At 40.7% G+C, this 72,089-nt stretch overlaps 1 pseudogene; it reads left to right on the top strand.

Annotated features, from left to right (window-relative positions):
* Positions 1-26,469: 26,469 nt before the first annotated feature.
* On the top strand, positions 26,470-59,719 carry LOC127673262 (zinc finger protein 431-like; annotated as a pseudogene).
* The last annotated feature ends 12,370 nt before the right edge of the window (positions 59,720-72,089 follow it).

The following is a 72,089-nucleotide window of genomic DNA, read 5'->3' as shown; positions in this document are numbered from 1 at the left end:
AAATAAGGAAAGGGGATAGCATTTGAAATGTAAATAAAATATAAATATAAGCATATGTATATATATAATATAAAAATATATAAATAAGTATAAAAATAAAAAACAAAAAACACTTGGGAAGCAGAGGCAGGTGGATTTCTGAGTTTGAGGCCAGCCTGGTCTCTAGAGTGAGTTCCAGGAGAGCCAGGGCTACACAGAAAAACCCTGTCTCAAAAAAACAAAAACAAAAAATAAATGTAAATAAGAAAATATCTAATAAAAATTATTTAAACAAAACACAACATTACCTCTCATTGTGACCACCTTGAGTGGATAAAGGTCAATTCACAAGAATCTTAATCACTGCTGAGGTTTGATAAAATACTCTGTCAGGAGAACAGGTTTATTCCATCTCACGGTTCACAGTAAAGTCCCTCATGGTGGGCAATGCCACTCTGAAGTGTGAAGCAGCTGCACACTCACATCAGGTGTGTAAATAGTCAGGACGCCAAGAGCAAAGAACGCCTGCTGCTGTGCAGCCCCTTTCCACACACTGCCCGGGATCCTAGACAGGGAATGGTGCCACCCACAGTGGGTGGGGCTTCCCACACCAGTTAAGACAACCAAGGCCATCCCTTACAGCCACGCTCCGAGGCTCCTCCCCCTTGTTAGGATTCTGTCTAAGCTCCACCCCACAGTTACCTGGCAACAGCCAGGAATGCCCCTCCCCACCGTTACCTGGCAACAGCCAGATATGCCCATCTCTGCTGTTACCTGGCAACAGCCAGGTATGTCTGGTGCACTATAAATGGGACTGCTTGCCCCTCCTCCCTCTCTTATACTCTCACTCTCAGCTTCTCTCTTGCCCCTTCTTGGGCTCCCCTCCCTTCCTCTCCCCTCCCCCCTCTCTCCATATGGTCATGGCTGCCTCTGCTTCTCTACAGTTATTAACATTAACTATAATCTCATGACCTCTGACCCTGCTCTGTCCACACCTCTGTCACTGAGCTGAAAGGGTTTCAAGGAAGGAATTGCATCCATGGTTTGAGGCTGTGTATAAAGGATCCTCGAGAACCACATGGGAAATCGGATTCAGGGAACATGAATCCCCTAAGTCAAAATGTATTGAAAAACAAAATTCCTGTCTAACCGTAGGGATTTCATAAATATTAAATAAATGGGAATCTTAGGTGAACACTTTAACTTCTGGTTTACCGTCAATGTTCAAAAATATTTGTTAGGGCTGTAGAGGTTACTTTTTTTGTTTTATTTTATTTTATTTTATTTTATTTATTTTATTTTATTTTATTTTATTTTATTTTATTTTACTTTATTTTATTTTTGAGACAGAGTCTATGTGGCTCTGGCTGTCCTGGAACTCATTATGTAGACCACAGATCTATCTGCCTCTGTCTCAAGATTGCTGACATTAAAGGCAAGTGCCAGCAAGCCTGCCCATAGAGGTTTATTATACTCTCCTTGTGTGTGTGTGTGTGTGTGTGTGTGTGTTTGTGTGTGTGTGTGTATGTTATTTAATTTTATTTCATTATTTTATTTTATTTATTTTATTGTATTTTTATTTTATTTATTTTATTATATTTTTATTTTATTTTATTTTTTGAGACAAAGTCTATGTGGCTCTGGCTGTCCTAGAACTCATTATGTAGACCACAGATCTATCTGCCTCTGTCTCAAGATTGCTGAGATTAAAGGCAGGTGCCACCAGGCCTGGGCATAGAGGTTTATTATTCACTCAAGCCTTTTCACCCAGAGCTCAGTTCTTAATTTCCAAAGCTCAGCAGGACTGACCCTGGCCTGTCTATTCCTGTTCTAGAACATCCCATCCATTCCTAGACTGTGTGAAGGTCTCCTATGTCCCAGGACTTGCATCGGAACTGGTGGTGTTTCAGACATGGCTGTCACCATGACGGCAGCTTGGACTGGTCTCCCGCCACTCTCTGCCCTGCTAGGACTTCTCAACACGTGTGTGTGTGTGTGTGTGTGTGTGTGTGTGGTGTTGGAGGTGTTGAAGATGGCCTTGGAACACAGCCTCAGCAGAGCAGCACTTGACTGAGAGCCGTCCGACTGATCATGCCAGGGCCTTGAGTTCTGGGATGCATTCTATTCCCACCTTGGAACAGACCAGGCAGTGTTGCTGACTGAACTGTGTTTAAGGTTGGCCAATGGTCAAGGCTGTGTAGCAGCAGGGACCTTTCTTCTGCAGGAGGGGAACCTGGTCACAGTGTAACGAGTAAGTCCCATTCCGAGTGTGTATGTGTGTACATTGTGTGTGCAGAATGACTGCCACTCAAAGCATTCTGACCACAGACTCTTGCTGTGGGACTTCACACTCACGAGATGTGTGAATCTTGAGGCCACTCTGCTGACAAATATTCATCAAGAGCTCACCTTGTGCTTGTGTTTCCCTGTGAGTGTGTGCAGAAAGCAGATGCTGTGAGAAGATTGGTTGAGGAGTGTCCTCCCCGCCATTAGGCTGTTTAGAAAGGTGTGGGGTTGTGGCCACACAGGATGAAACAGTAACTCATGGCTCAGGGGCAGCCATTATGTTATCAAATGCAGCTTTCACAACACAATCATCATGGCATGCTCTCAGTGCATACTTGTGGGAAACCCAGCTGAAGTAACTTTTAGCTAAGGGACTTACTTTCTCGTGTGTGTGTGTGTGTGTGTGTGTGTGTGTGTGTGTGTGTGTTTGTGTGTGTGTTTGATTGTGTGTTTGTGTGTGTGTGTTGGTGTGTGTGTTGGTGTGTGTTGGTGTGTGTGTTTGTGTGTGAGTTTGTGTGTGTTTCTGTCTGTGTGTCTGTGTTTTTGTGTCTGTGTTTGTGTGTCTGTGTGAGTGTATGTGCGCATGTGTGTTTGCAAGGAAGGAATCAAAAGAAACATCACCTTCTTTAGCGGACTTTCCTTTTATCTCTCATTCTCAGGGTCCCCCATGGATCAAACTCACCAGAAGCCTGGAAGGAATGGGCATGCAGTGCAGTTTTGTGGGTCCGTTATATGGGGCAGATGACAAAAAGGAAAGAAACTGGAGCAGGTGTGGGTACCTGGGACAGTGAAATCAAGATCTAAAGATCCATGTTAAACTGCACACTGGGCAACAACTCAGATTGTGTGGGGACCAAAGCTCATACCGTGTTTTAGAATCTGCCTTAAGAAACAACATAGGCCAGGAGTGGTGGCTCACGCTTTTAACTCAGCTGTTGGGAGTCTGAGGCAGGTGGATGTCTGTGAGTTTCAGGCCAGCCTGGTCTACATAGTGAGTTCTAGGACAGCCAGAGTTCCATAGTGAGACTGAGTCTTAAAAAACAAAAAAACAACAAGCCAACAGAAAATCAAATTGGTCAAACCATAGCAATAACAAGAACGTCACTGAACTTGAGGCCTTTCCCAGGCCTTTGGAAACTGTGGATCCTAAGGGCGGTTTGAAGCATGTGCTTCCAGCCTCTAGGAAAGAGATGGTGACAAAGAGCAAACTGATGTTACACAACAGCAGCTTAAATACTGCAGTAGGTTAAGTACACTTTGGATATTTGAAATGAGTGCCCTTGTCTACCATTTTAATATATCAAACAACAATGAGTATAGGGTATTTTTATTTCAGGCTTTTTGGGGGGGCGGGGGGGTTTCGAGACAGGGTTTCTCTGTGTAGCCCTTGATGCCCTGTAACTCACTCTGTAGACCAGGCTGGCCTCAAACTCGAACTCAGAAATCTGCCTGCTTCTGCCTCCCAAGTGCTAGGATTAAAGGATTAAAGGTGTGTGCCACCACTGCCCAGAGCCACAGTGACTGGTAAAACAGCAAGTTGGTTGCAAACCACAATCCCAGAAGCCCTTGGATTCAGAGGAACACAGCCAACCTCTGGTGCCTTTGCTGTTGCCCTGCCTTCCTCACTGCTGACAGCCAATGGGAAGGCTCTGTCCTATGGGGTGTTACTCGCTGGGCAAGTCGCAAGTCTAGGAAAGTAGATAGCCTTAGATATTAAACTGTGCCACTGCCTGAGAGGTGTGTGTGTTTGTGTGTGTGTGTGTGTGTGTGTGTGTGTGTGTACTGTCAACTTATGGCGATTATCAAATATGTTATCCTGACACTAGACAGATGAACGATATGTATTGAACTGGAGGATGCCCTGGTTGCATGAGCTCACACAGTAGGATTGTGAATGCAGTCTATACTATTACGTTCTCAGAAGCAAAGTCAGTCAGAAATTGCAAGTTATGGTGGGGATGAGAACCAAGAACAGAACAACTTTATAAACTGCCAAGGGTCTCAAAAGTGTACCAAGGTGAACTCTTCCTTGAGAAGCATTTATGGATATGAGATGGGGCATAGTGACATCCTGGAGGTGCAGCCACTTAGAACAAAAGACCTGAACCATATGAGTGGGGCATTGCATACCCAAGGATGACACTATGGGATTTGAAATAATTAATTGCTGTAGTCCAGGGATCCATCAGTCATGACTGTCAAGTGATCTTGCAGCTCATTTCTCTCACTGGGCATCAGGTAAGTGGTCAGATTCTCTATTTTCTTTTCCTGCTTGTTGATGACAATCGTTGGTAGGAGGTGGTTGTGGCATATGCCAGCCTCTGTAGCTAGAGGAACACAATTGACCTTGCTTAATGAGACGGAGTAGAGCGTGGACAGACCAGACTGAGGCCCAAACAGAAAGAGAGAATGCTTCTATTTACTCTTCCTGCTTCCTTTTTTTGGATTTGGTTTTTTCAAGATGGTTTCTCTGTGTAGCCCTGGCTGTCGTGGAACTCACTCTGTAGACCAGGCCTCGAACTCAGAAATCCACCTGTCTCTGCCTCTCAGAGTGCTGGGTTTACAGGTGTGTGTCACTGCCCCCCTCCCCCGGCTTACTTTTCCTGCTTCTTGATAACAATTGTTGGTAGGAGGTTGTTGTGGCATATGCCAGCCTCTGTAGCTAGTACTCAATTAGCTTGTACACAATTGAACTTGCTTAATGAGAAGGCGTAGAGTGTGGACCCACAAGGCTGAGGCCCACACAGAAAGAGAGAATGCCTGGAATCCAGTGAGACACCAAAGATTTTTCACAGGCTCAAAATGCCCGCTCTGTGGATCTCAGCTCTCCCGTCATCCTGTAGAGATTTGGGTGTCTATGCAGCCAGGTGTTTTTTCTGCCTCCCTACACATGCTAATGATGACCTCACTCACAGAGGGCCTTGTTAACAACTGCACAGGGTACAACTCAGGTTCAGAGTCCCCAACCATGTAGCTACAGAAACCAGGAAAAATGGCGCAGTCCCATAGCACCCGTATGCAGTGTTCATAACCACATGCCCTGTCGTGGATTCTAGGCCCATGACGGTGCATTAAATAGTCATGTGTGACAAACCACCACAAAACCTGAAAAATTTATGCAACTGAAAGACTAAAACAATACTGAGCTGGAGAAAGTACCCAGTCTCTGATCCTGGCAGTTGTTGGCTGCATTAGAGATATGTCTGACACCCAATCTGCTGATTCAGGAAACTCAGGGCGTCATTCTCAGGGATAAAGTTGTCAGAGGAGGTCTGAGAATGTAAGGGGTCAAAATAATATTTTGCTCTGAGTTGCTATAGTCTGATAGACACTATACCTAGAAAAACAAACTGGGAGTAAAGTGTTGAGCTGATATAAACTGTGAAATATTTCCTCCCTGGATATTTATGGTCTCCTTATGTCCCCAGGTTACACCCCAATGGCCAGTAACAAGGAAATATAAAAATTCACTATATAATATCTTTGGAATACCCAGCTCCTATCTTCTGGCATGACCACAAGTGATGGCATGAATCAGGGGGATGTCCATGAGTGAGGAAAGTGAGGCATGGTATGATTACAAGTGCAGTGTGTGATGTGTGTGAGGCAGGGTGATGGATGTGAGCTCCGGATTGTTGGCTATTGATAAATTATCATTCATTGATCAAGTATCAATCAACCTCAGTATTGATCACAAATTAATTATTGACAGGCTGTGGTTTATTCCATGACTGGCTGTATAGCAACTATGACTCAATTGTCAAATAAGTATCAATTATCAATCGATTGATGATTATTGTTCAATTAGCAATCGATTTTCTGTCATAGCTTCAACAACATCTGCATGCTTCAGACTGGGATGTTCAGGCGAGGTCAAGGCTGCTTTTGCTGACTCTTCCTTCATGGGACTGAGATTGAGGTTGGGGGGGGGCAGTGTACTGCAGACCTGGGTGCACTATTTACTGTTACCTACTCCTAGGAAGCCAGGTTCAAGCGTGCCAAATCCAGGATTTTTTACATCACTGTTCCATGACTCACTGAGCCTTTCCCAGGACCACATCTTCCTCACTGGTTTACAGTGAGATGGAAATCCAGCTTCCTTTGGCCTCTCTCTTATTTCTCTAAACTCCCCATTCTCACTCTCAAGTACACTCCTCCTCCATCTTGCAGACATAAATATGGGTGAACTCTCTAGGGATGAATTGAAAGCCCTGAGAGCAGTGGGTGTTGTGACATCACTGGTGACATCACAGGGGATGCCCAGAGCTCTCCCGGATTCACTAGAATGTTCAGAAAGGGTATTGTTTATGTCATGGGGAACAGGCTTTGCCTTCCAGGTAATGCTCTCCCTCTAATGAACAGAAGCTGAGGCGCCCATCCCGGGAGACTCTCCTGGGACACAAATGTTGATCACCTCCCTTTCAAAAGCCAGAGGTCTCAGCCACTGAGATTTGTCAGTGTCAGAACAGTGGGAAAGTGCTGTGCTTTATTTCCAAATGTGTTAGCTGTGGGGACCTGGGTCAGGATGGAGAGAAGAGCCAGCCCATCACGTTGGCAGCAGAAGACTTGAGATATCCACTTTCTTCCTAGGCTTTGGCCGCATGAACTTGTTAGAAGGCAGTTCCAGGGTCACCTTCAGCATGTGGAGATTCAGGACGGGAGGGATGTTCTCAGGACGGTCTTGCTTGGAGATGATGCCTGCAGAGAGGAATCAGGAAACAAGATTATTCTGTTTTGTTCTTTCGGTCAGAGTGTCAGATCTCAGTAATCTTGTATATATTATATAGTATATTGTATAGGATATATCTCTGTATTCCATGCTCTGTAAGTCAGGCTGTGAGAGACTCATCTCACCAGACACTCCCCAACAGTCATGTGTCCAAATTTGTCAACAAATGTCCAAATTCTCCATTTCCTAAACAGCTCTCTTCAGCCCCTTAGACACTTCCAACCTACTCTATAACTGAATTAACCACAGTGTACTTCTAGAGTCCTTCTTTGCATGGGAAGGATATAGCTGTGAAGCCCTACATGGCCGTATAATTATAAATTTCATATTCTCATGGAAAAGTTTTTTTCTGCCCTTCATGGTTAAAATCCTAATCACAATCTCAAAATTAATAATTTTATTATCAAGAATGGATTCTTCAGTAGACCTAGTCATAAAATTAATTTTATTAAGCAAACTTGACTATAAAGGAACCATGTCCAGACAAGCATCCTGATACACTTATATAAGATGGCCGTATGATATGGTGGTGTTCTGTTTTCAGTGGGTGTGTATGTCTTCTCTAGACCTGCCCAAATGTTTTGGAATTGTGAATGAAAGACACACACACACATGTTCTCTTAATTTTAATATGCATTTTTAAACATTTTGCATCTAACATACTCAGTGTTATGGTTGAAGAGTTACATTGAATGTGTTTCCAATAAAGTTAAAGAAATATGTATAAAACGTGTTAAAATTGAAGATTTACATGGAAACTATTTCTGAAAATATTGAAGAAATATAGAGAAAAAAGTGTTAAAAGATTAGAATGCATTCTTAAATAATAATGGTAAAATAGACAACATAGAAAATATATCTTTACTAATTGACTAGGACATAGAAATATTTTCTGAATAATTAAAGATATTAATGGAGAATATTTCTGATAAAATTGAAGAAGCATAGAAGAAAGTGTTAACATTGAAGATTTTCATGGAAGATAATACAAATAAAATTGTAGACATAGAAAATATTCCTAAACTAATTCAAGAACTGAGTCAAAATATAGTCTGATAACATTAAAGGTTTACATCGAATATATTGCTGAAAAAAATGAAAAATATATAAATATATGTTCAAATTGAAGGTTTTCATGTATAATAATACAGAATAAAGGGTAGACATATTAAACAGTTCTAAAATAATTGAAGACGGAAGCACAAACATTTTCTGATAAAATTCATTTGCATAGAAAATATTATTGATAAAATTGAAGAACGGTACACAAAAATTAAATAAATACCAAGAAAAAGTGTTAAATTGAAAAATTTGATGAACAGTAATAATGGTAAAATGGTTAACATAGAAATATATCTATACTAAGTGAATAAGTAATAGAAAATATTCTGATAAAATTTAAGAGGGTGGTGGAAAATATTTCTGATAAAAACAGAATTATATTAAAAAGTTAAAATAGAATTCATGGAAATAATACAATTAAAATAAATGGTAGACATAGAAAACATCTAAACTAGTTAAAGAGATAAATAGATACATTTTCTGATAAAAAAACGGAGATTTTGATGGAAATTTTTGTCTTATTTTTGAAGAAATATGTATATATATACAAAAGTGGTAAAATTGAATATTTTTATGGAAAATGATCCAGGTAAAGTGGTAGACATAAAAACATCTAAAATATTGTAAAAGGTAGTAGAAACTTTTTCTAATAGAATTGAAAATGTTCATAGAAAATATTTCTAATAAAATTGAAGAAATACATAGAAAGCGTTAAAATCGAAGAGTTTGTTAGAAAATAATAATGGTAAAAATGTAAACATAGGACATTTACTTTTACTAAATGTCCAAGAACACAGAAAAATATGGTGGTAAAACTGAAGGTTTTGATGTAAATTATTTCTGATAAAATTAAAGAAGTATAGAAAAGTGTTAAAATTAAAGGTTAACATGGAAAATATTATTGATAAAATTGAAGAAAGATATAGAAAATGTGTCAAAATTGAAGAATATGCTGAAAAATAATAATGGTTAAATATACCTATACTAAATACTAATACTAATGTAATAAATTATTATATTAATTTATTACAAAAATAAAATATACTTGTAGTAATTGTCCAAGAACATGGAATACATTTCTGATAAAATTTAAAATTTTTAAATTTTTTATTTGGCATAATTTTATTTACATTTCAAATGTTGTCTACTTTCCTGGTTCTCCCCTCCCCCAAAAATCCCATGAGCCATCTCTCCTTCCCCAATCAATCCTCTCCCGCTTCCCTGGGCTTTCATTCCTCCACACTAAGGCATCAAGTCTTTCCAGGACCAGGGACATCTCCCCCATTTGGTGTCTAACAAGTTCATCCTCTGTTGCCGATGCGTCTGGGGCCATGGGTAACTAACTCCCTGTGTACTCTTTGGTTGTTGGTTTTGTCCCTGGGAGCTCTGGGGGTACTGGGTGACACATATTGTTGTTCCTCCTGTGGTGCTGGAAACCCATTCAGTTCCTTGTGTCCTTTCTGTAGCTCCCCCATTGGGGACCCTGTGCTCAATGCAATGGCGAGATGAGAGTGTCCTCCTCTGTGTTTGTCATGCACTAGCAGAGCCTCCCAGGTGACAGCTGTATCCGGCTCCTGTCACCCAGCACTTGTGGGCATCCACAATAGTGTCTGGGTTGTGTAACTGTACATGGGAAGCATCCCTGGGCGGGGCAGTCTCTGGATGGTCTTTCCCTCAGACTCTGCTCAAACTTTTGTCCCTGTATCTCATTCTGTGGGTATTTTTTTCCCTTTCAACAAAGGACTCAAGGATCCGTACTTTTTTCTTCCTATGTCTTGGGCATCATTTGTTATGTGAATTGTTTCTTGGGTATTCCAGGCGTCTAGGCTTTTCTATCAAAATCTTCAATTTGATCAATTTTTTCTATGTCCTTAGACAAATTGTATAGGTATATTTTCTATGTAAACTCTTTTACCATTTTGATTTTCCAACTAATTCTTCAATTTTAACTCTTATATTTTTATGTACACAATTTCATCTGAATTGTTTGCCATGAAAATTTTCAATTTAACAATTCTTCTCTATATATCTTCAAAATTTATCAGAAATATTTTCCATGAGAATCATCACTTTTATCAGAAATCTTTTGTATGTGCTTGACAATTTAGTAAAATACATTTTTCTGTTTACCCTTTTACCATTATTATTTTCCAATAAATTCTTCACTTTTAACACTTTATTTTTCAATGTATTCCTAAAATTTTCCAGGGCACTAATTTTAGATATATTTTCTTTGTCATTCTTTTAACGTGTTTTAATTTCAATGCTAAATCTCAATTTGAAATATTTTTCGATTGATTTCTTCGATTTTATCAGAAATATTTTCCATGAAATCTATCAATTTGATTAGAATTTTTCAATATGGTTTGTCAGTTTTGATGTGTTATCTATGTGTACAATTTCATGTGTATTAATTTTCATCAAATTCTTAAATTTTAACACATATATTTATATATTTCTCTAATTTCATTGAAAATTATCTACTTACTCTTTCAATTTGTAAAGGTTTTCAAGGCTAACTATTTGACAAGTGTCAATTTCCATCAAAATATTCAATTTTAACTTTTCTTTCTATATATTTCTTCAATTTTATCACATATTTTCAATATCTTCCATTTTATCTCAAAATTGTTCTACAAGCTTTGTCATTTGCATTAATATAGACTCTATTATGGGAAATTATTTCCCATCCAATATTTTCTATATATTTCTTCCATGTAAATTTTCTATTTATTCAAAATTTTCAGTGTGAGTATTCATTTAGTTTAGGAATGTTTTCTACTTCCATCTCTTTTAATTTGGATTCCAAGTTTCGATATTAACCCATTTTTCTATATATTTGTTCAATTTTATCAAAACAATTTGTTTTTTACGCTTTAATCCTATTTTGTTGAACCATCACTGTTTCTAGAATGAAGCCTTCCTCACTGTTAATGGTGGATGATCTTTTGATGTGTTTTATATTTTATTTTATTTGTTTTATCTTTTAAGTATTTTTGAATCTGTGGTTTTAGGTATAATTGGTCTGCAATTCTCTTTTTATCACTCAGACTTTCCTGACTGGATATATGAGTTATCAGGGGTTCAGAAAATAAATTGACTAATATTTGTTTTGTTTCTATATTGTTGAATACACTGAATTCTTGTTAAATCCTCTTTGAAAGTCTGGTAGGACTCTACCCTAAAACTCACAGATGTAGGCTCACATTGGGGACATATTTTTAATGAATTCTGTTTTCCTTCATGTTTATGTCAGTTTAAGTTGTTTTTCTCTAGTTTAATTTTGGGATGTGGAATCTATTGAGGAAGTTAGCTATTTCTTTTAGAATTTCCAAGTTGGTGGAATGCACCCCCTTTAAACTAAGTCTTTACGACACTCTGGATTTCTTCATTGTTTGTTATTTAATCCCCCGTTTCATTTTAGATTTCATTAATTTGTATATTCTTTATCTTTTAATAGGGGTTTGTTTATCTTGTCTAATAAAAGGATCAAAAGACCAACTTCATGTTTCATTAATTCTTTGAATTGCTCTTTCTATTTTATCAATTTCATCCCCCAACTTGAAAATTTCTTGATGTCTCCTCCTCGTTTTCTTTGCTTCCTCACTTCTTTTTGTTGTATCCTTTAAAACATGCTGTTATATTGCCAGCATGGGAGTTCTCCATTTTTTTCACGTAGGCATTTTGTGCTGTGAACTTTCTTTTAGCTCCACTTTCATTTTCTTTGTGTTCCATGAGATTGTGCATGTCACATATTCATTTACATTGAACTCTAGAAAGTCTCTGATTTCTTCCTTTATGTCTGTGTAGACCCATTTTCTCTCACACAATTAGTGAGTAGTCAGTTAGCTGTCTTCTGTCATAAGTTACAACACTGATACATCAACAGGATTTTGGCCCAGATCACATCTTTTGTCTGATTAGGGAGTGTGGCTTCTCCTGGGTCTGCTTCAATCAAGGACATGAGGAACCCAATTTCTAGGGGTCACCCACTGGGCTGTCTTGTTGCTCTCTGGGATGGAGTTGAGTCCTTGCTCATCAGAAGGCTCCTCTCCTTATAAATGGCCCCATGGATATGAGAGGTAGCAATGGCACACCAGCCCTTTGTGTCTTGACCCTGGGGAAAAGATAATCTTACCACAGTGAGGAGGGCATGCCTAAGTCTATGAACCCAGAGGAAGCAGACACATCAGAATGGGAAGAGGCCATTTGAAGAACAAGAATTTGTTGTGCCACACCCAGAAGTGGCTGTGATGTCACAGGAAGTGACTGGCCCTAACCAGAAGTGAGTGTACATCACAGGCAGTGACTCGCTTAAAGAGGAAGTGCCAGTTCAATAGCCAGAAGTGACCGTCACCGTCACAGGAAGTAGCCGTGTCTTCAAAGGAAGTGACTGTAGCATAAAAATAAGTAGCCATATGTCACAGGAAGTGACTTTAATGAATTAAATGTCCGTTCTTAGCTGTAATGAATTTTTCAGAGCTGCCAGTTCAGCTTTCTTGGCTGACATTCCTGCCAGTTGTGGTTCTTCCCATGTGATCTCGGTATTGGACACCACCGATGTCACAGCATACTCCAGTCCATCCTGTATGAAGCTGTTGCCATTGGTGAACCCTGTTACCCTTGCATCTATCTGAGCAGTCATACAGAAGACCAGCGAGTGAGGTCAGGGTCCAGCAGCAGGGCAACTGAGAAGTTAACCTGAGGCCTTTCAAGAAGAGAGGCTGGCAATGACTCATTCTGGCATCATCTTTAATCATGAGGTCGATTGGTTATCTATAATCGATCAATAACCTGAAATGAACACAAATCAATCTGGAACCGATTGTCCATTGATCATTTTTAAGTCATGCACCTATCAATCGCCCCACATGAGCCGCATTGTCCAGAAGCCTATCAAGTCACTTGATTGTTGATCAATAACAGACTTCCAGTCAATGACCAGACAGTCATGAGCTGCCAATCAGTCAATAAATGAACAATAAATAGTAACCAATTGATTGGTAAATTAATCAATGACAAATATTCAACAAAAGTTAATTGATCAATAATTAATCAACAATCAATGTAATTAAACAAACGACAATTATTCAATTACATTGGTCTTTGCTGCACCAAAAACTGACTCGGTTATTTATTCATTGGTTGTGAACTACAGATTCCTGACTGATTATAAGTTGATTGATTGATTGATTAATTGGTGACACATTGGCCATTGGCTAATGCCAGGACTTCTGGTCTGAGTATGCATTCCCCAGGTCTACAAAGGTCACCTGCAGTTGGCAGATAAAGGCTATTTTAAGCACAGGATTAAATAGTCTGAATTTTTCAAGGCATCTAAGAGGTCCTGCATTTTTGTTTTGTTTCTGTAGCCACTGGGAAGTCATTTATAAACTGATGAAGAGACTCTGTCTGTAGGTTTTAGCAAAACGAAATGTTGAACATTCTCAACAAAAGCTGGTGGGTTTCCATTTTACTTTTAGGGTAACCCTGGTCTTGTGGTGCAGACACTTTTGGTTCTCAGGGCCCCCTTACGTCCTTTTTAGGCATCACTTATGGTTTTCTGATTTGGCCTTGGCTGACAACAGGGTCTTTCCCAGGTCTCCAGTCTGTTGCTTCTGTCCTCCCATCTGTGTCTCCTCTGCAGTCTGTCCTCCATTAAATACTCTCTTTGCCACTGTCCTTAAAGCTCTTAGACAACTCTGTCCTAACTACTCCACCCTCTGGGGCGTTGTCTTCAGAGCTGGTGTTCCCTGTTTGACAAAAGCTCAAGCCACTGCTGCCTTTGCTTCTGGTGATTCAGGGTCCATGGGTGTGTATTGTCAAATTGCCTCCATGACACAATCTAAAAAAGCTGTAAGGCTTTTATTTTCTCTCTTTTATTTTTTCATGCACTCTGGCCAAATTTGTCGGCCATCTTGTGGCTACCTCGAGACCTGCCAGCATAGCCGGACTGTGGACAAAGGGCATCCTCTTACCTTCAGGGTTGTTGCAATAACAGTTTGGGTAAGTTAAGGTAATGCAAGCGTATTGGGGCCAGTAACCAGCTCATGTACCAAACCCAGACACTATTGTGGATGCCAACAAGTGTTTGCTGACAGGAGCCTGATATAGTTGTCTCCTGAGGGTCACTGCCAGTGCCTGACAAACATGGAGGTTTGGCATTCAGTCAACAATTGAACTGAGCACAGGAGCTAGAGAAAGGACCCAAGGACCTGAAGGGGTTTGCAGCGCCACAGGAGGAGCAACAATATGAAACAATTAGTAACCCCAGAGCTCCCAGGGACTTAACCACCAACCAACGAGTACACATGGAGGGACCCATGGCTCCAGCCACATGGGTAGCAGAGGATGGCCTGGTCAGACATCCATGAGAGGAGAGGACTTTGGACCCGTGAAGGCTCATTGCCCCAGGGTAGGGGAATATCAGGTCAGGGAAGCAGGAGTGGGTGGGTTAGTGAGCATGGGGAGGGGGGATGGGATAGAGGGTTTTCAGAGGGGAAATGGGGAAAGGGGAGAACATTTGAAATGTAAATAAAATATAAATATAAACATATGTATATATAATATAAAATATATAAAAATATATAAATAAATATAAAAATAAAAAATGTAAAAAAAAAAGCACTTGGAGGCAGAGGCAGGTGGGTTTCTGAGTTCGAGGCCAGCCTGATCTACTGAGTGAGTTCCAGGACAGCCAGGGCTACACAGAGAAACCCTGTCTCAAAAAAACAAAAACAAAAAAATAAATGTAAATAAGAAAATATCTAATTAAAAAATTCTTTAAACAAAACACAACATTACCTCTCATTGTGGCCACCTTGAATGGATAAAGGTCAATTCACAAGTATCTTAATCACTGCTGTTGTTTGATAAAATACTCTGTCAGGAGAACAGGTTTATTCCAGCTCACGGTTCACAGGAAGTCCCTCATGGTGGGCAATGCCACTCTGAAGTGTGAAGCAGCTGCTCACTCAAATCAGGTGTGTAAATAATCAGGACGCCAAGAGCAATGAATGCCTGCTGCTGCTCAGCCCCTTTCCACACACTGCCTGGGATCCTAGTCAGGGAATGGTGCCGCCCACAGTGGGTGGGGCTTCCCACACCAGTTAAGATAACCAAGTCCACCCCTTACAGCCATGCCCTGAGGAACCTCCCCCTTGTTAGGATTCTGTCTAAGCTTCACCCCACATTTACCCGGCAACAGCCTGTTATGCCCCTCCCCACTGTTACCTGGCAATAGCCAGGTCGGTCTGGTGCCCTATAAAAGGGGCTGTGTGCCCCTCCCCCTCTCTTATTCTCTCACTCTCAGCTTCTCTCTTGCCCCTGCTTGGTCTCCTCTCCCTTCCTCTCCCCTCCCCCCCCCCTCCACATGGTCATGGCCGCCTCTGCTTCTCTACTCTCTCCCTCTCTCTGCCTTTCTCTGCCTCTACTACCCTCTTGACTCCCCTCTCCATGCCCTGCATAATCTCTATTCTGTACTATACCGTCTGTGTCTGGTAACCTCAGGAGGAAGGGGTGCCTTGGCATAGGCCCACTGAGGCACGGCCTTCCCCCCACACCGCCATTAGAACATATTCTCTCGCCTCTTTCTCTTTTTATGATCACAACACCCCTGGCCACTCTAGATCTTATCAAGTAGACAATTGATGTCAACCATCATGGTGGCTTTGAAACTTGGTCTATTTATCAAGACACTGGGGTCCTTTATCTTGCCTTGCAAGAGTATATGAAATCATTTTATCAGATTAATTATAATATATAATAATATACATAATGATATATAATATATTATAATATATAATAATAATTAATAATATAAAATAATAGATTTTATATTAAAATATTTTATATTTCTAAAATCTATTTATTTGAATTTGTGCATGCACTAGCTTTCCCGCCAGATCTTAAATGTATTGGGGGACTGTGCCTGACAAAATAGACATTCAAAAGCTAAGGGGCTGCATGGGTACAAACCAGGGCTAGAGACTCCTACACATTCTGCTCCTTGCTCCCCTCTCATTTCCCCCCTTACCAGGTGTAGTATTTTCCTTCATTACTGTAATTAATATGGCTGCCCAGTGGCTTTGTGCCACAGAGATCAAAGCTCTTCATAAGCTTTACCTCAGTTTCTCCCCTTGGTCTGGGAGGGGCAAATTGCTAGTTAGCCTAGGATGACCCCTCCCACTCCACAGATGAGAACAAGGGCGAGGACTCAGGAACTGACTCGTGGGTGGAGGGAGCACCTGGTGGCAGCCCTGCCAGGGAAACAAGGCTCCCTAAGGACTGTGTGGGTGACTTGGATTTCCAAGATGGCATTGCCACAGTGAGCGAAAATGGTCTCACCCTCCACTCTTTCCCCCCAAAGTGACTCCTACTGTTGACTTCTTCACATCTCTGTGTAGGGTTGTCAGTGTTGTGTTTTGTAACAGGAAGTCAAGGGTGTGTTTGGTGGAGGTGCGGTATGGTGTGAGGGAAGGGGTGCCTCTGCAGACCATGCTAAGGCACTACTTCCCCCCGAAGGACCAGACATAGGATGGTATAGTGTAGAATAGAATTTATTTAGGGCATGGGGAGGGGTGATGAGGGAGTAGAGACAGAGAAAGGCAGACACACAGACGCACGCACACACACACACACACACAGAGAGAGAGAGAGAGAGAGAGAGAGAGAGAGAGAGAGAGGGAGAGAGAGAGAGGAAGAAGAGGAGGAAGAGGAGGAGGAGGCTGGTCATGAGCACATGGAGAGAGGGAGACGGGAATGGGGAGAGAGGGGGAGGGGAATGGGGAGAAGAGGGGGAGGGAATGGGGAGAGAGGGGAGAGGGTGAGGGAGCGAGAGCAGGAGAAGAGAAGAGAGTGAGGAGCGGGCACGCAGCCCCTTTTAGACTGAGTCACCACACCAGGCTGTTGCCACACACACACACACCCCTCCCTTCTAATTGTAAAATATTCTACCGATAAAAACAACGAGAAAAGCCAGATTCCAAAGGGAACCGAATATAATGAAAAGGAAGCCCCCGACCTCTGTCTTCACCCTCCAGTGTCCTCAGTGTTCATTGCTGGAATTACAGCAGGGCTGTTTTTGAACAATGTGTGTTTGCCTTCAATGAAACCATAGGGAAAAATGAAGTAGTGCGGTATTATTGCCATGTCCTTGAATGCTGCAGCGAGTTTTAAATACTGCATTATATAAAGTTGGATAGTTTATTTTATCTTTTAGAATATTATTTAATTTTTTTTAGTTAATCATTTTATATCCCACTCACTGCTGCCCTCCCTGTCACCAGCTCACACAACTCCTCCCAATCCTTGCAATTTTTCCTCGGAGTACATGCTTCTAAGGGATTTTTCCTCACACTGCACATCAAGTCTTTGTGAGGATAGGCAAATCCTCTCCCACAGAGGCCATGCAAGGCAGCCGAGCTAGAAGAACATACACCACAGACAGTCGGCATGAAGACACAATTGCCTATTTCCTTCATTGTGCGGAGAGGACTAGATCCAGCCCATGCACGTTCTATGGTTGCTGGTGGTTCAGCCTAGGAAATAACCCACTGTTCAGTGTAGTTTATTCTAGTTCTCCTGTGGAGCTCCTGTCCCCTGCAAGTCTACCAGCCTTCCTCATATTCTTCCATGAATGCTCTCAATCTTCATGTAGCCATTAGTTGTGGGTGTCGGCTGCTGAATGGAGCCTTTTAGAGGAGAGTCATTCTATGGTCTTGGATGCAAGCATAATTGTGTACCATTCACACTGTCAGGGGTTTGTGCTTGCCCATGGGATGGGTCGCAACTTGGATCAGTATTGCTTGACTCTTCTCCCAGTATCTCCATGATCCCCATTCCCTGCATTTCTTGTAGACAGGATAAGCTTTGAGTGGAAAATGTTGTAGGTGGGTTGGTTTTCCTGTTGCTCCATCGAGGTTCCTTTCTATTCACTGGAGGCAGCCTCCGCAGGGTCTATAACCACAATGCTGTGAGTCACAGGTAAAAATACACACGATGATTCTCGAGTGCTTCCCTCCCCCATGTCGCTGTCTATTCATGTAGGTGCTCTCTACATCCCAACTTCTGTCAGTAGCAGATTTCCGTTCATCCTCACAGCCATTCAGTCACCGCCCCTGCCCCAATCATACCACGATCTGAGTCCCCAATTCCCCTCCTGGCCTTTTCTCCCATTCAGTTCTCTCTCTACATCAGCCTTCCTGTACCATTACATTCCCCTTTCCGTGTGACGCTGAAGCACTCTTGTTTGTGCCTTCCTTCTTGGTCAGCCTCCTTGGGTCTATGGAGTGTCGCATGTGCATCCTTTATTTAATGGTTAATATCTACTTAGAAATGAGTGTGTACCATGTATTTCTTTTGGGGATCACGTTTCCTCATTCAGGATGATATTTTCCAGTGCCATCCATTTTCCTGAGAAATTCGTCCTGTCCTTGTTTTTAGAGATGATAAGTCATCCATTGTGTATCTATACACGTATTCCTAACCCATAGAAATTTCTGGGTCATGCGGTTAATTTTCAAAACATCATGTAATATCCAATGAAACATCAGAAGAATTGTAAAATACATTACATATGGTTTGAATCATTGTGTTACTATGTACATTTTTCCAACTGTGTGGGTGATTTTGTTTCTTTGTGCTTTCGTTTCAACAACCAAATCAGATTATGCCCAGAAAGCTGCAATGGAACTCGATTCGAACCCAGGGTTCGCTTCTAAATGCTGACAGAACATCCTGGTGCCCAGGGATGAGTCATTCTCTCAATGAATCCAAGACGTATTACCTGAGACTTCCCACTTCTGCTGAGAATTCCATGTGGTGTGAATTAAAGAAAATGTTGAATATTCAAGGAAAAAAAATGCTGGTCAGTCTTTCTGTGCAGTGTTTATTTCCTACACACACTTCCTGAAAAATGAGGTTCAGAGAGCAAATTGTAAGAAATGATACTTATGTGTCGTCTTCACACTGAGAGCTTTGTGACCACTCTCTAGTCTGGTGCATGAGTTAGCCTACTGAGGGGTTAAACTTTAAGAAAAAACAACAGTAGTAAGGCTTATAAAACATGAAGCCCCACCCACCTCCCGTGTCAGTGACACTCACACTAACAGTCAGTCTCACTGAGCTCTGCCCATCTCCCGTGTCAGTGATGCCCACAGTAACAGTCTCACTGAGCTCCGCCCACCTCCCGTGTCAGTGACGCCCACAGTAACAGTCAGTCTCACTGAGCTCCGCCCACCTCCCATGTCAGTGACGCCCACAGTAACAGTCAGTCTCACTGAGCTCCGCCCACCTCCCTTGTCAGTGACACCCACAGTAACAGTCAGTCTCACTGAGCTCCGCCCACCTCCCGTGTCAGTGACGCCCACAGTAACAGTCAGTCTCACTGAGCTCCGCCCACCTCCCGTGTCAGTGACGCCCACAGTAACAGTCAGTCTCACTGAGCTCCGCCCACCTCCTGTGTCAGTGAAGCCCACAGTAACAGTCAGTCTCACTGAGCTCCGCCCACCTCCCGTGTCAGTGACGCCCACAGTAACAGTCAGTCTCACTGAGCTCCACCCACCTCCCGTGTCAGTGACGCCCACAGTAACAGTCAGTTTCTCTGAACTCCGCCCACCTCCCGTGTCAGTGATGGCCACAATCTCGCCAAGAGACGCTGACCCTGCCCACCACCCCTGTCAGTGACGTCCACAATCATGGTGGTTCTATCATTTTGTGAGAAAGCCTTGAGCTGTGCACACCCATAAATTGTTGTGTGTGGTGATGGCATAGTGTGGACATGGGCGATGCGTCCCCATGCGTCCGATGCACACACTGAATACTTGTGGTGCGGTTTTACCTTAAGTGGCACCATGTGATGCAGCCTTAATGATTTATAGTGGATATCTGCAGAGACTCGCAACGTCTCCTGTCAGATTTAGTCTGTATGCTAATAAAATATGTCAATGTAATAGGCATAATTTAAATAGGGAAAGGAGATGGTCCGTATTTATGGTACATACATACATATATACATATATACATATACATATATATGAGTGTTTATGTATATATGTATATAAAATATCTTTAAAAAGAAAAGAATCAAAGTTGTGGGGTGGAAGTCTTACAGAAGCCATGCCTTATGCTAAATAAAGCTTTTAAGAATAGCCTTTGGGCTAGAAAATCCAGTTTAAACCTCAACCCCCTCCTGCAGATGCAGTCACATGGCGGCTGGAACTTAACCCTGTTCATCTCCCAGCTCCCAGCTGTGTCTTCCATTATTTAAGATCCAATTGTTCTTGAGAGAGGGGTGTGCTCACTCACACAAGGAAAAATGCTGTGACTTTGACCTTTATGCACAGGCCTGCTCAGAAAACCACATCCTGTTGCACAACAAATAGGGAGGGCAGGGCTCTCGTCGATGTTGTCGATGCTAAATTCAGTCCGAGTTATTAGAAGTCATCCAGCTTCTCTGTGTAAAAGACAGTTCCACGCTGTTGATTAAAGAAACAATTTTAAAATCTGGGCCTTTCTATTTCACAGAAATGTTAGGACAAAACACAACAAAAACTTAGAGTCGTCTATGTGTAACCTAGAATACAAACTCTGAGAAGTGTGAGAGTCAACAGAGCTGATGAAAACACAAAGTAAGATTGGAATGATTCTGTATGATTACATTTTCCCCACAGATGCAGACTTTTATACAAGTCTCACATTAACAACAATTAAATTGACCCAGTATATGTGGCTACTTAGGAAGAGTTGCACTGTTGTGCTTGCGTTACATTAAAGTCACCTTGCAGACCGAGAACAGCTGAGGGAGGTTTTCTGAGTCCAGTAGTATTTAAATGAAATTTTCATCCCTTCACACAACGTCAGCTGAGCTTCTAGCACAAGCCAGCTCTGTGAAAGAAAAGGATGCTGGGTAAAAAGCACGGGCCTTGCCTCACTTTGTTTCTTTTTCTTTTCCTTTTTAAAAAATTTGTGTTTTATTCACATGTCAAATAGGACCCCCTTTCATATATTCATACATTCACATATTCACGTATTCACGTATTCACGTATTCACGTATTCATGTATTCATTTATTCATGTATATTCATATATTCATATATTCGTATATTCATATATCCGTATATCCGCATAACTGCATATCCATTTATTCTAAATCCATATATTCATATATCCATACATTCATATATTCATATATTCATAAATTCACAAGTTCCCATGTTCACATATTTACATATTCACATATTCACATACTCACTCACATACTCACAAACTCACATACTCACATACTCACATATTCACATATGCACATATTCAATTTTCACTCATTTATTCATTTATTCATCTATTCATTTATTCATCTATTCATCTATTCATCTATTCATCTATTCATCTATTCATCTATTCATTTATTCATTTATTCATTTATTCATTTATTCATTTCTGCATCTGTGCATTTATTCATTTCTGCATCTGTGCATTTATTCATTTCTGCATCTGTGCATTTATTCATTTCTGCATCTGTGCATTTATTCATTTATGTGTGCATTCATGCATTTGTTCGTTTATGCATTTATGCATTTATTCGTTTATTCATTTATGCATTTCTGTGTTTATGCATTTATGCATTTATTCGTTTATGCATTTATGCATTCATGCATTTATGCGTTAAAGCATGTGAGTGTTTACGTTTTTGTGTATTTTCGTATTTACGTATTAGGAAGCAGCTTTAGGGGACTTAATCCTGATTATAATATCCTGAGGGGCCCTCCATTTTGATATTAGCAGCAAGTTAGAACTTGTTTTCCTCCTTCCTGTCAGCCAGCAGGAAGTGTTCAGGGGGCTCTGCTTAGAGAGGCTAAGACAGTGGGCGGGGCTTAGCGCAACTGGCTGTTACAATCATCAGGGCATGCTCTCAGTGCATTCTTGTGGGAAGCCAAGCTGAAGGGACATTAGCTAAGGGACTTACAGGTCCGTGTGTGTGTGTGTGTGTGTGTGTGTGTGTGTGTGTGTGTGTCTTTTCTCCTCTCCCTCTTTTCTCTTTCTTGTTGCCCTTCCTCTGTCTCCCTCTTGTGGTTCACTTTCTCAGCCTCTCTAACCACATCCCTTACAGTACAATCTTGCAATCCCTCAATCCGCTGCAATTTCTTTCTGATGTCAGGAGCTGACTGCCCAATAAAGGCAATAATCACAGAGGCTCGCTGCCCTACAGACATGGGGTCAAAAGGGGTGTAACTTCTGTAAGCCTCCATGAGCCTCTCCAGAAAGACTGAAGGGGGTTCAGTCAGCGCCTGCATGACCTCTCTCACCTTAGCCAGATTTGTGGGCCTTTGCGTGGCACCCCTGAGACCCGCCTCTAGAGCCCGACGGTAATTGGACAGCTGTTCCCTACCTTGTGCCATGTTATAGTCCCATTGAGGACGCATCAAGGGGAAACCGTCATCTATCCCAGCCGGAGTCTGGACAGGACATCCTGCATTGTCCCGGACATTGTTCTGAGCTTCGAGGAGAATTCTGTCTTTCTCCTCGGTGGTTGCCAAGGTTTGTAAAAGTTGTTGGCAGTCAACCCAGTTAGGCTGATGCAAAAACATCAGGGACTCTATTAGACCTGTAAGCCCGGCAGGGTTTTCTGAAAAGGGAGGGGGATTAACTTTCTAGTTATAAAAATTAGAGGAAGAGAAAGGACAGTACAGTAAAAGTTGTCAACCATCCTGGTCATCTGGATTTGGAGGTGGTCCAACAGCCCTAAGGGGAAGTGCCACAACCAGGGACACTACAGTGGAGTTGGCCAGTCCTTTGGAGGTGAATCCCCATCGACTCCTGGTCCCTGCAGTGGGACCCCTTCCTCCGGCCCCAGGGACTGGAGCTAGAAGGGGGGCTAGTGGAGCTGAGGTTTGGGGTTCTGGTAGTGGGGCTGCAAGGTAAAGATGGGGTGGGGAAACATCCCACTCAGGGGCTTCTTCTATTTCAGGGTAGATCTTAGGAACAGGTGTTAGTGGAGTGCTGCGCCTGCCCCCCTCCTTAGGCTTCAGTTTCATTTTCTTATCTGCAGCATCTCCTCTGGCAGCCAGGATCCTGGAGCTGGAACGACAGGGTGGGAGGAATGGTTGGGCCCACTGAGGTGGGGATCGAACCAAGTCCTCCCATACCGTGATGTACGGCTGTTGGTCTGGATGTGATCCCGGTCCTTCATGAAAAACAACGGCCTTCATGGCCCTAATGGTAGGCAAACCAAAAGTTCCTATGGGTGGCCAGCCTACCCCCAAATCAGACCATTCCGAGGCACAAAAGGTTTGCCACTGTTTTTTCTTAATGTCTACTGATAAATTCTGTCCTCCTGCCCTAATTTCCATCCAATGGTCCTTAGTCAAAGACAAAGGGGTTGCCACTGTCTGCCCCATGACAAAAACAAAAAACAAAAGATACAAGAACAAAACACAAACAATAAACACTAGCACATCCATGCACACTCGTCCGTGTCTGGACTTAAATAGCCAAACGCAACTTCTGACAAGGTGGAATTCTGCTTCCACTCCCTTCTCGGTAGAAGAAGCACTCTGTCCCCTTCATTCCTGAAAACCACAGTCAGGTCCCCCTGATCGTCCCTCACCCTTGGAGAGTCCTCCAAGGTTGCAGCCTCCGGGATTCTAGGATGTCTCCCTCCGCAGCAGCTGGGTCCTTACGGCCCGCAGTGGCAGCTGCAAACAAACTGTGGAGTGGAATTCTGCTTCCACTCCTATCTGTTAACAAACTGAAACCAAAACACACACACAGAGGTGCCGCACTCAGACACTCAGGACATTTAGAACAAAAACATTGCCAGCACACACACACACACATACAAGCATACCTCCGAGGGGGTCTTCGAGGTTCCTGGGTGCCACCTATATCCCCGTACGGGCCACCAAATGAAGGACCTCCTTTTTGGGGAGTCCCCCACTCCATTCTCGGGATAGTGTACACCCAAGGAAACATGAGAGACCAACTTGATGTAAACACAGGAGGCAGTTTATTATCAGAGCTCCGGAGTGACATGTATCTCACACAGGAGACAGAGGACTCAACCCTGAGGCTCAAAAGTTAGGGGTTTATATAGGAAAAGTCAAGGGGTTTTGGTGTGGTTACACATGATTTACTGATACAAACATTGACGGGGGATTCTGGCGCACAGAGGGGGCTTTTTGGCATACATACAGCTTGGGCCATCAGCAATGTAAGACGGCGATTTATTTTGTTAGCAGGAGGTCACTTCGACGTTAGTAAACTGCATCCAAGAGACAGGAGACAGGAGACTCCAGTCCAGATGGTGTATGACCCATAGGAGTTTTCCCAGGCACGTCCCTTATCTTTTATGGCTGGTCTGTTTGTGGAATGACTCAATCACAACCTTGCTTCAAGCTTGTCCTGCGTGCCTGGGCTCTAAGTCGGCCTGCTGCCTCAACTATGGATTCTGGGAAATCCTAGCTCCCTTCAATGTCTACCATTTATCTGTATTATTTTTCAATTAAAACCTTCACTGTTTCAAGTTCTACTTAATTTTTCACAAATATTTTCAGTAAATATTTCTACTACCTTTTTCAATTAGTTTAGAAACATTTTATATGTCTAATATTTTATCCATATTATCTTTTCTGATATCTTAAATTATACTGTATTTCCTGTATATTACTTCAATTGTATTAGAAATGTTTTCCATCAAAATCTTCAATTTTATTAAAATTGTTTCTAGGTTCTTGGACAATGTTCTAAGTATATTTTCTATGTTTACTATTTTACTATTATTATTTTCCAACTAATTCTTCAATTTTAACACATATCTATATATATTTATTCAATATTACTTGAATATTAGTTAAGAGAAACTTTAATTTTAACAGAAAATATTTCTATTTAATTTTTCAATTATTTAGAGATGTTTTTATGTACACAATAGTATCTGAATAATTTCCCATGACAAATTTTTAACACTACTTTTCTATACATTGCTTCAATTTTATCAGAAATATTTTCCATGAAAATCAATAATTTAATAAGAAAATGTTTGTAAGTGCTTGATTTAGTAAAGATGATTTATCTTTTACAATTATTATTTTCCAAAAGATTCTTCAATTTTAACACTTTATTTTTCAATTTTTTCCTAAAACTGAGTGTGCCTACACATTTAGTTTTCTTTGTCAACTTTTTATGTGTATTTATTTTCAATGCCAAATCTCAATTTGAAATAAATTTTCTGTATATTTGTTCAATTTTATAAGAAGTATTTTCCATGAAAGCCATCAATTTGATTAGAATTTTTTACATGGTTTGTCAGTTAGTTTTGATGTATTATCTATGTGTACACTTTCATGTGTATTATTTTACATCAAATTCTTCAATTTTAACACACATATTTATATATTTCTTCAAATTCATTGAAAATGTCACATTGGCATCACTGTCAGTCACTCAGAGACTGCTGGCCCTGCGCCTGACATCATGCCAACCCGGCCCCTTGCTCATCTATCTCAGCCCCGGGCGGGAGCCAAGTTGGATTCCCTGACTGACACCCAGCAACCGCTGGCCACGCCCCCTGACATTCCCTGAGCCCCGACCCCGCCCCATGACCTTGCACCTCAGCCCCTGGCAGGCGCCATGTTGGCGTCCCTGTCAGTCACCCGGCAACCGCTGGCCCCACCCCTGATGTCACCACAGCGCCCGCCCTGCATCCAGCCTCCTGGAATGTCGTCATTTCCTGTCTTTAATTTTTAGGAATGAAAGTGGGCTGGGAGTTTGAAAGTGCGCGTTGGTCAGAGGTCTGGCAGAGGCGGGAAGGAGGTGAGCGCGCGAATTTACAGCTGCTGGGATTGCTTAGCTTCCCGGGCTCTGAGCAGCTGGGCCTGGAATTGTGGAATGGGACCGCATTCCCATGTGCATCTGGATGAAGATAGTGCTCCATGAAGTGGGTGTCTGTGAGCTCTCAAGTCACACCGCGCTATCCTCCTGTCTTCTCCACAGAAGCAGTCTGTAAGTTTGGAGAGGCCGGGCAAGACGCGTGCTTCCTGCTCTGTAAAGTTTACAGTGGGGCGGAGTCCAAACACTCTCTGCTCTGGGCAGGGACAGTGGCCAGGCAAGGCGCGGGCTTCCCGCTCTGGAAAGTTTACAGCGGGGCCGAGTGCAAACCCTCTCTGTGCTACTCTGGGCAGGAACAATGGCTGGGCAAGGCGCAGGCTTCCCGCTCTGCTCTGGAAAGTTTGCTGCAGGGCAGAGTGCAAACTCTCTCTGTGCTCTGGGCAGGGACAGTGGAAGGGCAAGGCGTGGGCTTCCCGTTATGGAAAGTTTGCAGCCGGGCGGAGTGCAAACCCTCTCTGTGCTCCTCCAGGCGGGCACAGTGGCCTCCTGGCATGACCCTCCTGTGGGAACAGAAGCCAAGCCTGGCCGCCATGGATCCCTGGGTTGTGTGCGGGGCCCTCACTTCTCCTTGTGAGCTGGTGAGACAGGTAGGGAATTCACAGGCCAATAAACTGCATCCTGTTCCTTAAGGAGACAGACTGGGCTGTGATGTGACAAAGACCTGGTAGAGTTTACAGAGGTCTGGGCTGGCGCTTTCCCAAGGAACATTAATGATCAGGTTGGAGCTGGCTGGGGTCAAAGGCTGTGGGATGGACGGGGCTAGGTCCCAGGCTATTTTTTTTTTCTTTAGTTTTGTTAATTATTTTTGTAGTAGTTATTTATATTGTTTCCTTTAATGTTTGCTGTTTTGATTATTGTGCAGCAAAGACACTTTTCAACAATCTGTTTGATATTTTGGATGCTTCTTTTACATTAACAGGCACCTCCATTAGTTTAAGAAAGTTTTCTTTATGATTTTATTGGAAATGTTTTCTAGACATTTATGCTGATTGAGCGTTTTCCCTGTGGGTGTGCAGCTTGAATGTTTCTCTGTGTCCTGCTCTGACCTTGCTGTTGTGTGCTGTGAGGGGACCTCAGGGAAGCTCTGAAATCAAGACATGGTGAGTACAGGATCACTGCCCACAATGGGGAGGAACATGCAGCTGAGCAGTGGGTGCTGGGGTTGTGGGTCCTCTATGGTGTTGGGTCGGAAGCATCAATAAAATGTGACTTCCTGTGAGGTTTCTATTGCTGCTTCTTACCTGCTAATTCAGGCCATGAAATCTAAATACTTTAAGTTTTGTAGTTGATTGTAATTCTGTCCAGAACATCTGGACTAGTTGCTTTCCTGTAGCAGCATGAGTGCTTTCTGTGACTATGCAGCACCTGGGTCCAAAGCTTTTTGCCTTTTATAATATACATTAAGAAGGCAGGGTTAGGCCTGGAGAGATGGCTCAAAGGTTAAGTGCTCTGGCTATTCTTACACAGGCCATGAGTTCAATTCTTACCAACCACATGGTGGCTCATAACTATATGTAATGGGGTCTGGTGGCCTCTTCTGGCCTGCATGAATACATGTACTGACAACTTTGTATAAATAATGATTTCAATCCTTAAAAAAAGAAGATGGATATGAATATAAGAGTTCTGATTTCATACATTAATTATTTTTATTTTGCTTAGTTTGTTATTTTTTTCTCCTGTAGTTTTTTTTTTTATTTCTTTAAATTTTCTTTAGTGTTTTGATTATTGCAAAGAGACACTTTCCCAATCTGTTTGGTATTTTCGATTCTTCTTGTACATTAATAGTCATCTTCTTTAGTTTAGGAAAGTTTTCATTTATGATTTCTGTGGAAATGTTTTCTAGACCTTTATGTTTATTGATCTCCTCCTCCTCCTCCTCCTCCTTCTCCTTCTTCTTCTTCTTCTTCTTCTTCTTCTTCTTCTTCTTCTTCTTCTTCTTCTTCTTCTTCTTCTTCTTCTTCTTCTTCTTCTTCTTCTTCTTCTCTTCCTCCTTCTCCTCATCTCCTTTCTCCTTCTCTTTCTCCTCCTCCTTCCCTAATATTTCTTGAGAAACTAAACTAACTGATGCAAAAGAGGTTTTATGAAGCAAGGCAGAGTATTAAAAATCGGAGGATGTTGAATTATCTTCCTGGCTGGAATAACTTATCTTTCTGTGCTGGTGTCTAGGCATCTGCATGTGTGGTTATTTTAGGTTAGGTAAGGTTTCTCAGTTTGTCTAGTTTGGATGGGAAGTTATTCCTGAGTTATAGTTTTCTGTCTAGATTATCAGAGTGTTGACTGAGTGTTGCCCCTTTTACTGCTCTGTTTGTTGGGTATGTTCAAGAGGGAATGCTGGCCAATGTTGAAAGCTAGGATAGGAGGTTGGCAGGAAGACATAATCTTAGCAATCCACATAGAGATGTAGTCAGGAGAGAGGTGAAGCTGCCAACATTTCAATATTCCAGAGCTACAGTCACCTGAACGGGCCTCAGTTGAAGGTGTGTCTTTGTCATAATTGCTGGTTACTCTATCTGTGTGAGATAGTGTTGATGATTGATGTGGGAAGGCTCTTCCACTAAGGGTGACAATATTCATAAACAAGTGGGTCTGGGATGCATGAGAGAGCTACCTGAGCATGGGACACTGACCAAGCAGGACAGCAAGCCAGGAGACAATGTTTGTCCATGCTTTGACCTTCAGTTTGTAGCTTCACTTTCTACACTAAGCTCCCAAAGTGGTGAACTGTGGTCTGACAGAAGCATTCACAACAACCATTTATTACCTGAGATCCTTTTGCGCACAGGATTCCAGCACAGAAGCAGAATAGCAAGTTAGAACAGCAACAAGAAATGGTATCAATATATGATTTTGCTGCTGGACAGAATCTATGTTCTCTTTTGAAGGAATATGGAATATATCAGAAATTGAGATGGTGAAAGTCATAGAAATCTGTAGATGGTATTTAATAAGTTTTTCTCTTAGGACCTAGAAGATGGAAGTCTTGCCAGTATGCAGCCAGAGAAAATTAAGAACATAGCATATCAGAGGAAAACAGAAACTGTAAATTTCAGTGAGAGGTCATTTGTGTGATATTTTGCCCAAAATCCTTTTTCCTTGTCTTATACCTGCATATAGAGTGGGGCAAATTTTAAAAATAATGGGCTGATTTCTTAATTTTCATTCTATTTATATGTATTTGTTTGTTACTTCCCCACTAATTTATTTATTTATTTATTATTTATTCATTTGATTTAAATTCCACTTTCTCCCATCTCTCTTTTCCACCTTACACAGGCTTTCATCCCCAATTCCTTTATCTCTTAAGAAGCATGAGCTCCACTGGCGTATCAAACACCTATGAAATTTGAACTCTCTGCATGGTTAGGCATAGCTCTCTTACTGAATTTAGACAAGGCAGCCAAGTGAGTTGAAGAGTGTACTGGCTGGTTTTGTGTGTCAACTTGACTCAGATTGGAGTTATCACAGAGAAAGGTGCTTCAGTTGGGGAAGTGCCTCCATGAGATCCAACTGTGGGGCATTTTCTCAATTAGTGATCATGGGGAGATGGCACCACATTTTTGGTGGTGCCATCCCTGGGCTGGTAGTCTTAGGTTATATAAAAGAGCAGGCTGAGGAAGCCAGGGGAAGCACGCCACTATGAAACATCCCTCTGTGGCCTCTGCATCAGCTCCTGCATCCTGACCTGCTTGAGTTCCAATCCTGACCTCCTTTGGTAATGAACAAATGTATGGAAGTATACACTCAATAAACCCTTTCATCCCCAACTTGCTTCTTCGCCGTGATGTTTGTGCAGGAATAGAAACCCTGACTAAGAGAAATTTGTACCAGCGTAGTGGGGTATCCCTGTAACAACCTGGGCCATTGTTTTGGGCAGGACTGTGCAAAGAGTTTGGAACTTTGGGTTAGAAGAGGCATTGTTTGTTAAGAGCTCTGTGGAATTTTTTGTAGGAGCTTGTATGATAATATCTTGAGAGCAGTTCAGAAAATGATGGCCGGGCTCGTGAAATTTCAGAAGGAAAATTTAAGATTCTTTTCAGGGCTGTTGCTGTTTTGATTGTGAAGATTCTGTGATTTTGGTTAGCTGGGGCTGAAGAATCTGCTGAGATTAACAAGATACTAGAACTATTAAAGCAAAACCTTTTGCATTACTGGGACTATTGATGGCTCCTTCGCTGGAACTAAGAAATTAGCAGTGACTAAGAAGAGCCCAGCACCACTGAGCTGAAATCTTCTGGGAAGTGTTTTCTGTGAGTACAGAGGCTGTGTTCCAGAGATAACCACAGTTGTACTTTTTTGCTGTGGTTGGAATTGATAATGTGCATATGTGTAACACAGACAGTACTAGTTTTGAAGGTGTGAAGGTCTCATTGAGGACAACTGAAGCGCAGCACTGTGAGAGGCCGGCCATGTAAGCCCTTTGGTGAAGGTGCAATCTCAGTTGCAATTCATGGCCCAGGACTGAAGGGTGTCATGCATAGGAGCTGAGGCTTGGCACCATGAAAAATGCCTTCATATGTGAAGCCTAGTTATGGCAGAAAACAGCAGTGTTTTGGAGATGCCAGTGCCATGAGATGATCACCAAGAACAGCAGCAGCAGTGGAGTACAAGCAGCTGGACCCTAGAAGACAAGTTGTGTGCTACAAAGGGCAGAGTGGGAGATATGACCCCAGCCCTCAGAGGAGCCTGGAAGTTCTTGAGTTGGATTCCAGACATTGAAGCATTTAAGTTTGAGTATTGCTTTTGATTGTGACTGTGCCCTGATATGTTTCCCTCTTGAAGGAAGAAAGTATTTTAGTGGAGCCCACAGTTAAGAGAATTTGAATTTTTAAAATACTTTGAATTTTAATAGATATTGGACCTTTTAAAGGAATTGAATTTTTAATATGTAAAGAGTATGGGACTTGTAAAGTTATTTAGATCTTAGGGATGAATAAGAAAGTAGGGGTATAGGATTAAAAGTGATATGTTGGTGTGTCAAGTTGAGAAGGAGTCAAATGTACTGGCTGGATTTGTGTGTCAACTTGACACAGGCTGGAGTTATCACAGAGAAATGAGCTTAGGTTGGGGAAGTTCCTCCAAGAGATCCAACTGTGGGCCATGTTTTTCAATTAGTGATTAAGAGGGAGGGTCTCTTGTGGATTGGGGCCACCCCTGGACTGCTATTCTTAGTTTATATAAGAGAGCAGACTGAGCAAGCCAGGGGAAGCAAGCCAGTAAGAAACATCCCTCCATGGCCTCTGCATCAGCTCCTGCTTCCTGACATGCTTGAGTTCCAGTCCTGACTTCCTTTTGTGATACACAGCAACGTGGAAGTTTAAGCTGAATAAACCCTTTCCTCCCGAACTTGCTTCTTGGTCAAGATGTTTGTGCAGGAACAGAAACTCTGACTAAGACAAGGGTCATGAAAATGAGTAACAGTATGAGAGGCCAGGAAAGATTAGTGGAGAGGTGAAGACACAGGGGCAGTTGAAGATTCAGGACTGAAGAGATTTTGAAATGAAGCTGCGTCTTGCAGAGCTGTGTGTGTGTGTGTGTGTGTGTGTGTGTGTGTGTGTGTGTGTGTGTGTGTGTATTGGGGGGACATGCTACTCCTGATCCAGTTACCTGTTTTTGTTTGCTTGTTTGTTTGTTTTCTATTATCTTATTGTGGAGGTTTACCATTCTTTACATCCACGTGTATTCTTCCTTTCCATCCTTTAATTGCTTTTGGAGAAACTTGGAAATACAGTTTTGTGATTGGGACAGCGATGGTAAATCTTATCGGAAAGCAACTTTGTTACTTTCCTTTAAAAACAAAACAAAACAAAACTAGAATTGCCCATCTGTTGAGTGTGGAATTCAAAACAGTGCAAAAACTTTCTATCAGCATTTATCATCATTATTATTGTTATTTTGCATTTTCAAGATAGTTTGTGTGTGTGTTTGTGTGTGTGTGTGTGTGTGTGTGTGAGACCCTGGCTGTTCTGGAACTTGCTTTGTAGACCAAGCTGGCCTTGAACTCATAGGAGATCTGTCTACCTCTGCCTACAAATTTCGGGGACTAAAGGCGTATACTACCACCACCAGGCTTAAGAGTTCAGGAGAAGAGAATTTCACTTTTTTGCGACATGCAGATCATCATATTTGGGGAAATTTAATGTCCAGTTATGATGGTAATTAAGTATCTGGGTGGTTAAGATAATGTTCATCTACCTGTAGAAAGGAATGTGAGTTGGCATCACTTAATCATGGCTTTCCCTGTTGTGCTACCACAGATGGCAGACAATGCAGCTCCCCCAGCATTGCTGATGGAGACCGTGCTGACAGCAACATGGGCTGAGCTGGATGACGTGTGTGTTAGGCATCCACTGCTGATGCAGACCATGCTGACAGCAACATGGGCTGAGCTGGATAACACGTGTGTGTTAGGCATTAGGGATCCCTCACAGCACCAGTATCTGGTACAGAAATCACTTTGATAATTGTCGTGGCTGCTGCTTATGCCTTGCCTGGTGTTGCACAGATGATGAGAGTTTATTTGTTCAACAAATGAGATAGTGGAGTTGATGTGTTAGGCAGGGAGCCTGGTATCTAATCAGTTATTGAGTGACCAGGAATGGTTATATGGAAAGCTTAGGCTGACCCTTATTCAAGTATGCATGCATATATTTTAAAAATAGCAACAGTGCATTTAAAATGTTGACAGACCCTAAAATTAAATTTCTTACAGGAAATAGGACAGATTTTCCTCTTCACTTTGAGAACTAACATAAATAATAATGAGTAAATGTCCCAGATGTCTTTTTTCCACATTAAAGGCCTCCATAATAGACATGCTATGAATAAGATGTGATTCAAAAACTAAAATATTAAAATTTTTTTTTATTAAAAAAATCAAACACACTTGGAATCACCTTGCTGTCAAATTCAGAAGTGTGACTCCTGATGCTCAGTCTTAAGGCATCAGGCAGTGAGCTTGCTGGGAATTAAAGAGCTGTTGACTTGTCAGGGTGAGATGAGGCTGTAGGGGAAGATGATATGGATGGGTCCTCAATGGATGGGTAAGGGGATGAACTTGGAGCATGTTTGAGACTGGTGGGACATTTTGCATGCTTGTCAAGGGTTTTTGTTTATTTATTTGGTTAGGTTTTTCTTTTCGTTGAGACAGTGTTTCATCATTAGCCAAAACTATCCCCAGATCTTGTTCTGTGGACCAGGCTGGCCTCGAACACACATGAAATCCAACTGCCTCTGCCTGCCAAGTGCTGGGATTAAGGGTGTGTACCACCAATACTTTGCTGTCCACATTCCTTTTAAAAATGGGAGGATATAGGCTAACACTGAGAGCCATCTGACCCCTGAGATCACATGGCAACTGCTAAGTGCAAAACCTGTTCTTGCTGTCCTATTGTTTAGTTGAACCAGTAGAGATAAGAGAGAGGTTTAGAAGGGTGGTAACTTCAGCAGTCAAGCCTTTAGCTCAGTGGTGAAATGTTTAACCCATTTTTTGTTATTGTGTTTGTGGTTATCACTGTAAAGCTCAGCCAGTGTCATTTAATATTCTCTCTGAGAATGGAGTCCAAGCCCAGGATCCAGAGGTTGCTGCACTGAAGTAACTGGCTGTAATTTCTAAATGTCACCTGCACCCTTTGTTCTCAAACTGAAGATCTTTGAGTAGGATACATGGAGTATGTGATGTTTATTAACTTGAGTATTTGAGAGAGGATCTTGCTGTGTAGTCTAGGGCTGCCCTAGAACTCACTGTGTCTTCTAGGTTGGCTGGAGCTCACTGCAGTCTCCTGGTTTACAAGTGAGTGTCGTGGCAGCAGTGTATGTGTGCCTCACCTGGCTAGGCTTATGCTTTTAAAGAAGCTCCTCAGAGCCTGGGGAGGGATGAGGTGTGTCCTGACCTCAGAGTCGGTAATAAATTGTTCAGCAAGTACTAAATAATAACAAGGACATTTTCCTGCCATTCTTTAATAAACTTAAGAATTTCTTTAGGTGTAGTGTGTTTGTGAGATTTGGAAAACTGATGTTGAGAGTCATATTTACTGTTCTGTTGTATGTGATCTGGGCCCCATAATAATGTAAAGATAGTTCCCATTTGGAAATTCTAGGTTCGTGGATAACTCACTTTCCCCTTTCAATGGGGCAGGAAAGAATATTTTGATATTATGAAAATGAGGACTAGGAAGGCAGATGAACGAAGAAATAGAAGCTGATTTCAAACAGCACAACAAACAAATCCTTTGACTTAATCCTGAGACTGACACAATCCCTGACCTTTCTTCATTGTGTAATAGGGATACTATTGATTCAGTGGGACCATCAAGAATAAGATGGTGGCCATCTTAACATTAAACATGACCCTAACCCTGGGACTTTTCCAAAATCTCTAATCCTATCTAAATCCCTTAATTTCCTAAGCATCCTAATCCTAAAAACCCTTATACTGATCCTAGCCATAATCTCTACTCCCCTAACTCTAACTCTAGCCCTGGGTACTCTGGGGGATGTTTCTTAATTATACCTTATGAAGTGAGAAACCCTTTCTTAATCTTGATCTTTTGAGATGTTCTAATCTACCTTTGATCTAGGCTATATGTGCTTTTTGCAACCTACATATAGAAGTGTCATGAAAAAGCAGTTCTTTTGTTTTGGTACTTGTACTATTTTATTTTATAAAACAAAGGTGATTTCTTTGCTTTTTTTAAAAAAAAAAAAAACTGGCATTCGGAAGTACTTATTTCTTAAATATACTGGTAGATACTGAAAATCAGCCATAATATCCTGCCACATGAAATCCACCAGTCCTTGATTTTTCTAACACCCCCTTGGCTGACAGCCTTTATTGGGACATTCTATTAACTACCCTTTCTATATACATAGAAAGATTCATTTTCTCTGTGATTTCAGATAGGATTATATAGAAAATCTGTACTAATTCAACTGTATTTTGTTTTTTAATTTGCCACTGTTGAAAATGTGCTGACTAGAAATAGTGCTCAACAGTGTTTCCATTATGTTTCTAGCTTTTCTCAGGGGGTTGTTTGAGGAGAGAGCTTCAGTTTCCCTGAGCCCAGGATTTAGAAAAAAATAAATAAATAAACAAAATAACAAAAACAAAGAAACCACTTGGTTTGTTTTTGTAAGTTTGGTTTTTTTTTTTTTTTTTTTTTTTTTTTTTTTTTTTTTTTTTTTTTTTTTTTTTTGGAGACAGTGTTTCTATGTATAGCAGAGGCTGACCTGAAACTCACTCTGTAGACCAGGCTGGCCTCGAACTTAGAGATTCACCTGCCTGCCACCCAAGTGCAAGGATTCCAGGTATGTACCACCTCTGCCTGGTTAAAATTGTTGTTTCTAAATATCAATGTTTAACGTTAGTATCCTGGGTGATACATTGGGTCATCAATTCCTGGGTCAGATTGATATGTCTAATGCACCTTCAGTAATGGTCTAGGCAAACTATTCATCATGATTATGGGAAGAAGACAAATGCTTTGAAGAAAGCTCAGGCACAGGTCCCGGTAAGTGCAGGGTCCTGGCTCAAAGACAGGCAGAACAGGCAGCTGACCAGCCTGAGCTGGAATGTTGGTCCTCCCACAGGTTTGGGTGGGGTGTAAAACCTCTTGGAATCTGATTTCAAATGTTAATGGAGTGCAAACCACTCCTGAAATCTTGAGAACGTGTAGTCCTGGATAGGAAGCACTCCTTAACCTGAGGAGGGCTAAAATTCACTGACCAATCAAGGGCACCAGGCAGACCTGCCAGTCAGACAAAGAGGTAGGTTCTTCCGGGTTCCTTTCGGTGTGTTCCCTGTGGCTATGCAGTTTGAATAATTCTTTGTTTCCTGCTCTGAGTTCTGCTGTTGTGTGCTGTGAGGGGACCTCAGGGAAACGTTGAAATTAAGACATGGTGAGCACAAGATATCTGCCCACAATGGGGAGGAACATGCAGCTGAGCTGTATGCACTGGGGTTGTGGGTTCACTATGGGGTTGGATTGGAAGCATCAGCCAGATATGACCACCTGTGAGGTTTCTAGTGGTGCTACTTACTTGCTAGTTCAGGCCATGACCTCTCAATAACTTTAGTATCATGGCTGATTGTAATTCTGTCCAAAACATCTGGACCAATTGCTTTTTTGTAGAAGCATGGGTGGTTTCTATGACTATGCATTACCTGGGTCCAAACCTTTTTGTCTTTTATAATATACATTAAGAAGGCAAGGTTAGGGCTGGAGAGATGGCTCAAAGTTTAATAGCTCTGGTTGTTCTTACACAGGCCATTTGTTTAATTCTTAGCAACCACATGGTGGCTCATAACTATATGGAATGGGGTCTGGTGCCCTCTTCTGGCCTGCAGGAATACATGCAGGGAGAACATTGTATAAGTAATGAATTAATGCCTTAAAAAAATAGAAGACAGATATGAATCTAATAGTTCTGATTTCATACATTACTCATTCTATTGTTTACTTTGTTTTTTTGGCTGTAGCTTTTTTATATTTATTTAATATGTTTAGTGTTGTGATTATTACGTAGCAAAGGGACTTTTTCCCCATTGTTTGGTATTTTTGATGTTTCTTGTACATTAACGGGCACCTTTTTTGCTTTAGAAAAATTTTCCATTCATTATTTCATTTGAAATATTTTTGAGACCTTTATGCTGATTGATCTTTTTCATCTTCCTCCTCCTTCTCCTTCTCCTCTTCCTCGTCTTCTCCTTCTCCTCTTCTTCCTCCTCCTCTTCTTCTTCTTCTTCTTCTTCTTCTTCTTCTTCTTCTTCTTCTTCTTCTTCTTCTTCTTCTTCTTCTTCTTCTTCTTCTTCTTCTTCTTCTTCTTCCTTCTCCCTCTCTATCATGTCCCGAGAATCTAAACGCAACTGAAACATGTAAGAGTCAGATGTGAAAGAGGTTGTTTGAGGGAAAGGAGAGAAGTGAAACCCTGAGGATAGTGACTTATATTCCTTCCTGGTATTGCTTATCTTTCCATGCTGGTGTCTGGGCAGCATCATTTGTAGTGATTATTGGTCTAGGTAAGTTTTCTCAGTTTGTCTTGTTTGTGAGGTTGTTTATTCCTGTGTTACAGTTTTCTGTCTAGATTTTCATTGTGTTGGCTGAGTGTGGCCTCTTTTACTGACCTTTTTGTTATGTTCAAGAGAGATTGCTGGTTAATGTTGAAAGCTAGGAGAGGACGTGGGCAGTAAGAGATGCTCTTCTCAATCCACAAAGAGACATAGTGAAGAGAGAGGTAAGTCTGCGAGCATTTCATTATTTCAGAGCTACAGTCATCTTAAGGAGCCTCAGTGGAGGATGTGCCCTCATCAGAATGGCTGGTTGCAATGTCTGTGTGAGATAGTGTGGATGATTGAAGTGGGAAGGGTCTTCCACTGAGGGTGACAATATTCATAAGCCAGTGGGCCTGGGCTGGATGAGAAAGCTACCTGAGCATGGACACTGACCAATGGGGAGGAACATGCAGCTGAGCAGTGGGTGCTGGGGTGGTAGGTCCACTGTGGGGTTGGATTCGAAGCATCAACCAGATGTGACTTCCTGTGAGATTTCTACTGGTGCTTCTTACTTGGAAGTTGAGGCCATGACCTATGAATAACTTCAGTATCATGGCTGATTGTAATTCTGTTCGAAACATCTGGACTAGTTTCTTTCTTGTAGAAGCATGGGTGGTGTCTATGCACCTGTGTCCAAACTGTATTTTCCTTTTATAATATACATTAAGAAGGCAGGGTCAGGTCTGGGGAGATGTCTCAGAGGATAAGCTGTTTTATATCCATATCTTTAGTTTTGAAATATAGCCAAATATATAGGTTCTTTTCTATTTCTCAGTATTGCATATGTTCATGATTTCAATATTATCTGAAATTTCAGGGTCATTGTGTGCCTGGTGTATGCCATTCTGCCTCAGTCTTCTCTTTGTTCTGAAATGTTTATATTAATACGACACTTTTGCATGTGTGCATGAATAAGAATATCATGTTTCTGACCTTTACTATTGTCCGAAGTTAGCCTCAGAAGTCTTTGTTTTGAAGTAATGAGTAGTTGTTGGTCCTGTGTGTTTGTGAGAAATTGACCACCATTATGTGGAAGACAAGCAAGAGCTCGCCACTGATGAATTCTCTCTCCAAACCTACATTGCTTATTTATAATCAACATTTATATTATTATTATTTTCATCTGTTCATTTGTAACTATTTAATCATGCATTGTCTTTTAGTAAAATTTTATTAATGTTATAGTTTAAACTGTTGCACTTCATGTTTCTGCAACATTAACACAGATCTGAAATGAATGCATGATTCTTTGTAGGAACTTTTAGTAAAGAATTGTGAGTTCTCTATCATTTTTGTTTCCTTGGTTGATTTTGGTAGAGTGTTGATGTTCTTAATTTATAACTTTTGGTCTCCTAGAACACATTACATAGGCCATGCTGCCGTCAAGCTAAATGACATATACCTGCCTGTAACTCTGTGATTAAAGGCATGAGCAAATACACCCAGCTTGCCCATGAGTTTTGTAGTTAGTAATCGTTCATACAATTTTTCAGATGTGTGCTCAGTATTGTGGATCTGTTTCCCCTGCATCAACCTCTCAATTGGCATTTCTCTGGCAAGGCTGTATCCTATTCAACATGTTCAAAATTGACACACCTAAATCTTATAAATCAAGATCCCTCTAAAATGACACAGTGATTATAAATTCTGAGTCAGAATATAAGTGCATCATGTGGCAAAATTATATGTATATGTTTTTGAGGAAGCATATATTTCCTTTACAGTGATGTTAATATGATCCTTTGTGTTATACACATGTTTGGGATATATAGGATGCCGTGACTTTTGATGATGTACATGTGAACTTCACTGGGGAAGAGTGGGATTTGCTGGATCCTTCCCAGAAAAATCTCTACAAAGATGTGATATTGGAAACATACCTGAACCTCGAAGCTATAGGTAAGACTGTTATTTTTTTTCTACAGGAAAGAAATGTTTCTTGGTTATTGATGACCTTCTATTATTTTAATTGTGAATAATGAAGATTGAGCTGAATAATTCAGTTTTACTGAATTTTAATTGTAACATTCATAATACAGTGATAATTCACAGTACCTTGAATTTTGCCTAATTTCCAATAGAATATCATTGATTTTCTGGTACTGTGTTTTAGGCTATTATCGGGGAGACCATCATCTTGAAGAAAATTGTCAAGTTAGTAGAAGACATGAAAGGTAATTTTTATGTGCAAGCTGATACAAATTTGCCTCTGAGGAAGTGTCCATATGTTCTGGAGTCTCCATTGAAAAGCAAGAGTGTAAAATAACAGTCCTTTAAGAGTAGCTCTAATTATAATATTCTGACAAAACCATATACCTTAAGATCTGATATCTGGTTAGTGCATCCATTTGATATGTAGCTCCTTTAGAACTATGCTATGCACCTGTCAATCTGTATAGTCTCATAGTACTTAGAAATTGTATATTGAGTAGAGAAAAATTTATATCCAAAACATCCTAATAAGCATATAGTCCATAGTAAGATTATAGGGATATTGAAGGAAGCAACAATTTTTTCTTGTTATTCTAGAACAATGAGAAGATATGTAGCATTCTGCCTTTGATAGACATTAGGAATATGATGTACATTTGCAACTAAGTGGTTTTATAGTTTTACGGGGAATATCCCCAAACTCATAGTGTAGAAAATCTTTATGGGTACTAGGAATTTGGAAATTTTTCCGTGTATCCTGGTTCACAGTAAAATGTGTTGTAATTCACTCTATAGGGAAAATTATGAATGTAATTAGTGTTGCAAAGACGAGAGTTGTTCAAACTTTCTTCAGAGATCTGAAATATATTATATAAAAATCCCTTATATAAAGAGGATGTTATAAATATGAGCCATGTAATAACGATCACAAGTGACTTGAACAACTCATGATGAGGGAGAATACCATAAACATGCAAAGGGCTAAAACCTTAGGATCTGATGCTTTTCTACCATATACCAAATTGTAAGCATAATTCAAACTGATTACATGATTCATAAGAGTAATTAATACAGTAAAGGTTTCACATGTGCTAATTATTGTTGCAGGCCTTTAAGAAGTCATAGTGGAGAGAAACCATATGAATGTAAAGTCTTTGCAAGATCCAGTCATCTCCAAGATCATAAAAGAGCACATAGTGGAGAGAAACCTTATGAATGTAATCAATGTCGTAAAGCCTTTGCAAGACCCAGTCATCTCCAATACCATAAAAGAACACATACTGGAGAGAAACCATATGAATGTAATCAATGTGGTAAAGTCTTTGCAAGACCCAGTAATCTCCAAGATCATAAATGAGCACACAGTGGAGAGAAACCATATGAATGTAATCAATGTGGTAAAGTCTTTGCAAGATCCAGTTATCTCCAAAGACATAAAAGAACACATACTGGAGAGAAACCTTATAAATGTAATCAATGTAGTAAAGCATTTGCAAGATCCAGTTATCTCCAATATCATAAAAAAACACATACTGGAGAGAAACCTTATGAATGTAATCAATGTGGTAAAGCCTTTGCATGTCACAGTAATCTGCAAACACATAAAAGAACACATACTGGAGAGAAACCTTATGAATGTAATCAATGTGGTAAAGCCTTTACATGTTACAGTAATCTGCAAACACATAAAAGAACACATACTGGAGAGAAACCTTATGAATGTAATCAATGTGGTAAAGCCTTTGCACGGCGGAGTACTCTCCAATATCATAAAAGAACACAAAGTGGAGAGAAACCTTATGAATGTAATCAATGTGGTAAAGCCTTTACACATCATGATAATCTCCAATCTCATAAAAGAACACATACTGGAGAGAAACCTTATGAATGTAAACAATGTGGTAAATCCTTTACAAGACCCAGTTATTTCCAGTATCATAAAAGAACACACACCGGACAGAAAACTTATTAATGTATTCAATGTGGTAAAGTGTTTTCACCTGGGATAAGTCTCCAAATTCTGTGTGCTGGAGAGAAAAATTAATGAATATGATCATGAATTAAGTGGGAATTAGGAGGGTATCAGAGTAGGATATGATAGACATGGGTGCTTGGGATTATTTCCACTCTTCCACTCTGGAGATTTTTTTTTTTATGCTTTTGCAAAGAAGTCTGCTATCCTCGTCTGAAGAGTTTCCTTGAGTTTAAGGTAAAGATGTTTACATTAATTGTATTGACAAAGTAAGTCATGAAAATCACCTCATAGAATTTGGCCTGAAAGTTTTTAACAAGCATAGAAACTAAGAAAGAAAAAATAAAAAAAGAAAGGTTCAAAATACAAGGCATCATCAGGAAGTTGAATGAAGTTTAATCTTGTGATCAAGGATATTCAATGGCATTAAAGGAATGTTTACATTAGGACAAGATTACATTCAGCTAAACATATGGATTTGCAGTTGTATGAAAGAGAACTGTATCATGTTAGGAATTATTATTACCTGGATACTGTTTTGATGTAGACACATGAAGATACAATTATGTGTCAAATTGCCAAGAGATAGATTTGGATTCTGGGTTCTGAGTTTAAAATATAAGCAGAAAGGCTTAGTTCATGTCATGGTGTTACAAGCTTTTTAACCCACCATTAACGAGACAGAGTCATGCAGATCTTTGAGATCAAGGTAGATCTCTAAGCAAGTTCCAGGAAAGCCAAGATTAGGCAGTGATATATTTGAAATATTGAAAGCTGCTGATAATGGAATAGAGGGAGCCGTGTTCCAGCCCCAGTAAGCACCAGAACTCTGAGAATTTTATCATGAAGTGGTGTTGAATATTGTCAGAGAATTTTACATTACCTCATGAGATGATCAATTCTTGGCTTTTACACTTTAATCCCATTTTGTTGAACCATCACTGTTTCTAGAATGAAGCCTTCCTCATTGTTAATGGTGGATGATCTTTTGATGTGTTTTATTTTTTATTTTATTTGTTTTATCTTTTAAGTATTTTTTGAATCTGTGGTTTCAGGTATAATTGGTCTGTAATTCTCTTTTTATCACCCAGTCTTTCCTGACTGGATATATGTGTAATCAGTGGTTCAGAAAATAAATTGACTAATATTTGTTTTGTTTCTATATTGTTGAATACACTGAATTCTTGTTAAATCCTCTTTGAAAGTCTGGTAGGACTCTACCCTAAAACTCATGGATGTGGGCTCATATTGGGGACATATTTTTAATGAATTCTGTTTTCCTTCATGTTTATGTCAGTTTAAGTTGTTTTTATCTAGTTTAATTTTGGGATGTGGAGTATATTGAGCAAGTTAGCTATTTCTTTCAGAATTTCCAAGTTGGTGGAATGCACCCTTTTTAAACTATGTCTTTACGACTCTCTGGATTTCTTCATTACCTGTTATTTAATCCCACATTTCCTTTTTAAATTTCATTAATTTGTATATTCTTTATCTTTTAATAGGGGTTTGTTTATCTTGTCTAATAAAAGGATCAAAAGACCAACTCCATGATTCATTAATTCTTTGTATTGTTCTCTTTCTATTTTATCAATTTCATCCCCAACTTGAAAATTTCTTGATGTCTCCTCCTCATTTTCTTTGCTCCCTCACTTCTTTCTGTTGTAGCCTTTAAAACATGCTGTTAAATTGCCAGCATGGGAGTTCTCCAATTTTTTCATGTACGCATTTTGTGCTGTGAACTTTCCTTTAGCTCCACTTTCATTTTCTTTGTGTTCCATGAGATTGTGCATGTTTCATATTCATTTATATTGAACGCTAGAAAGTCTCTGATTTCTTCCTTTATTTCTGTGTAGACACATTTTCTCTCAAACATTAGTTTGTAGTCAGTTATCTTTTCTCCCTCATCTCTTACAACACTGAGACATCAACAGGTTTTTGGCCCAGATCATATATTTTGTCTCTCCATGGAGTGTTGGGACTCCTGGGTCTGGTGCAATCAAGGACATGAGGAACCCAATTTCTAGGGGCCACCCACTGGGCTTACTTGTTGCTCTCTGGGGTGCAATTTAGTCCTTCCCCATCAGATCGGTCCTCTCCTTACAAATGGCCCAACGGGTATGAGAGGTAACAATAGCACACCAGCCATGTGTGTCTTGTCTTTTCTCAGCTCTAATGACATTTCAGAGCTGCCAGTTCAACTTCCTGGGCTGACATTCCTGCCAGGTGTGGTTCTCCACATGTGTTCTCTGTATTTGACACCACCGCTGCCCCAGCATATCTCTGTCCATCCTGAATGAGGCAGTTGCCATTGGTGAACCCCGTTACCCCTACTTCTATTTGAACAGACATACAGAGGCCCATCCAGCAAGGTCAGGGTCCAACAGCAGGGCAGCTGAGTAGTTATAGAAGAGAGGCTGGCAATGAGTCCTTCTGGTATCATTTTTACCCAGAAGCCATTGTGAATGAGGTGTAAATAGAGTGGTCGTTAGTTTGTGACCATTGGTGACACATTGGCCAATGGCTATTGCCAGGACCCCTGGTCTGAGTATGCAGTCCACAGGTCTACAGAGGTCACCTGAAGTTGGCAGAGAAAGGCTTTTTTTCTTTGCAGAGACTTAAATAGCCTCAATTTTAAAGCATCTAAGAGGGCCTCCATTTTTGTTTTCTTCTGTAGCCACTGAAAAGTCATTTATAAACTGATGAAGAGACTCTATCTGTAGGTTTTAGTACAATATAATGCTGAACTGTATCAACAAAAGATGATTTTACTTTTAGGGTAACCCTGGTCTTGTAGTGGAGGCACTTTTGATTCTCAGGGCCCCCTTATCTCCTTTTTAGGCATCACTTGTGGTCTTCTGATTTGGCCTTGGCTGCCAACAGGGTCTTTCCCAGGTCTCCAGTCTGTTGCTTCTGTCCTCCCATCTGTGTCTCCTCTGCAGTCTGTCCTCCATTAAACACTCTCTTTGCCACTCTCCTTAAATCTCTTAGACAACTCTGTCCTAACTACTCCACCCTCTGGGGCTTTGTCTTCATAGCTGGTGTTCCCTGATTGACAAAAGCTCGAGCCCCTGCTGCTTTGGCTTCTGGTGAATCAGGATCCATGGGCGTGTATTGTCAAAAATGTCTCCATGACACAATCTAAAAAAGCTGTAGGGCTTTTATTTTCTCTCTTTTATTTTTTCATCCACTCTGGCCAAATTTGTGAGCCATATTGTGGCTACCTCGAGACCTGCCAGCATAGCTGGACGGTGAAGGTAAATGCCTCCCTTACCTTCAGTGTTGTTGCAATAACAGTTTGGGTGAGTTAGGGTAATGCAAGCATATTGGGGCCAGTAACCAGCTCATGTACCAAACCCAGACACTATCGTGGTTGCCAACAAGTGTTTGCTGACAGGAGCCTGATATAGTTGTCTCCTGAGAGTCTCTGCCAGTGCATGACAAACATGGAGGTGGATGCTCTCAGCCAGGCATTAAACTGAGCACAGGGTCAACAATGGAGGAGCTAGAGAAAGGACCCAAGGAGCTGAAGGTGTTTGTAGCCCCATAGGAGAATCAATAATATTAACCAATTAGTAACCCCATAGCTCCCAGGGACCTAACCACCAACCAACGTGTGCACATGGAGGGACCCATGGCTCCAGCCACATGGGTAGCAGAGGATGGCCTGATCAGTCATCCATGAGAGGAGAGGCCCTTGGACCCATGAAGGCTCATTGCGGCAGGGTAGGGGAATACCAGGTCAGGGAAGCAGGAGTGGGTGGGTTAGTGAGCACGGGGAGGGGGGTAGGGAATAGAGGATTTCCAGAGGGGAAATGGGGAAAGGGGGACAACATTTGAAATGTAAATAAAATATAAATATAAACATATGAATATATAATATAAAATATATAAAAATATAAAAATAAAATATGTTTAAAAAAAGCACTTGGGAAGCAGAGGCAGGTGGATTTCTGAGTTTGAGGCCAGCCTGATCTACAGAGCGAGTTCCAAGACAGCCAGGACTACACAGAGAAACCCTGTCTCAAAAAACCAAAAACAAAAAAATAAATGTAAATAAGAAAATATCTAATAAAAATTTCTTTAAACAAAACACAACATTACCTCTCATAGTGACCACCTTGAATGGATAAAGGTCAATTCACAAGAATCTTAATCACTGCTGTTGTTTGATAAAACACTCTGTCAGGAGAACAGGTTTATTCCAGCTCACGGTTCACAGTAAAGTCCCTCATGGTAGGCAATGCCACTCTGAAGTGTGAAGCAGCTGCTCACTCACATCAGGTGTGTAAATAATCAGGACACCAAGAGCAATGAACACCTGCTGCTGCTCAGCCCCTTTCCACACACTGCCCGGGATCCTAGCCAGGGAATGGTGCTGCCCACAGTGGGTGGGGCTTCCCACACCAGTTAAGATAACCAAAGCCATCCCTTACAGCCACGCCCCAAGGCACCTCCCCCTTGTTAGGATTCTGTCTAAGCTCCACCCCCAGTTACCTGGCAACAGCCAGATATGCCCCTCCCCACTGTTACCTGGCAACAGCCAGGTAGGTCTGCCACACTATAAAAGGGGCTGCTTGCCCCTCCCCCTCTCTTATTCTCTCACTCTCAGCTTCTCTCTTGCCCCTTCTTGGGCTCCCCTCCCTTCGTCTCCCCTCCCCCCTCTCACCACATGGTCATGGCTGCCTCTGCTTCTCTACTCTCTCCCTCCCTCTGCCTTTCTCTGCCTCTACTTCCCTCTTGACTCCCCTCTCCATGCTCTGAATAAACTCTATTCTGTACTATACTGTCTTGTGTCTGGTAACCTCAGGAGGAAGATATGCCTCCCCCTAGCTGCCTGGAAGTCATTCCTTCATTACCAGCCTTCAGGTGAAGATGGAGAACTCTCAGGTCCTCCTACTCCATGCCTGCCTGGAGGCTGCCATGCTCCAACCTTGATGATAATGGACTGACCTGTGAGCTGCCCTGATTAAATGTTGTCCTTATAAGGGTTGCCTAGTTCACAAAGTCTGTGCACAGCAGTAAAACCCTAACTAAAAAAAATAGCATACTTTTTCTTTTGAGAAAATAAATTTATTAAGAACAAAAATGCTTTTAATAAAAAAATGGGCACGATGGACACTCAGATAGTGAATCAACTTTTCTTTTAAATTTAATTTTATTTTATCTGCATTGGGGTTTTCCCTTCATGTATATGTGAGGGTGTTAGAAGTGTCAGAAGTAACTAGTAATGTCATACACACACAGACACACACACACACACACACACACACACATATATATATATATATATATGTATTTTTATATACATGAAATTACTATTCATATAGTGATATGAATAAATATACATAATTGTATATATATATATATATATATATGTGTGTGTGTGTATAAATACTATATATAATTTATATATAATATATATGCACATGTATATATCATATATATACAACATTACATATATAATATTATTATAAATAATATATAGTATAATATATAATAATATATATTATATGAAATTATATATATACATACATCATATATATGAAATGTGTGTATGTGTGTATATATATATATACATATATATATATATATATATATATGTATATATATATGTATATGTATATATATGATTTGTTTTCATTTTTCAATACATAGTGTAGCCTTGGAACTTATTCAGTAGTCCAAGCTGACATCACACTTAGGAGACACACTTGCTTCTGCTCCCTAAATGCGTGGGTCAAAGGCATGCACCTCCACCACCTCGCATATTTACATTTTATTCTTAAAATAAAATACATTAAGATAGAAACCATCCCATGCAAGTTAGGCAGTGTGACTCCATAGAAGGAAAGGAACCCAAGAGCACAAGAACAAGAGGCCTTTTTTCCGCATAATTATTCCCACAATAACTGCCAGGCCCCCTGATCCCTACTCACCTCCTGTGTCAGTGATGCACACAAAGATTCCCTGTCACGCTTAGCCCCACCCACCTCCCCTGTCAGTGACGCCCACAATGATCACCCATTACAAAGCTCACATGTGTTTTTCTCCGCTAGGCTACAGGTCTGGCCATTGTTTCAGACACTGCAGATGATTTGTGGTTTTTAAATGAGACTGTGTGAGAGCCATGAGGGGTTTGGAATAAAAGTTGAAGCTGTGGCTGCCGAGCAGGCGAGTGATGTAGGGAACACAGTGATGGGAATGTGTGTCCCACCATTCTCCCTCCATATCCGTGTTCTAGAATCACCTTCAGAGGTTGAATGTTTCTCGACACCCTGTGTGTTGAGGTTTAAATTGTTAGATAAGGCTGCCTCAGAAATGAGCTGGGGTTTTTAAATTAGGTATATATTTTCACTTACATTTCAAATGTTGTCCACTTTCCTGGTTCACCCCTCCCCCCAAAATCCCATGAGCCATCTCTCCTTCCCCAATCAACCCTCCCCTGCTTCCCTGGCCTTTCATTCCTCTACACTAAGGCATCAAATCTTTCCAGGACCAGGGGCCTCTCCCCCATTTGGTGTCTAACAAGTTCGTCCTCTGTTGCCAATGCGTCTGGGGCCATGGGTAACTAACTCCCTGTGTACTCTTTGGATGATGGTTTTGTCCCTGGGAGCTCTGGGGGTACTGGGTGACTCATATTGTTGCTCCTCCTGTGGCGCTGCAAACCCCTTCAGCTCCTTGGGTCCTTTCTCTAGCTCCCCCATTGGGGACCCTGTGCTCAGTGCAATGGCTGGCTGAGAGTGTCCCCCTCTGTGTTTGTCATGCATTAGCAGAGCCTCCCAGGTGACAGCTGTATCCGGCTCCTGTCATCCAGCACTTGTGGGCATCCACAATAGTGTCTGGGTTTTGTAACTGTATAGGATGCATCCCTGGGCGGGGCAGTCTCTGGATGGTCTTTCCCTCAGACTCTGCTCAAACTTTTGTCCCTGTATCTCATTCTGTGGGTATATTTCCCTTTCAACAAAGCACCCAAGAATCCATAATTTGTTCTTCCTATGTCTTCGGCATCATTTGTTGTGTGAATTGTGTCTTGGGTATTCCAAGCGTCTAGCCTTTTCTATCAAAATCTTCAATTTCATCAAATTTTTCTAAGTTCTTAGACAAATAGTATAGGGTTATTTTCTATGTTTACTCTTTTACCATTATGATTTTCCAACTAATCTTTCAATTTTAACACTTTTATATTTTTATGTACACAATTTCATCTGAATTGTTTTCCATGAAAAATTTCAATTTAACAATTCTTCTCTATATATCTTCAAAATTTATCAGAAATATTTTCCATGAGAATCAACACTTTTATCAGAAATCTTTTGTATGTGCTTGATCATTTAGTAAAATACATTTTCTGTTTATCATTTTACCATTATTGTTTTCCAATAAATTCTTCAATTTTAACACTTTATTTTTCAATTAATCCTAAAATTTGCCTGTGCACTAATTTTAGATATGTTTTCTTTGTCATTCTTTTAATGTGTTTTAATTTCAATGCCAAATCTCAATTTGAAATATTTTTCTATATATTTCTTTGATTTTATCAGAAATATATTCCATGAAAGCTATCAATTTGATTAGAAATCTTTTAATATGGTTTGTCAGTTTTGATGTGTTATCTATGTGTATAATTTCATGTGTATTATTTTTCATCAAATTCTTCAATTTTAACATATATATTTATATAAATCTCCAATTTCATCCGAAAGGTATTCTATGAAACTGTTTTTTTTTTTCAGAAAATTTTCTTCCTACTCTTTCAATTTGTAAAGGTTTTCAATGATTACTATTTTATAAATATCAATTTCCAATAAAATCTTCAATTTTAACATTTTTCTATATATTTTTTCAATTTTATCAGATATTTTCCATGTTATCTCCTATTTTATCTCAAAATTGTTCTACAAACTTTGTCAGTTTGCATTAATACATATTGTATTATGACCATCTTATGTGGAAGTTATTTTCCAAGCAATATTTCAATGTCAACCTGTTTTTCTATATATTTCTTCAGTTTCTTCAGTGTGATGGACAGTGGGGCACTGTGATGGACAGTGGGACACTGCGATGGACATTGGGGCACTATGATGGAGAGTGGGGCACTGTGATGGACAGTGGAGCACAGTGATGGGGCAGTGGGGCAGTGTTATGGACAGTGGGGCATTGTGATGGACAGTGGGACACTGTGATGGACAGTGGGGCACTGTGATGGACAGTGGGGCACTGTGATGGACAGTGGGGCACTGTGATGGGACAGTGGGGCACTGTGATGGGACAGTGGGGCAGTGTGATGGACAGTGGGGCACTGTGATGGGACAGTGGGGCACTGTGATGGACAGTGGGGCACTGTGATGGACAGTGAGGCACTGTGATGGGACAGTGGGGCACTGTGATGGGACAGTGGGACACTGGGATGGACAGTGGGGCATTGTGATGGACAGTGGGGCATTGTGATGGACAGTGGGGCAGTGTGATGGACAGTGGGGCTGTGTGATGGACAGTGGGGCAGTGTGATGTACAGTGGGGCAGTGTGATGGACAGTGGGGCAGTGTGATGGACAGTGGGGCACTGTGATGGACAGTGGGGCACTGTGATGGACAGTGAGGCACTGTGATGGACAGTGGGGCACTGTGATGGACAGTGGGGCACTGTGATGGACAGTGGGGCATTGTGATGGACAGTGGGGCACTGTCATGGATAGTGGGGCAGTGTGATGGACAGTGGGGCACTGTGATGGACAGTGGGGCACTGTGATGGACAGTGGGGCACTGTGATGAAGCCCTCAGTCACAGGGTGGGGTCGGGTGCTGCTACAGGCATTCTGCCAGCATGGACAGCGACTGTGGTCAACATGTCTCAAAAATGGAGCTTACTTGATGTTCCCTCACAGTACCTTAAATTTATTAGGATTATTTTCCATGTAAATCTCCAATTTTATTAAATTTTTCTAATTCTCTCTTTGTTTAATTGAGAAATATTTTTATGTCTATCCTTTTAGAAGCATCCCTTTCCTTGAAAATCTTCAACTTTCACACTTTTTCTATGTATTTCTTCAATTGTATCAGGAATATATTCCATGAAAATCTTGCCTTTTATCCCCAAATTTTTTTATATCCTTTATCAGTTAGTAAAGAGAAAATTGTCTATGTTGTTTTAATATTATTTTCCAATAAATTCATCAATTTTATCACATTTTTCTATATAGCTCTTTAATTTTATCAGAAATGTTTTATATGTAAACTCTCAATTTTATCAGAAAATGTTTCTACTTTATTTTTCATTCATTTTAGGAATTTTTATGTCTACCATTTATCTGTATTTTTTTCAATTTGATACCTTCAATATTTCAAGTTCCACCTCATTTTTTATAAATATTATCAGTAAATGTTTCTACTACCCTTTTCTATTAGTTTAGAAATATTTTATATGTCTAACATTTTATCTGTATTATTTTTCTGATATCTTGAATTTTAATACATTTTCTACATATTACTTCAATTGTATTAGAAATATTTTCGACCAAAATCTTCAATTTTATCAAATTTTTTCTAGGTTCTTGGACAATGTTCTAGGTATATTTTCTATGTTTACTATTTTACTATTATTATTTTCCAATTAATTCTTCAATATGAACACACATATCTTCAATATCACTACAGATATTAGTTAAGATAAACTTTAATTTTATCAGAAAATATTTCTATATAATTTTTCAATTATTTAGAGAAGTTTTATGTATACAAAATTATCTGAATAATTTCCAGTGAAAACCTTCAATTTAACACTATTTTCTATATATTGTTTCAATTATATCAGAAACAAATTCCTTGAAAATCATGAATTTTATGAGAAAATGTTTCTAGGTGCTTGATTTAGTAAAGATAATTTATCTTTTTACCATTATTATTTTTCAACTGATTTTTTAATTTTAACACATTACTTTTCAATTTCTTCCTAAAATTGAATTTGCTTACACGTTTAGTTTTCTTTGTCAACTTTTTATGTGTATTTATTTTCAATGCCAAATCTCAAATTGAAATAAAATTTCTGTATATTTCTTCAATTTTATAAGAAGTATTTTCCATCAAAGCCATCAATTTGATTAGAATTTTTTTACATGGTTTGGCAAGCAGTTTTGATGTATTATATATGTGTACACTTTCATGTGTATTATTTTACATCAAATTCTTCAATTTTAACACACATATTTATATATTTCTTCAAATTCAGTGAAAATGTCACATTGGCATGACTGTCAGTCACTCAGAGACTGCTGATCCTGCCCCTGACATCACGCCAATCCCGCCCCTCGCCCATCTATCTCAGCCCAGGGCGGGAGCCATGTTGGATTCCCTGACTGTCACCCAGCAACCGCTGGCCGCGCCCCCTGACGTCCCCCGAGCCTCGCCCCCGGCCTGTGACCATGCACCTCAGCCCCTGGCGGGCGCCATGTTGGTGTCCCTGTCCGTCACCTGGCAACCGCTGGCACCACCCCTGACGTCACCGCAGCGCCCGCCCGGCATCCAGCCTCCTGGAATGTCGTCATTTCCTGTCTAATTTTCATGAATGAAAGTGGGCTGGGAGTTTGAATGTGTGCGTTTGTCGGAGGTCTGGCAGAGGCGGGAAGGAGGTGAGTGCTCGCAATTAGTTTGCTGAGCTTCCCGGGCTCTGAGCATCCTGGCCTGGAATTGTGGAATGGGACCACATTCGCATGCGCATCCGAATGAAGATAGTGCTCCGTGCTGTTGGTGTCTGTGAGCTCTCAAGTCACACCGCGCTATCCTCCTATCCTCTCCACCGAAGCAGTCTGTAAGTTTGGAGAGTCCAGGCAAGACGCGGGCTTCCTGCTTTGTAAAGTTTACAGTGGGGCGGAGTCCAAACCCTCTCCGTGCTCTGTGCTGGGACAGTGGACCAGCAATATGCGGGCTTCCCGCTCTGGAAAGCTTGCAGCGAGGCGGAGTGCAAACCCTCTCTGTGCTCTGGGCAGGGACAGTGGACGGGCAAGGCACAGGCTTCCCGCTCTGGAAAGTTTGCAGCGGGGCCGAGTGCAAACTCTCTGTGCTCCTCCAGGCAGGGACAATGGCTGGGCAAGGCACGGGCTTCCCGCTCTGGAATGTTTGCAGCGGGGCAGAGTGCAAACCGGCTCTGTGCTCCTCCAGGTGGGGACAGTGGCCTCCTAGCACGACCCTCCTGTGGGAACAGAAGCCGAGCCTGGCCGCCATGGATCGCTGGGTTGTGTGCCCGGCCCTGGCTTCTGGCTGTGAGCTGGTGAGACAGGAAGGGAATTCACAGGCCAATAAACTGCATCGTCATCCTTAATGACACAGGCTGGGCTGTGAAACGACAAAGACCTGGTAGAGTTTACAGAGGTCTGGGCTGGCGCTTTCCCAAGGAACATTAATGATGAAGTTGCAGCTGGCTGGGGTGAAGGGCCGTGGGACGGGCGGGGCTAGGACCCAGGGTAACTTGATTTTTGTTTGTTTGTTTGTTTTTTGTTTGTTAGTTTTGTTAATTTCTGTAGTAGTTTTTTTTTATTGCTTTACTTTAGATGCTGAGTGTTTCAATTATTGTGCAGTAAAGGGACTTTTCCCCAATCTGTTTGGTATTTTGCATGCTTTTACATTAACTCTGGCTATATATTTATAATAACTCTGGCTATTCTTACACAGGCACCATCTTTAGTTTAGGAAATTTTCATTTAGGATTTTATTGGAAATGTTTTCTAGACATTTATGCTGATTGATCTTCTTCACTCTTGCCCTCACCTTCTCCTTCTGAGGTGTTCCCTGTGGCTGTACACCTTGAATGATTCTCTGTGTCCTGCTCTGAGTTCTGCTGTTGTGTGCTGTGAGGGGACCTCAGGGAAGCTCTGAAATCAAGACATGGTGAGTACAGGATATCTGCCCACAATGGGAAGGAACATGTAGCTGAGCAGTGGGTGCTGGGGTTGAGGATCCTCTATGGAGTTGGATCAGAAGCATCATTAAGATGTGACTTCCTGTGAGGTGTCTATTGCTGCTTCTTAGCTGCTAACTCAGGCCATGAAATATAAATACCTTAAGTATCATGGTTGATTGTAATTCTGTCCAGAACATCTGGACTAGTTGCTTTCCTGTAGCAGCATGAGTGCTTTCTATGACTATGCAGGACCTGGGTCCAAACCTTTTTGTCTTTTATAATATACATTAAGAAGACAGGGTTAGGGCTGGAGAGATGGCTCAAAGGTTAAGAGCTCCGGCTATTCTTATACAGGCCATGAGTTCAATTCTTACCAACCACATGCTGGCTCATAACTGTATGTAATGGGGTCTGGTGCCCTCTTCTGGCCTGCAGGAATACATGTACTGAGAACTCTGTAGAAATAATGAATTCAATCCTTAAGAAAAGAAGATGGATATGAATCTAATAGTTCTAAATTCATATATTAATAATTTTTGTTTTGTTTAGTTTGTTATTTTTTCTCCTATAGTTTTTTTTTTTATATTTCTTTAAATTATATGTTTAGTGTTTTGATTCTTATGTGGCAAAGAGACACTTCCACAATCTGTTTGGTATTTTTGATGCTTCTTGTACATTAACAGTCATCTTCTTTAGTTTAACAATACATATCCTCAGTAATATCAGGAAGTGGTGTTGCCCAAGGGATAGGTATCAAGTTGGGCAGGGTGTAGTCTGGCCATTCTCTCATTCTATGCTCCATATTTTTGTCTGCATTTCTAGTAGACATGACAAATTTTGGGTGGAAAGTTTTTTGGTTTGGTTGGTGTAATTATCTCTCCACTGTGGGTCCTGCCTGGCTGCAGGATGTGGCCTCTTTAGTGTCCAATTTTCACTGCTATGCCTTTCAATTATGATCACCCCCATAGACTGCCACATGCTAAAGTTGTCTGCACCATTCAACCCCTGACAGCTGCAGATTTAATTCATTATCCTGACCATATGGCCTTTTCATTTCTCTCACCATACCTTTTCATTACCTCCGGTCCCCTTTCTTAACTATTGGTCCTTCCAGTTTGCTCTTTCATCTGCCTCAAATGACTGTTTTATTTCCACTTCTGAGTGAGATTCACCCATGCTCATTTTAGTGTTCATTCATCTTTTTAAGGATTTATTTTTTTATTATATGTAACACACTGTAGCTGTCTTCAGACACACCAGAAGAGGGTGTCGGATCTCATTATGGGTGGTTGTGAGCCACCAAGTGTGTGCTGGGACTTGAAATCCGGACTTTTAAAAGAGCAGTCTGTGCTGTTACCAGCTGAGACATCTTTTCAGACCCTTAGCCTTCCTTCTTGTTTATCTTCTTCAGGGCCAAGAAATGCAGTGTGGATATCCTGCACTTTATGGTTATCATTCATTTGTAAATGAGTACCTACATGCATGTCCTTTCAGGTCTAATATATCTCATTTAGGATGATAGTATCTAGTTGTATCCACTTGCCTCTAATTTTGTAAAATAAACATAGGATTTTATGCTGTTTTAGGTCCACATCTTTAGTTTTGAAATTTTTCCAAATATATAGGTTATATTCTATTTCTCAGGATGACATATGTTCATGACATCAATATTATCTGAGGTTTCAGCGTCATTGAGTGCTATATATATGGCATTCTACCTCAGTCTTGTGCTTATTCTGAAATGTTTGAATAAACAGGAATATTTTGCCTGTGTGAACGAATATGGATATCATGTGTGTCTCATCTTTCCTGCTGTCAGAAGATGGCCGTAGAACTCCTGATCTTGAAATAATGTGCAGTTGTTGGCCCCCATGTGTTTGCAAGAAATTGACCAACATTATGTGAAAGACCAGCAATAGCTTTCTACTGCTGAGCTCTGCTACCCTACATTGCTTATTTATGATCAACATTTATATTATTACTATTTTCATCTGTCCATTAGTAACTATTTAACCATGCATTTTAAACCATATATTTTAAACTATATATATATATATATATATATATATATATATATATTAAACTATATAACCATGCAAATTAGAATCTTTGTAACCTTTGTCAAGAGGTCATTCGTGTGACATTTTGGCCAAACATCTTTCCAACTTAGCTTATTACCTGAAATATTGAGTGAGATAAAATTTTAAAATAATGGGCTGATTTCCATATTTTCATTCTATTAATATGTATTTGTTCATTTTTTTGAATTATTTGTTTAACGTTCATTTAATTATTTAATTTAAATTCCAGTTGCTACCATCTCTCCATTATACCTTATACAGACCTTCACACATAACTGCTATTATCTCTTTAAGGAGGGTGGGGGTCCACTTGAGTATTCACCAACCATGCCATTTCAAGTCTCTGCATGGTTCGGCACGTCCTCTCTTACTGAAGTCAGACAAAGCAACTAAGTTAGGGGAACCATTTGGACAGACAGGCAACAGCATAAGGGACATCTCCTGCTCCATTTGTTGGGAAACAACATGAAGACTGACTACCTAGCATACTACATATATGATGGGGTACTCAGTCCATCCTTTGCATGCTCTTAACTTGGTGACTCAGTCTCTGGGAGTCTCCTAGTGTCCAGGTTAATTGACCCTGAGGGTCTTCTTATAGACTTCCTGTTTCTTTGGGGGTCCTCAATCCTTTCCAAAAGTCTTCCAAAAGATCCCCTAGGCTCTGTCCAATTTTAGGCTGTGGGTTTCTGCATCTGTTTCAGTCAGGTCCTGGATGGATACTGTCAGAGGACAATTATGCTAAGCTACTCTCTGGAAGTATAACAATGTATACCCTCAGTAATGTCAGGGATTGGATCTTGCCCGTGGGGTGGGTCTCAAGTTGGGCAGAGTACAATTTGTCCAATCCCCCATTCTCTGCTCCATCTATGTGCCTACATTTTTTGTAGAAAGGACAAATTTGGGGTGGAAAGGGTTTTGGTTTAATTTGTGTAATAAACTCTCCACTGGTGGTCCTGCCTGGCATTAGGATGTATCCCTCTTCAGGGTCCAATTCTCACTGCTATGCATCTCAGCTATGATCACCCCCACTGACCCCTGTTGCCCTCCCTTTTCTGGTCTGTGGCACATCATAAAATTGCCTGCACCCTTCCACCCCTGACAGCTACAGACTTCAATTAATATTCCTCACCCTATGGCCCTTCCATTTCTCTCACCACACCTGTTCCTTACCTCTCTTCCCCTTTCTTATCTACTGTTCCTTCCAGTTCTCTCTCTTTCATCTGCCTCAAATGACTGTTTTATTTCTACTTCTGAATGAGATTCAACCAGGTTTATTTTAGTCTTCCTTCTTCTTTTTAAAAATTTATTTATTTATTATATATAAGCACACTGTAGCTGTCTTCAGACACACCAGAATAGGATGTCGGATCTCATTATGGGTAGTTCTGAGCCATCATGTGGGTGCTGGGATTTTAACTCTGGACTTTCATAAGAGCAGTCAGTGATCTTACCAGCTGAGCCATAGATTCAGCCCCTTAGCCTTCCTTCTTGTTTATCTTCTTCAGGGCTAAGACATGTAGTGTGGCTATCCTGTAATTTATGGTTATTATTCATTTGTAAATGATTACATACATGTATGTCTGTTTAGGTCTCAGATACCTCACTCAGGATGATAATATCCAGTTGTATCCAGTTGTCTGCATTTTTAAAATAAACACGTTTTACAGCCACATCCGTAGTTTTGAATTTGGAACAACTATATAGATTATATTCTATTTCTCAGGATAGCATATGTTCATGACATCAATAGTATCTGAGGTTTTAGTGTCATTGCATGCCAGGTATATTAAATTCTGCTTCAGTCTTGTGTTTGTTATGAAATGATTGAATAAATAGGAATATTTTGCCTGTGTCCATGAGTAAGAATATCATGTGTGTCTCATCTTTACTGTTGTCAGAAGATGGCCTCAGAACTCCTGATCTTGAAGTAATGAGTAGTTGTTGGTCCCCATGTGTATGCGAGAAATTGACCACAATTATGCGGAAGACTAGCAAGAGTTTTCCATTGCTGAGCTCTCTCTCCTGCCCTATGTTTCTTATAATAATAAACATTTATATTGATATTATTTTCATCTGTCCATTTATGACAAGTTAAGCATATATTCTTTTAGTTAAGTTTTATTAATGTTATAGTTTAAACTGTTACACTTCATGTTTCTGCCAAATGAATACAGATGTGCAGTGAATTTATAATTCTTTGTAGAAACTTTAGTAATGAACTGTGAGTTCTCTATCATTTTTGTTTCCTTGGTTAACTTTTGTATGGATTGAGGGTCTTAAAAGATAACTATTGGTCTCCTAGAACACATTACAAAAGCCATGCCGGTGTCTAGCTAAATGGCATACACCTGCCTGTGCCTCTGTGATTAAAGACATGAGAAAATACACCCAGCTTTCCCATCATGTTTGTTGTTAGCAATTGTTCATCCAATTTTTCAGATGTGTTCTCAGTACTGTGGATCTGTTTCCTCTGCATCTCCCTCTCAATTCACATTTCTCTGACAAAGCTGTATCCTATTCAAAGTGTTCAAAAGTGACAGAAGTGTATCTTATAATTAAAGCACCTTCCAAAATGACACAGTAATTATAAATTCTGAGTCAGAAAATAAGCAGAGCAAGCACAAGAATTATGTGAGTATGTATTTGAGAAAGCATATATTTGTTTTCCTGTGATGTTAGTATCATGCTTTGTGTTGTACACTTCTATGGTATATTTAGGATGCAGTGACTTTTGATGATGTGCATGTGACATTCACTGAGGAAGAGTGGAATTTGCTGGATCCTTCCCAGAAGAGGCTCTACAAAAATGTGATGGTTGAAACCTACCTGAACCTCAAAGCTATAGGTAAGAGTGTTATTTTTTTTCAGAAGTAAAAAAGGTTTTTTGGTTATTGATGATCTTCTATTATTTTAACTGTATGAAAATTGAGCTGAATAATTCAGTTTCACTGAATTTTCACTGTACAGTTAAAATTCACAGTATCTTTAATTTTGCCTATTTTCCAATAGTATATCATTCATTTTCTTGTACTGTGTTTTAGGCTATAATTGGGAAGACTATCATCTTGAAGAACATTGTCAAAGTAGTAGAAAACCTGAAAGGTAATTTTCATGTGCAAGCTTATACAAAATTGTCTCTGAGAAAATTTTAATATCTTATAGAATCTCCAGTTAAAAGCAAAATAACAGTACCTTAAGTGTAGCTATGATTATAATATTCTTACAAAACCATGTACCTCACGATCCAATATCTGGTTTGTGTATCCATTTGATAAATAGCTCCATTAGAGCTATGCTGTGGACCTGACATTCTGTAGAGCCTCAAAGTATTTAGAAATTGCATAATGAATAATGATAAATCTATATCCAAAACATTCTAATAAGCAGTTAGTCCATAGAAAGTTTGGTGATACTCATATTCTTGTAGTAATATGGTTAAGTTTGGTGAGAGAGCATTTTATGAGTATCAAGAATGTTGTTGTGGAGAAACATTAGACAATATTGCACATGGTATGAGAAACAAAAATTCAAACAGTGTGAATGCAATGTGTAAAACTTTCATTTATCATTCTTTTTATTAGGTATATTGTGTGTCACAATGGATAAAAATGATGTGAGCATAGGGATATTGAAAGAGGAAACATAAAATCTTTTGTTCTAAAACAAGAAGATACATAGTATTCTGACTTTGATAGAAATGAGGAATGTGAAAGATATTTGCAATTAGTTGGTTTTCCAGTTTTACAGGGAACCTCCCAAAACTCATAGTATAGGAAATCTTTATGGGTATAAGAATTTGAAAATTCTTCTGTGTGTCCTTGTTAACAGTCAAAAGTGTTGTAACTCATACGAGAGGAGAAAATATGAATACAATCAGTGTTATAAAGATCAGAGTTGTTCTTTCTTCAGATAGCTAAAATACATCATAAAAAGAGGGTGTTATAAATATGAGCCTTGAAATAACCATCACAGGGGTCTTGAACAACTCAAGATGAGGGAGAACACCATGAAAATATAAATTACTAAAACCTTAAGATCTGCTGCTTCTTTACCATTAGAGAAATTGTAATTCATATTGATTACATGATTGATCAGAGTTATGAATGTGGTAAAGATTTCACATGTGGTAATTATCGTTGCAGGAATGAAAGAAGATATACTGGAGTGAAACACTATGAGTGTAATATATGTGGTAAAGCCTTTACAAGATCAAGTCATCTCCAATCTCATAAAACAACACATACTGGAGAGAAACCTCATGAATGTAATCAATGTGGTAAAGTCTTTGCAAGACCCAGTCATCTCCAAAGATATAAAATGACACATACTGGAGAGAAACCTTATGAATGCGATCAATGTGGTAAAGCCTTTGCACAGCGCAGTAATTTTCAATATCATGAAAGAACACATACTGGAGAGAAACATCATGAATGTAATCAATGTGGTAAAGCCTTTACAAGACCCAGTCATCTCCAAACACATAAAATGACACATACAGGAGAGAAACCTTATGAATGTAATCAATGTGGTAAAGCCTTTGCACAGCGCAATCATCTCCAAAGACATAAAAGAACACATACTGGAGAGAAACCTTATGAATGTAATCAATGTGGTAAAGCCTTTGCACAGCGCTGTCATCTCCAGTATCATAAAAGAACACATACTGGAGAGAAACCTTATGAATGTAATCAATGTGGTAAAACCTTTGCACAGCTCAGAACTCTCCAATATCATAAAAGAACACATACTGGAGAGAAACCTTATGAATGTAATCAATGTGGTAAAGCCTTTACAAGACCCAGTTATCTCCAGTATCATAAAAGAACACACACCAGACAGAAAACTTATTAATGTAATCAATGTGGTAAAGTGTTTTCACTAGGGATAAGTCTCCAAATTCTGTGTGCTGGAGAGAAACATAATGAATATGATCATGAATTAAGTGGGAATTAGGAGGGTATCATAGTAGGATATTATAGACATGGGTGCTTGGGATTATTTCCACTCTGGAGATGTTTTTTTTTTTTTTTTTTTTTTTTATGTTTTTGCAAAGAAGTTGCTGCCCTCATCTGAAGAGTTTCCTTGAGGTTAAAGTAAAGATGTTTACATTAATTGTATTGACAAAGTAAGTCACAAAAATCACTGCATAGAATTTGGCATGAAAATTTTTAACAAACATAGAAACTAAGAAAGGAACAATAAAAAAAGAAAGGTTCAAAATACAAGGCTTTGTCAGGAAGTTGAATGAAGTTTAATCTTGTGATCAAGGATATTCAATGGCATTAAAGGAATGTTTACATTAGGAAAAGATTGCATTCAGCTAAGCATATGGATTTGCAGTTGTATGAAAGAGAACTGTATGATGTTAGGAATTATTATTACCTGGTTATTGTTTTGATGTAGACATATGAAGATACAAGTATGTGTCAAATTGCCAGGGGATATGTTTGGATTCTGGGTTCTGAATTTAAATATAAGCAGAAAGGCTTGGTTCCAGGCATGGTGTTACATGCTTTTTAACCCACCATTCACTAGACAGAGTCATGCAGATCTTTGAGATCAAGGTAGATCTCTAAGCAAGTTCCAGGAAAGCCAAGATTAGGCCGTGATGTATTTGAAATATTGAAAGCTGCTGATAATGGAGTGGAAGGAGCCGTGTTCCAGCCCCGGTAAGCACCAGAACTCCGAGAATTTTATCATGAAGTGGTGTTGAATATTGTCAGAGAATTTTACATTACCCCATGAGATGATCAATTCTTGATTTTTCTTACACTTTAATCCCATTTTGTTGAACCATCACTGTTTCTAGAATGAAGCCTTCCTCATTGTTAATGGTGGACGATCTTTTGATGTGTTTTATATTTTATTTTATTTGTTTTATCTTTTAAGTATTTTTTGAATCTGTGGTTTTAGGGATAATTGGTCTGTAATTCTCTTTTTATCACTAAATCTTTCCTGACTGGATATATGAGTAATCAGGGGTTCAGAAAGTAAATTGACTAATATTTATTTTGTTTCTATATTGTTGAATACACTGAATTCTTGTAAAATCCTCTTTGAAAGTCTGGTAGGACTCTACCCTAAAACTCATAGACGTGGGCTCACATTGGGGACATATTTCTAATGAATTCTGTTTTCCTTCATGTTTATGTCAGTTTAAGTTGTTTTTCTCTAGTTTAATTTTGGGATGTGGAATCTATTGAGGAAGTTAGCTATTTCTTTTAGAATTTCCAAGTTGTGGAATGCACCCTTTTTAAACTATGTCTTTACTACTCTCTGGATTTCTTCATTACCTGTTAATTAACCCCCCATTTCATTTTAGATTTCATTAATTTGTATATTCTTTATCTTTTAATAGGGATTTGTTTATCTTGTCTAATAAAAGGATCAAAAGACCAACTCCATGTCTCATTAATTAGTTGAATTGTTCTCTTTCTATTTTATCAATTTCATCCCCCAACCTGAAAATTTCTTGATGTCTCCTCCTCGTTTTCTTTGCTCCCTCACTTCTTTCTGTTGTAGCCTTTAAAGCATGCTGTTAAATTGCCAGCATGGGAGTTCTCCAATTTTTTTTGTAGGCGTTTTGTGCTGTGAACTTTCTTTTAGCTCCACGTTCATTTTCTTTGTGTTCTATGAGATTATGCATGTTGCAAATTCATTTCCCATGAACTCTAGAAAGTCTCTGATGTCTTCCTTTATTTCTGTGTAGACCCATTGTCTCTCAAACATTAGTTTGTAGTCAGTTAGCTGTCCTCCCTCATCTCTTTCAACACTGAGACATCAACGGGTTTTTGGCCCAGATCATACATTTTTTCTCATCAGAGAGTGTGTGGTCTCCTGGGTCTGGTGCAATCAAGGACATGGGAACCCAATTTCTGAGGGCCACCCCCTGGGCTATCTTGTTGCTCTCTGGGATGGAGTTTAGTCCTTGCTCATCAGAAGGTTTCTCTCCTTATAAAAGGTCCCACGGAAATGAGAGGTAGCAATGGCACACCAGCCCTCTGTGTCTTGACCCTGGGGAAAAGATAACCTTACCACAGTGAGAAAGGCATGCCTAAGTCTATGAACCCACAGGAAGCAGACACATCATAACCGGAAGTGACCATTTGAAGAACAGGAAGTATCCATGCCACACCCAGAAGTGGTTGTGATGTCACAGGAAGGGGCTGGCCCTAACCAAAAGTGAGTGTATATCACAGGAATTACCTCAAGTTTTAGAGAAAGTGCCCATTCTATGACCGTAAGTGAACGTCACTGTCACAGGAAGTGGCTGTGGCTTGATACGAAGTGACTGTAACATAATAGGAAGTGTTGGTACACCACAGGGAGTGGCGCTAGTGACTTTAATGTCCTTTCTTCGCTCAAATGACATTTCAGAGCTGCCAGTTCAGCTTCCTGGGCTGACATTCCTGCCAGGTGTGGTTCTCCACGTGTGATCTCGGTATTTGACACCACCGCTGCCCCAGCATACCCCTGTCCATCCTGAATTAGGCAGTTGCCATTGGTAAACCCTGTTACCCCTACTTCTATTTGAGTCGTCATGCAGAGGCCCATCCAGCGAGGTCAGGGTCCAGCAGCAGGGCAGCTGAGAAATTTCATTGGGGGGATTCAAGAAGAGAGGCTGGCAATAAGTCCTTCTGATATCATTTTTAACCCAGAAGCCATTGTGACTGAGGTGTAAATAGAGTCGTTGTTAGCTTGTGCCCATTGGTTACACATTGGCCATTGTCTAATGCCAGGACCCCTGGTCTGAGTATGCAGTTCACAGGTCTACAAAGGTCACCTGAAGTTGGCAGAGTAAGGCTTTTCTTTTTCTTTGCAGAGGCTTAAATAGCCTCAATTTTAAGGCATCTAAGAGGTCCTCCATTTTTGTTTTCTTCTGTAGCCACTGGAAAGTCATTTATAAACTGATGAAGAGACTCTGTCTGTAGGTTTTAGTACAATATAATGTTGAACTTTATCAACAAAAGATGATGGGTTTCCATTTTACTTTTAGGGTAACCCTGGTGTTGTGGTGGGGGCACTTTTGATTCTCAGGGCCTCCTTATCTCCTTTTTATGCATCACTTATGGTCTTCTGGTTTGGCCTTGGCTGACAACAGGGTCTTTCCCAGGTCACCAGTCTGTTGCTCTGTCCTCTCGTCTGCGTCTCCTCTGTAGTCTGTCCTCCATTAAATACTCTCTTTGCCACTGTCCTTAAATCTCTTAGACAACTCTGTCCTAACTACTCCACCCTCTGGGGCTTAGTCTTCATAGCTGGTGTTCTCTGATTGACAAAAGCTCAAGCCACTACTGCCTTTGCTTCTGGTGATTCAGGGTCCATGGGTGTGTATTGTCAAAAATGTCTCCATGACACAATCTAAAAAAGCTGTAGGGCTTTTATTATCTCTCTTTTATTTTTTCATACACTCTGGCCAAATTTGTGAGCCATCTTGTGGCTACCTCGAGACCTGCCAGCATAGCCAGACTGTGGACAAAGGGCCTCCTCTTACCTTTAGTGTTGTTGCAATAACAGTTTGGGTGAGTTAGGGTAATGCAAGCATATTGGGGCCAGTAACCAGCTCATGTACCAAACCCAGAAACTATTGTGGATGCCAACAAGTGTTTGCTGGCAGGAGCCTGATATAGTTGTCTCCTGAGAGGCTCTGCCAGTGCCTGACACACACAGAGGGGGACACTCTCAGTCAGCCATTGAACTGAGCACAGGGTCAACAATGGAGGAGCTAGAGAAAGGACCCAAGGAGCTGAAGGGGTTTGCATCCCCATAGGAGAATCAATAATATTAACCAATTAGTAACCCCAGAGCTCCCAGGGACCTAACCACCAACCGAAGAGTACACATGGAGGGACCCTTGGCTCCAGCCACATGGGTAGCAGAGGATGGCCTTGTCGGACATCCATGAGAGTAGAGGCCCTTGGACCCATGAAGGCTCATTTCCCCAGGGTAGGAGTATACCAGGTCAGGGAAGCAGGAGTGGTGGGTTAGTGAGCATGGGAAGGGGGGATGGGATAGAAGATTTTCAGAGGGGAAATGGGGAAAGGGGATAGCATTTGAAATGTAAATAAAATATAAATATAAGCATATGTATATATAATATAAAAATATATAAATAAATATAATAATAAAAAAAAAACAAAAACACTTGGGAAGCAGGGGCAGGTGGATTTCTGAGTTTGAGGTCAGCATGATCTACAGAGTGAGTTCCAGGACAGCCAGGACTACACAGAGAAACCCTGTCTCAAAAAAGAAAAACAAACAAACAAAATAAATGTAAATAAGAAATTATCTAATAAAAAATTCTTTAAACAAAACACAACATTACCTCTCATTGTGACCTTGAATGGATAAAGGTCAATTCACAAGAATCTTAATCACTGCTGTTGCTTTGATAAAACACTCTGTCAGGAGAACAGGTTTATTCCAGCTCATGGTTCACAGTAACGTCCCTCATGGTGGGGAATGCCACTCTGAAGTGTGAAGCAGCTGCTCACTCATATCAGGTGTGTAAATAATCAGGACGCCAAGAGCAATGAACGCCTGCTGCTGCTCAGCCCCTTTCCACACACTGCCCGGGACCCTAGCCAGGGAATGGTGCCGCCCACAGTGGGTGGGGCTTCCCACACCAGTTAAGACAATCAAGACCGTCCCTTACAGCCACGCCTCGAGGCACCTCCCCCTTGTTAGGATTCTGTCTAATCTCCACCCCACTGTTACCTGGCAACAGCCAGCTATGCCCCACCCCACCGTTACCTGGCAACAGCCAGGTAGGTCTGGTGCACTATTAAAGGGGCTGCTTGCCCCTCACCCTCTCTCATTCTCTTACTTTCAGCTTCTCTCTTGCCCATTCTTGGGCTCCCCTCCCTTCCTCTCCCCTCCCCCTCTCCCCACATGGTCATGGCCGCCTCTGCTTCTCTACTCTCTCCATCTCTCTGCCTTTCTCTGCCTCTACTTCCCTCTTAACTCCCCTCTCCATGCCCTGAATAAACTCTATTCTGTACTATAAATTGTCTTGTGTCTGGTAATCTCAGGAGGAAGGGATGCCTTGGCATGGGCTGACAGAAGATCCCCTAATTACAAGTCTCAGCAGGCTTCAGGATTCCAAGACCCCAAAGAGAGTTCTGGGTGATTGTTTTTCAATTCTTCATATAGTCAAAAGCCCTTTGAAGCCATGCCCAGTAGCCTAGATTCCTGGAAATATCAGAAGCAGGATCCTGGTCAGTGCAGCCTTCACCATCACAGGTCTCAAGTTCCAGGCCTTTCTCCCTGAACAAACTTGTCAAGGGTTGGTCTGGCTCCTCTATACCTTTGACTTTGTCATTGTCCACATCTATTGAGGACACTTGTGGCTCCCTGTGATTCTCAGTCTTCAAGCCTTCTGGGCCCTTCATGATACAATTCAATCTGCTGCTGTGTCTCAGGTTGTCTAAGCTCTCGAATACATAGTAAAAGGAGTATAGATACCAATCAACAGCCCAGCCATCATCAACACTGTGGTTTGTCTCTCCACAGAAAGAAAGTGCCTGAGACGTGGAAGATCTTGAACTCACAGCTGGCAAATCACGTGCAATCAACAGTCCATGCTTTTCGGAATCTGCTGTGTTTTTGACAAAACTGAGGAGGTACTCCCTCAGAACCTTCAGGTTATCCATGGAATGCTGAGAGTAAGTCCTTGACCTTCTGATATATAGAAGTATCCAATTAGTTAATTATACCCACCCAAGGAGTACACTGTGGAAAACTGGGTGTTAAACCCACAATACTAGCATCTATTTGCATTGCATAAGGAGGCAAGATTCTGCCCAGTCTGGTGGTGCAAGACTTTAATCTCAGCCAGGCAGTGGAGGTGCACACCTTTAATCTCAGCACTCGGGAGGCAAAGATAGGGGGATTTCTGAGTTTGAGGCTAGCCTAGTCTACAAAGTGAGTTCCAGCACAGCCAGTGCTACACAGAGAAACCTGTCTCAAATAAAAGACTTTAATCTCCACCCCTACAAGGAATGAAACAGATTGGGAATAGGAGCAGAAGCAGTGCATCTCTGATCTCAAAGACAACCTGGTGGTGAGAACTAGTTTCAAGACAGCTTGGGCTACACAGGAAAACCTAGGTTGAAAAAACAAAAAAACCAAACAAGAAAGGAGTGTAGCTTCTCAAATTAACGTCCTATCACTCTGATGCAATTGTCTAGAGTTAAAATTATAGTGGACTGATGAAACAGGCAATGGGGGAAGGGCTCATGGGTCAGTAAATCTACTTGGGGTGCCTGTTTTAAAAAAGAAAACATCACATAGAATGATCTCTCACTCACTATTTCCTGACAGGGAATATATTAGAATGACTTACATGATGCAGTCTGCCTTATTCCACAACAGCAGGATGGGAAGCAAAGTCCAAGAATCCAGAAGTTCCCAGTCCCTGAAGCTGGATGTCTCAGCAGGTGTTCAGTAGAAGATGGAATCACAGACAAGTAAGCAATAATGCCAGGGAAGTCCTAAGTCTTGCTATCCAGGAGAGAGCAAGCAGGCAATGTGAAAACTGACTTCCTCTGTGTTCTTATGTAGGCCTCAAGATGAAGTTATGGCCCCAATTAAAAGTGTGTGTTCCAGATTCAATCTCTGGGTTAAAGGTGAGAGTCTTCTGCTGGGTGTGGCGACTCAGACCTTTAATCCAAACACTATGTGAGTGAATCAGGCAGGTGGATCTCTGTTAGTAGTCTGGTCTACAAAGTGAGTTCCAACGAGGTGGGAAGAGAACTATAGTGCCAGGGAAATGTTAGTGATCTACAAAATAACAGATAAGAGTTAACAGATGTAACTCATAGTAGGGTTGTTATTTTATTATTTTATATTATTTGAATTAGCTTGGATCCTCCAACGAACCATTGTCATGCAGGATGTTTGTGGTTGTTGAGGGCAATGCAGGAGCCAGAACCATGGAATGAGGCCTGGCTAGAAGCCTAAAATCTCCATTTGCAGATCTTCAGTTCTCCTACAGAGCTGCAGACCAGTGAATTCATCACCACAGAGGGCGTTGCAGGTGGTGGTGATCTCCGTGCTCACACCTTGGATCCCCTTCTCTAGTAGCTATGACTTCTCCCCTAAGCCAAGTTCAGCTAGGCTGTCAGCAGGCCTGAGATGTTTTTCGAAGGTGATTTTATATCTCATATGTGTTTTTGTTCCTCTGAGCATTTGCTGTGCTGACAGGATTGAGTGACTGGCAGGCAGAGGTGTAATTCTGCAGAGAGCTCTGGTTCTGGAACTTGTGCTCCTAAAGGCAGACCAAAGCACATGGTGCCCAGGTTCGAGGATGGAGATTTATTGCAGGTGCAGAGAATTTTTTTCCTGACAGCTCAGCCTCCTGACATTTCAAAAAGCAGACTTTATTCTGTCTACCATAGGTAAATGACCCATTCAGCCCTACAAGTGTGCCAAGACTCCCCACATTGTCCCCCTCTCATGCAATGTAAAATATTCATTGCAAACACAGATCTCCTTGCAGCTGCTTTCCTTTCTGTTTGCCTAAGATTTTCCAGATGGCACAGACAATGCTCCACTGGTATTCTGTCTCAGCTTGTCATTTCATCTAGCTGTAGTTTCCCTGTTGCCTTGGGGCCATGGTCAAAAAGTACATTTGACAGACAGGGACGACCCCGGTTGACTCATTCATACACGCCGAGTTTTACGAGAGTCTTGGAATCCTGGCAGGGCAGGTCCAGAGTGAGTCCCCCTGTCAGCTTGTCTACACTTGTAGAGTCCCCAGCTCGAGTTCTGACCAAAAAAGCAGCCAGTATGTACAATGATCCATAGATCCACAGCTCTGACTCTGCGGTCCAGGTGCTGCCACTTCTTCACAGTAGGGATCGCTGTGGGGCTGCTCTTCCTCCAGAGAGGAATGGCAATGGTCTGTGCACATCTTTAGAAGTTCAGAGTTCTATTAACTGTGGATTTCCCCCACAACCAAGTTCTTCTTGGCTGTTGGCTTGTGCGAGATGAAATCATTTCCAACAGCGTTCATGAGTTTGTATCTTGGTGCTTTCGTTTTGTCAGCCAAATCAGATTATGCCCAGCAAGCTACAATAGGACTTGATTCGAACCCATGGTGCGCTCCTAAATGCTGACAGAACAGCCTGGTGCCCAGGGATGAGTCATTCTCTCAGTGAATCCAAGATGTATTACCTGAGTCTTCCCACCTCTCTTGAAAGTTCTAGGTGATGTGAATGACAGAAAATATTGAATATTCAAAGGAAAACCTGCTGGTCAGTATTTCTGTGCAGTGTCTATTGTTTGCTACATACACTTCCTGAGAAATGAAGTTCAGAGAGTCAAATGTAAGAAATCATTCTTTAGCCTGGTACACGGCTTAGCCTACTGAGGGATTCAACTGCTAGGAAGACCAACAATAGAAGGAAGGCTTGTAAGAGGTGAAGCTCTTCCAAGACTGGAAGCACTTAAAAGACACACAGTCGAGGCCAGGGAGCTGGGTTTTCTGTGTCAGGGCCAGCACTGTCCTGAGCTTCCATCTTAGCCTGTCCAGTTTCTGCAGGTGAGTTCCCTTGTGAAGCAGAAATTTCCAAAGGAAATTGCTGAAAATAGAAAGAATCTCCTGTGCAGAAGTGGTGACACAGGCCTCTAATCCCCATACTAGAGACATAAAGCAAAGTAAATCTGAGTTCAGGGCTAGCCTAGTCTACACAGAAGGAAGAAGGGGTAAAGTGGAAGTTGTAGGTGGACCCATAGATTAATTTGTAATGGAAGTACTGGGTAGATCACTCCTCAACCATGTTGATTAAGCAGAGTGGTTTCCCAACGTGCTCAAGGCTACTCCCTGTGTGGTGGTTGTTTTGTGTCTCAGCAGACATGAAAACCAGGATGTCAAAGTCTCCTAAGGACTTTTTTTTAAAAACAAACCACCAGTTACTCCAGTAACCAAAGGTAGGAAAGAGTAGAACATCCTCATCTGGGTCCACTCTATGCTTCATCTTTTCCCTTGGGCCATTTCAAAAAGAAAACAAATTTCCAGCTTTTTAACTGTAAAGAAACAATCAAACAATCACCAGATGGCTGCAAAGACACAACTGCCTTGTTTGGGCCATTGCTGTAATAGAGGAGCTGACAGAAGGTCCACTAATTTCAACTCTTAGCAGGCATCAGGGCTCCTGGACCCCAAAGAGAGTTCTGGGTGCCTTTTTCACTGCTTCTTCTTCTTTTGGCCAAAAGCCTTTTGAAGCCACGCCCAGCATCCTAGGTTTCTCCACCATCATAGTTCTCAAGTTCTAGCCCTTTGTCCCTCAACAAGCTTGGTAAGGGTTGGTCTACCTCCTCTATACCTTTGTCTTGGTTGTTGTTGTTTACATCTCCTGAAGCCACATGTGTCTCCCTCTGACTCTCAATATGTGAGACCTCTGTGCTCTTCTTCATGGCACAATTCAATCTTTGGTAGTATCTCAGGTAGTCCAAGCTCTCACATACACAAAAGGAGTATAGATCCCAATCTGCACACCAGCCATCCTCAGAGCAGTGGCTTGACTCTCCAGAAAAACAACATGGCTCAGACGTGGAAGATCTTGTAGTCAGGGGTGGCAAATCACATCCACTCGGCAGTCCATGCTCTTTGGGCAGCGGTGTGAGGAGAATCCGCGACTGTGTGAAATGACAACATCACTTCCAGCTCAGGATTCCTGAGATGCTGGGGTTCTTCTGCCTGTGACAACGACAGTGTGTGACAAGGTCGGATCAATAAGTCAGTGTTTCAGAACGTTACAAGGAGTGAGCAAGTCTCACCGAAAGCGTAAACATATATATTATATATTACATAGTATATGTTATATTATACATTATATCAAACATCATATTGTTACATACCATATGTTATGCTATATTGTATTTTATTATTATTTACATGTTATGTATATAACATATTTCATATCACATATTGCACATCACACATTACATATTATCACGTATATTGCACACTCACGTATTCCATGAATACACACTAATAAAATTTGGGGAAATCTTAAAGAAATTATGTTGGATTCATAACATAAAAGAAATAGTGAGGATGAGAGACACAGCTCAGCAATTAAATAATCAGCTCACAACCAAATATATGAGAAATCATGAGTTTGAGGGAATAGGGTGTGAATTCCTGCCTTGACATGAAAATATAACAAATATTTATATATAACAAATATTAATATAATCAGTAATCAATAACACAATATTAATTTAATGTAACAATGAATTATTAATTGGTAATGTGACATTAATGTAACATAATACATAATTAGTAATTAATACTGCATAATATGGCATCAATATAATTAATTAATGACTAATAATATAATATTAATATAATCAATAATCAATATTTAATAACACAATTCTAATTTAATGTGATAATTAACAACTGATAATGTGACATTAATATAATATAATACATAATTAAGAAATAATACTTGATAATCTGATGTCGGTATGATTAATTATTTAATGATTAATAATCAAATATTAATAGAATCAATAATATGTAATACAATAATGATTTAATGTGATAATCAATTAACAATTTATACATTGACATTAATACAACATAACACATGATTAATTAATGATTAATGCTTGATGATATGATATTGACTTAATTAATAATTGATTATTAATAACATACTAGTAATAGAATAAATAAGTAATAATCAATAATCAAACATTAATATGATATAATGAATAATTGATTGACAGTTAATCACTGAGGATGCCATATTGATACACTGTGATGATTATTTATTAATAAACGATCACTAATCATGCAGTATTGATCTCTGGTATTGATATGTTGCACACTCACTCATGACAGTGACCCCCTCTCCCCAGGTGGCGTTTTCCAGCTGCACCATCACAGACACACTCGTGACACTAGAACCCTGGTGACTACACAACCCAAGAATCCACCTGATGATGCAGTGTGGAGAGAATCCAGTCCGCAGCGTATACATCCATGCTCTTCGTAATCTGCTGTGTTTTTGACAAAACTTAGACGGTATTCCCTCAGAACCTTCAGGTTAACCATGGAATGCTGAGGACAAGTCCTTGACCTTCAAATACAGAGAAATCTCCAGTTAGTTAATTAAACCCTCCTGAGCATTACACTGTGGAATATTGGGTGTTAAACCCACAATAATAGCTTCTATTTGCATTGCCTAATGGAGGAAAAATCCTGCCCAGTCTGGTGATGCAATACTTTAGTCTCAGCACCTATAGGAAAGACGCAGATTGGGGATAGAAGTAGAAGCAGTTGGATCTCTGATCTCAAGGCCAACCTGGTAGTCAGACCTAGTTTCAAGACAGCTAGGGCTACACAGGAAAACCTAGGCTAAAATATCCAAACAAGCAATCAAGAAAGGAGTGAAGCTCCTCAAATTAAGATCCTATCACTCTGGATGCAATTGTCTAGAGTTAAAATTATAGTGGACTGATGAAACAGGCAATGGTGGAAGTGCTCATGGGTCAGCAAATCTACTTGGGGTGCCTGTTTTAAAGAGTAAAAGATCACATAGAATGATCTCTCACTCACTCTCCCTATCCTGAAAGGGGATTATATTAGAATGACTTACAGGATGCAGTCTGCCTTATTCCACAACAGCTGGATGGGAAGCAAAGTCAAAGAATCCAGAAGTTCTCAGTCCCTGAGGCTGGATGTCTCAGCTGGTCTTCAGTAGAAGATGGAATCACAGACAAGTAATCAATAATGCCAGGGAACTCCTAAGTCTTGCTATCTAGGAGAGAGCAAGCAGGCAATGTGAAAAATTGCTTCCTCTGTGTTCTTATATAGGCCTCAAGTTGAAGGTGTGGCCCAAATTAAAGGTGTGTGTTCCAGATTCAATCTCTGGATTCAAGTTGAGTATCTTCTGGTGTGGCATCTCAGACCTTTAATACAAGCACGATGGGAGTGAATAATGCAGGTGGATCTCTGTTAGTAGTCTGGTCTACAAAGTGAATTCCAACGATTTGAGAAGAAAAGTGTAGTGCTAGGGAAATGTTAGTGATCTACAAAATAACAGATAGGAGCCGATCTGATGTAATTTAGTAGGGTTGTTATTGTATTATTTTATTTTAATTAGCTTGGTCCCCTCCAAGGAACCACTGTTATGTGGGATGGTTGTGGTGGTTGAGGGCAATGCAGGAGCCAGAACCATGGAATGAGGCCTGGCTAGAAGCCTAAAGT

The sequence above is a fragment of the Apodemus sylvaticus genome, chromosome 22, assembly GCF_947179515.1.
Source record: "Apodemus sylvaticus chromosome 22, mApoSyl1.1, whole genome shotgun sequence".
In the NCBI taxonomy this organism is placed as follows: Eukaryota; Metazoa; Chordata; class Mammalia; order Rodentia; family Muridae; genus Apodemus; species Apodemus sylvaticus.
The sequence above is the reverse complement of the archived record's forward strand: the minus strand, read 5'-3'. Positions and strand labels throughout refer to the sequence as shown.